This window comes from Talpa europaea, assembly GCF_964194135.1.
Source record: "Talpa europaea genome assembly, chromosome: 13".
Lineage (NCBI taxonomy): Eukaryota > Metazoa > Chordata > Mammalia > Eulipotyphla > Talpidae > Talpa > Talpa europaea.
In genome coordinates this window covers 94,277-165,419 of record NC_140080.1, presented here as the reverse complement: position 1 = coordinate 165,419, position 71,143 = coordinate 94,277, and the positions used below count along the sequence as shown (strand labels likewise).

The 71,143-nt window shown below is 49.4% G+C and overlaps 3 protein-coding genes across 3 annotated transcripts in view; 1 reads left to right on the top strand and 2 right to left on the bottom strand.

Moving 5' to 3' along the window:
• Positions 1-3,351: 3,351 nt before the first annotated feature.
• Positions 3,352-7,769, bottom strand: EIF4E (eukaryotic translation initiation factor 4E; the record flags this gene model as incomplete). The annotated part of the gene is made up of 4 exons (XM_084252860.1): positions 3,352-3,781; positions 5,789-5,928; positions 7,001-7,114; positions 7,740-7,769. 4 exons carry the CDS (start codon positions 7,767-7,769, stop codon positions 3,667-3,669), a joined length of 399 nt encoding a protein of 132 aa, XP_084108986.1. The 3' UTR covers positions 3,352-3,666.
• Positions 7,770-47,671: 39,902 nt separating this feature from the next.
• Positions 47,672-63,979, top strand: METAP1 (methionyl aminopeptidase 1; the record flags this gene model as incomplete). Its single annotated transcript, XM_084251970.1, has 11 exons — positions 47,672-47,785; positions 51,968-52,019; positions 52,645-52,757; positions 53,952-54,012; positions 54,792-54,883; positions 55,548-55,631; positions 57,584-57,722; positions 58,904-59,035; positions 60,128-60,271; positions 62,428-62,493; positions 63,816-63,979. The coding sequence occupies 11 exons, from the start codon at positions 47,672-47,674 to the stop codon at positions 63,977-63,979; spliced, it is 1,161 nt and encodes a 386-aa protein (XP_084108096.1).
• Positions 63,980-67,558: 3,579 nt separating this feature from the next.
• LOC311182848 (alcohol dehydrogenase class-3) overlaps positions 67,559-71,143 on the bottom strand; it is a gene marked incomplete at both ends in the record, with an annotated part of 14,458 nt that continues 10,873 nt past the window's right edge. The window contains 5 exons of the mRNA XM_084251969.1: positions 67,559-67,583; positions 67,726-67,864; positions 69,499-69,634; positions 70,387-70,647; positions 70,785-71,004. Of these exons, the coding sequence (XP_084108095.1) occupies positions 67,559-67,583; positions 67,726-67,864; positions 69,499-69,634; positions 70,387-70,647; positions 70,785-71,004 (781 nt within the window). The remainder of the gene's footprint in view (positions 67,584-67,725; positions 67,865-69,498; positions 69,635-70,386; positions 70,648-70,784; positions 71,005-71,143) is intronic.

The window sequence follows — 71,143 nt, the reverse complement described above, 5'->3', positions numbered from 1 at the left end:
GCCTAGGACTCCTCAGGGTACCGGGAAGGCTGCCTGATAATGTCTACTTTGGAATAACATCCAAGCAGATGCAGAGTACTCCTGAGAGGTGCTACAGACACATCCAACGTGAGGCCAGGCCACCAGCTGCAAAGAGACAGTGGCGAGATACCAACCTTATCTGAGGGACCCATGGGCCAATGAGCCGACGCTGCTGTGGAAGAAAACCTGAGAAGTGTTTTTCAAACTGTATGCAAAGGACACTCTTACCTCCCAAACTGCCCGTCAAAAACATACCTTTTGTAAAACGTGTCAAAGAAAATGAAACACTAGAGGAAAGATAGTACTTTAATGTCACAGCAGTATCACATTACTATACCAGTTTCTAGACCCGATTTTCATCCTGGTGCAGATACTGGGTAGTGCTGACCTTGACCTGTTTTCTAGTGTCCATCTGACCTAAAACCTGACATTTGTCTGATGTGTCTGACTTGAGTCAGAAAATTCAGTCGTTTGCCCTGCTCAGGCATGGAGACAATCCTTAACAACTAGACATAAAAAGTAGCAGACACTTGTCATTGACTTGTTTTAATTTTAAAACATAAAACATCTCATATCACATTGCCTTCGTAAATTAAAATCCTTTTAAATGCAAGTTTCAGCATTTAAGAATGTCAGCTCCCATCAACGTCAAAGTGTAGCTTTATTGTCACTTAGAGATAACAGGACAACAGACACTCAGAACGGTGTATGAAAATATTTACTCACCCCACATGCTTATAAACTCCTGTAACCCGTTGTGTCTGCTCTCAGACCACCCCCCAACGAGCTCATCTGACTGCTAACAGAGTGAGTCAAGGGGGACTCTTCACTGACTTCGGCACAGGAAGTGAAACGGAGAAACGTCTCTACCCCTGGCACGTACACTGACTACACCCTGACTCACTATCACCTCAGGTGCCTTCCACACTATCTGGAGACTAATGTGATTTTTTAAAGAGTGTCTGGAACCCTCTTTTCTAGGACTCAAATCCAGATCCTGCAATTCACAAGCTGTGAGGTGACCAGTCCTCCGCGCTCAGTTTCTGCATCTGTAACAAGGGAGACAGTAAGGCCCACATCAAGGATTACTGCTTAGGCCTAAAGTGCATGTCAAGTGCTTGGAGCACCGCCTGGCACATACTAAAGACTCTCCACACCGTGGTGATTAATTCTTACCTAGTATGCTTCAAACCCTTCTGCAGAAGTAGGACCGCTAGCAATAAAATTGGTTAAATGAAATGTGTCCCATCCTACAATGAACTACTATTCATTCACTAAAGATTCTCTTCATTCTCTATTATGAAAATATATTTATAATATCCTGTTGGACAGAGAGGAAAAAGTAACTTAGAAAATCATGTACAGTCTAATCTTATATTTAGAAAACATGATAATGAAGCTATGAAACTTGCAAGTCACTGTGATACTTGAAGGGCATTTGCCAAAAATGACTCAGAGTAATTTATCATTCCATCCCACCCACCAGGAAAAAGACTAAAAATAAAATGGATTGTGATTCTAAAATGGCAATGATAATCGAATGCTGTAAATGAAGAGCCTTTTAAAATTTAGGTCTGTGTGCATTTAACGCATCATTCCTACCCCAATCCTGAAAACTTACGCTTCTTAAAATGGACTGCATCTCAGAATTAAGGAAATAATGCACCGACTTCTAATAAATACACTACCTCGATCCCTTCCCATTTCCAACACACCAGCACCATCATCATCTTAAGCAAGTTCTTGAAGTGTTAGCAACTACACACAACAACACAGACAATAAGATACTTTAGCCAATAATCTAAGCTTTAACAGGAGGTATTAGCTACAGCATGGTGAGATTACACACACAAAAGATCCAGTATTTCTAGAATCCTGAACAAAAAGTGTGGTACAGAGTGCTTTCAACTGTTTCAAAATTCATCAATGAAATCAATACCATCATTTTCATATGGGTTTTTGTCAAGTTTCTAAGTTTTCAAATGGTTAATTCATTATCACCATTTCAAGACAAATTTTCTTCTCAACTAAAGATCTTCATTCTGCTAGTTCCTGTCCAGAGCTTACCCTTCTGTCTGACAGCCACATTTCACGTCACAGGACCTGGAATATACAATTAAGTATTACAGACAAACTGTTCTCAATTTTCATTTGAAAAGATGCCTACAAAAAGATAGTCAAGTTTTCAGGTTTACATAAGCATACCACACCAGTTACCAATATAAATGTCTTCATACCTATTTATTCCACTTCTATTTAGACACCAAGACTAACAAAATTCTCAAAGCACATGGTCCCACCACCTGTACACATCCCCTAAGCAACCATTTTGACACAACATCTCAATTCAGCAACCAAATGTTACGACCATCCCTACCAATCAAGATCTCAATTCTTACGAGTCTTAACATAGTAGGGTTACATTATTTACCTATTACTGAAAGATTGAGCCTGACTTTATAAAAAACAAGGATAGCCACATCAATTCCATATACACGATACTACCTATTTCATTTATTAAAGGTTGTCATAAACACAGTAATCAAACTAATGCTCCAGACTGCTGCTCATGGGGAAGGCACCACAGAAGAGACACAATCGACACTGCCTTGCATTAAAGTGCAGGCTCCTGCTACAGAGATGGAGAAATAAAAGGACAAATCTAGTTGTCTAAAAGACAAGTCACTGTACACATTTTATTTACAGTTTTGTACACTGTCTTATATGAATGGGACTGCTTTTCTACTTGAGCCATTTTTTAACCAAAGCAAAATAACCTAAGTAATACAAAGTGTTAAAATACAGCATAAAGATACAAAAACGACATACTAATTCTAATTAGGAATGTAATTATGATGTTACATTTTTTAATAATCCACAATTATGTTTAGGAAATCACACAAACATAGATCACTGATTTGAATGAAATGCATAAATTTGTAGCAAAGCTTGGTAGTTACAAAAAAACAAAAAAATTACCAAAGAATGCACAAAATTAATGTTTATTCCACCTTTGTTTCATATTCCTGGATCCTTCACCAGTTACATTGAGGGAAAAAAAAACAAAAAGCAAAACAAATGAAAAATCTGAAATCAGAATCACTAATGTTATCAAGTAGGGAAACAAATAAATTAAAATCTAGCAGCCATCAGCAAGAGTACAGCACAGACGATGCTGTAAAAAGAAACAAAGAAAATTGCTAGAAAACTATGCATTATACGCTTTCAAACCAGTAAAATATGCTCCTGCATACAATGGAACATAAACAGAATTATCTTCCTGTAAGGTGTAGAAATGCAAGTTCTTTTTCAATATTGTGGATAGGTAAACGGTGTTTGCAATGGTAATTCTACTATGCTATATGACAGAGTGGGCCTGGAACACATTTATGGATTCTGGGGACCATATGTACTGTAATTCTTTGATTGGGATAGTGGACATTCTAGCCAAAATTAAAAAAAAAAAAAATATGAACACAGAAGTACAAGACAAAGGCGAATGAGACTTCTCTTATATCTTAGCAACATTTAGATGGAAATCAAATTTAAGTGCAGTCCACTCTGCTTTTGAAGAGGCTTTGGTTCAGCTCCCAAATCTCGATTGCTTGACGCAGTCTCCTATGAGAATACTCAGAAGGTCTCTTCTTAAACAACAAACCTATTTTTAGTGGTCGAGCCGCTCTTAGTAGCTGTGTCTGCATGGGACTGATAACCAATCACTATCTTTGGAGGAAGTCCTAACCTTTCCTTGTATACCCTCCTAAAAGGGAAAAAAAAAAAAAAGAAAAGCTATCAGTTTTTATTAAAAACACAAAAATTCATTATTATTCTTTGTATTAAAAAAATAGCAGACATGAGAATGAAACCAGAACCAGACATCTTTACCCTTTCAGCAAACATGTATTTTTATCATCAGTCTGTTTGTATATCAAGTACTGCGACAATTACCGATAAATCAATGGTAACCAAAGCAGGACAGTCCCTAAGCTTGAATTTCTAACATTTCATCATTTACAATCAAATCATCACAAGCAGTGGAGCTGTGGTGGAGCTGTAGTACAGGCAGATAATTTACACAAAGCCAACGACCCGATCACACACACATGATCGTATTTTAATTCTTTGGCTAAATTGCTACAATTCTATCTTATTATAAGCCCTTATAAATACTTTACATTACTGCAGTTGCATCTGTCATACTATCTATCATAAGACTATACACCCACAAATTAAATATTTTGAAGGCAATTTACATTTTCCGACTAAGTTCCTTACATACCACCTCCACTACATAACTCTCAATAGATGAGTCTGTTTTAAGAACAAAATGTGATGTGCACAAAGAAGAGAAATACAAGGGCTGAGACTAACAGGAAGGGCTAATCGCATCTAGGAGAGGGCCGCTAAGTGTGTGAAACATGGCTGGAGGCTGAGGAGCAGACACAGGCTGTGTGATGTGGCTCACGGGAGCCAGTGGAGCGAGAAAGCTACACGGTAAGACTGCTCAGGTCAGAGACAGCACCACAGGTCAGCCCAGGACTCCAGATCTTTATTCTGAGAAAACAGCAAAATTTCAGAACTAAACCACAAAGTGAAATAAAGGGCTACACATATTCATGGAGATAAATTCCCCAGTATGATGATAACAGGATGATTTTATTTATCTTCTACCCTCCAGACATTTCATTATCTTCTCCTGAATAAGGTATCTAAAAGTAATTTTGTAACTAAAATTACACCTCATATCAAACTTAACCTGTAATACAATGTATTTCCTCAACCATACTTTATCATTAAAGCTGCCAGAGAGCTCCAGTTCTGAGCTATGCAACTTGGAAGTGTTTGAAAAAATCTTTCCTTTGGTAACTGACATTAGATGTTCTATAAAGATTTCACAACTTTTAATGTTGACACAAGTACAACATTTTTAGGGAAGAAAGTTCCTATTTCACTCATTTTCAAATAAATATGAAACCCCCAGAATTAACAAGTTTCAGCACTGACAAAAAGATCAGGAATGATGACAAATCAGCAAACAATTCCTCTCTCTTATAGACACTCCCTATGTAGAATGAAACCTAGAAACTTTCCATCCCTTTTAATTCAAAAAAGGAATTTTTGTTCAGAGAATTCAGCTATGAAAATTCACAAAGGGACAACCAACCATACTGTTATCTTTGCCCCATACTTACTTTTAAACAAATTTTAAAGTAGATTTTACCAATTTACATGTAGTAGAAAGAAAATCTTTACTGATAATGACTAAAGGTTAGTTGGCGTAAATGACAGGCAATTTTTGCAAAGAAAAGTATTTACCAAGCAGTTAAAAAAAGCTACACATGGGCTTTAAATAAAGACAAAACCAAGACAGCTTCGCTTTACTGTCAGTAAGAATTCTGTGCAGTGCATACACACGTATGCAGAAGACCATCAGCCAATTTTCACTGAATTATTTGGAGCATTATACAATAGCACTACAGTTTGTAAGTAGAAAAATGACCCTCTCGTTTGATAAATGAATAAAATGCTATATGCTAAAATATAAAGTTCGTGAGTCATTACATAATGCATTGCTAGGAAAAAGTGTTTTCACAAAAATGAAAACAGTAACAAGACACTGAACACCAAACAGCAGCAGTCCAACATTATGAAAGAGTTCATTATAACTGAAAATAACGACCGACAAATCCAACTCTATATAAAGCTCCAAGTGAAAAGTGCTGCTGCTACTTACCCAATATCTCATCAAGTAAACAGCAAGACTCACCCTATGTGTGTGACAGCTTCCCGGTTCTCACATTCAGTAGTCCATATCGCTATCTTATCCCCTTTAGTTCTAACATTAACAACTGCTCCACACACATCATCACTGTAGTCATCAAAAGATTCTCCAATAAGGCACAGCAGCTGGAAAACAATACCAGAACAATCCCCGTTATATTCAGGGAGCTGTAAACAACTTACTAAACTGCAAACATCTGTCATATATTGGCAATATGTAAAACTAAGTCTTGAAGTCAACATTTGATTTTATAAATGTCTAAGTTTTACTTATGTATAGTTCTTTGTCACGACTTTGTAAAAATTCACTTGTTTCTTTAACATGAAGAATATAAAAATTTTTAATTTTTCAGCAAACAGGGAGACTGAAGTCATGACACATACATAAGGTGAGTGATTTTATTAGACACTCATTTGCTCTACTACCAATTGTGAGCAGAAGACTGTTGATGGAATAACTAAAGTAGCTGTGGCAGACCGTCGCTCTTTTCATGAACACTCCCTAATGATAACCACATGAGTACACGTAACACAAAACTCACCTATTTTAACCACTTTGGCATATAGTTCAGTGGCACTGCCCACCAAAATCACCATGTATTCCCAAAAGTTTTGTCACCGTGCAAAACTGAAATGACTTTATTTATTTGAAATTACTTTTTAATTGTGTAATTCTAATATGGTATGTACTAATTATCTCTCCCACAAGCAAAATGAAGCTTGAGATTCAGAACCTCTCATTACAGGATAATGGTGATTTTCTCATATTTAGAATTTATATCTTATGAAGCCTTAAAGTTCCCACTCTATCACAACATACAAACTGGATTATATCAAGCTACAGATGCACTGCTTCATTGATGTAAAACGAGTTATTCAAAGTAAATCTCTGGGGGGGAGGTCTTAAAATTTTTCAACATACAAAATGTGGTTCTCTAATTTTGAAGTTAATGAAATGATGGGACGAGCTGATCATCAACTGCCAGTCACCTTATGTGATTGGTGATGTGGCAGGGGTCCCACAGAATTGGTGTGTGAAAATATACAGGATTCACCTGACAAGATGAAATTAATGCCTGGCTGAATTTCTAGAGTGGGCAATTGCATCTTCTCCCTCTTCAAATAATCAATGAAAAGAAACTGTAATGTAAATGAAGTATCAGTATTCCAAAACTGCTTTGTAATCTGAAAACCTTACTGTCTCTAGCCAAAAGCGATCGAGGTCACTTCGTCTCTGCTGCTTGTTCAATGTGATCAGCCATCGTCCTCCACGCTTGTTCTTCTCATCTTCCCACATGGGCTCAATACCATCCTACAAGGTCACAAAACATTAGACATTATTACGTTAACTTAAACAACAAACCTGCCGAAGTTTTACATTATTCTCCATAAAACTGTTACTGCTGTAGTGGGGGAAAGGCATACAGGACAAAGCCAAAGCGAAGAACTGCAGAATCAGAGAATTTACGAATCCTGACTTAGGCACAGATTAGCGATCAAACCTTGGATTTCATTTAATTCAGAGGTTCTTAAACTTTCTGAGTAACAGACACTTTTGAGATGCTACATACATTTCTATACCTAGAAAATATATGCAAAAATCATGAAATTTGATAAAGTTCATGAATGCTCCTACACACTACCTCCTGACAATCGTTTATAATTATCTCAAGGATCCCTCTGCTCCAGGTTAAGAATTCCTGACAAACTCTGGAGTCTATAGAGAAAGGGATTCCAATATATAAAGAAGGGGTTGAATTGGATAATCAATCACAGTACGTTTTCATAAAACAAAACTCTCATTAACTGCTATGGTTTACACTAAGCCGGCAGGGCTAATTTATTCTCCACGAGTCTCCCAAGTTTGTGGCAAGATTTCTTAACAAATACCCAAGTGGTTCAGTCCCATAATTTATGAAATCAGCAATTAAGCATACCTTAAAAAGTGAGTAGTCACAGCCAGGCATTAAATTACTAGACAACTGGATATGGTTGTACAGACTAGGTTTAAAAAAAAAAAAAAAAGGTGATTATAAACACAGAACGTGTAATGCAGAGCTCAGGTGCTTACATATATTCAGAGACTATGTACAAAAATAAATGCAGATAAAAAGTTCATGTTTATGTGTTTTTCTATGGAGTCAACTTCTGAAATGGACCAAAGAGATCTCAAGAGTGGTCAGCTCAAAAATCAACATGTCATGATTTTCAAGAAAACACTTTCAATTATTTTATCTAATAAAAACATATATTTTGATGTCTCAGCTAACTAAATGCATACGTGTGTGTATATATAAGCAACAAAATAGAGGTATGAGCATAAGTAGATGCAAGAATTTGAGGCTAATGAGCAGTTTTAAACATAGAAAAAAAATCAAGAGAAAACAAGACAAACTTTCTGACCATTAAGACACATTCCTTGACCAAACTCAAGGTTATTAGCCTTGAAGGTATCCAAGATTAGAACAGATCAGTATTTCTCGAACAACACAGATTGTTGTTACTGGTCAGTCATACTATTTTGGAGAGTTGGGGAAAAAATAATGCAGCAGTTCCAAGCCCTACTCTGAGATTTTAATCCCTTAAATATGGGGTAGAATCGTGGACTCTATAATTCTAAACTATTTCCAAATTATCAATGTAAGAGAATAACATCTGGGATGACTTAGGCTCTTGACCGAAGATTATTTATCTCCTGAAGTCTCTTAAAGAAAATGGGTATAAAGCTGGCAGGAGGGTGAGAAGGCCTCGTCTGCCTCCACCATTAGGAGGAGAGGTCATTACCTTAGCTACATGCCCACAGACCACACATGCTGGTATCCTGAGTCAAGTTCTTTTGATGCTACTTTAACCCAATCTGGGAATATTTCAAGCAGAGTTTCCAGAAAGAGTCTGGCATCGTTTGGCTGTCACACTGGACAACACGCGACACTGCAGTGAGACAGCGCAAACCCAGCAAGGCTGTGGCACCATCCCTGACAGCCCCACTAGGCAACAAAAAAGACTCAGCTACCAGGAGGAGTGACCACAGAATCCGCACCAGTGCCACTCCAAATTCATAGTCAGTGTGAAAATGACCTTCTTCGGTGGCATTCAAGGTAGAAAACACCACCGTTTCTCGCTATCCTTTCCTTTCTTCTTCATGGTACCCTGAGGTCACTGAACAGTTAAGCTTACAGTGAAAATCTGTTACAGCACATTTCAGTGAAATCCTAACACTACAGAGAGATTGGATAAAACTGAAAGGACTCAGTGACCATTAAATTTGACAGAAAATAAGTGAGAAATTAAGCAGTGACTTAGGTACTTGTAGAAAGCTGAATTTCTTCCCTGTGCATTCTGATGTCAAACTCCCCCAAGCAACGGCAATGCTCACACATAACTCAAGTGGGAGCCACGCCTGACCAGAAGCCCAGTCAGAAACACAGTGACGGAAACTGGTAAAAGGCAGACTAGACAAATGCAAATCTGATTCAGTGGGCGAAATGGTTCCATTTGCTTGCTCATCCTCCTCCACAGGAGACCAGAAACTTTTTATATTTTGGAAGACTCTTCAGTAAAAACAACTGGAGACGAAAACCACAGAATTTTGACAAAAAGGAAAACAGAAACCTAAGTGTAGTCAGACACCCAAACTACTGGTGTCTTATAAGTAGTTCCACTACTTTAAAAAAAAAAAGTTAATGCTTTTAATAAAGCTGCTGACTCACAATTTACAGTTTAATCTATGTTTTGCTTTTTCACATGATTCAAAGCACACTAAATGCCTCCTATGGGAAAGCACTGTAAATACACAAAGGAATACTGCTGCTACCCTACAGAAAGCGTCCATATGTAAACTTGACTGAACCCACTCAGAGGCTAAGAGTATAACCTAAGGACAGCGCTACCGATTCGCTACATGTATATATATGATCCAGAAATATACTAGACGTACAAATTAAAATATTTAGATAATTGCTAGGCAATTTGCAGCTCGTTAAAAATGTTTTTAACAAGTTTTGTTTTTCATATTCTTAAATAGTTCTTCCCTGTCATTTTAGACTAACTTTGGTTTTCGAGACGATTCCCAAACTTCTTGAAAAAAGATTTGACAATTTAAAATTTTGTCATGAAGTCATACAAAAGGCCTATGATCCCCAAATCCAAACATTTTGCTAAATCTCAAAAATATTTCCACTATTCCGGAGTTAACCACAAAGTATAATGTAACCAATGAACTGCTGTAACAGACACTGTCACTCTTTGGCAGACCCCGAATCTTACACAGCCGCGGAGACCTCAGACCCCGGCAACAGAGCCCCAAAGGCTGTGCTCTGAGGGATTTGCACAAATGGGGGCCTGACAGAGGCCTGGAGCAGCCCCATACCAGGCAGCAGAGTAAAGGGGACCAGCTGCACAAGTTGTCAGAAAGTCCAAGGGCAACAAAGGCTCCTCAAGCAGGAAACATTCCGGCTAAAGGATAGCAAGAGTAAAGCTTTCTGAATCTGAAGAGAAATAACCACCAATTCAAAGAGCTGTGTGGTCACAGGTCTGCTGCAGAGGAAATGTCCACCTCTCCCCCCACTGCATGAGCGACTGACAGTGAGAAACGACACATAAAACAAACACCCTGAAGTGGTTACTTACGCCCAGAAGTCTTCAACAGTATCAAACTTAGAGATCAGCCGAAGGTTTGCTTGCCAAGTTTTGCTTTTATCATTCTTAAAAAACCACAGTGCCCATCTAAAAATAAAAAGTCATTGTCAAAACACTTACATCCATGATGACAGCTGCATCCCTCACAGTAGTCACAGGGGGAAAGCAACCTAAGTGCCCACTCCAGAGGTTTGAGCAGACAGCTGTGGCCCAAACGCATAATGGAAGCCTGAAAGGGAAGGAAACGCTGGCACTGCCACAATGGGGACACACCTTGAAAAGCAAGTTACGTGAACAGCCCAGTTAAAAAAGAGAAAAACGGTGGGATTCCACTTACAAGAGGTACTACCTAGGGTAGTTCAACCCCTAGAGAGGACAGGAGCGTGGGGGTGGCCAGAGCTGGGGAGAAGGGGCCGGGGAAAACCAGTGTTGAACTCGTTTCGCTCTGTGAGGAGGGTCTGGAGCGCCGCACACAAGCTTGGTGCCGACACCACCGAAATGAGACTTCGCAACTGATCCCGATGATGAGCTTGAGCGCTCTTTGTAGATTACAGTGAAAAGGAAAACGCAAACGGCAGTTGTCTTTACAGTGGCACGTGAGTACTTATCTCTAGTTCTTTCATGTAAGAAGTATGCCTTTTGTGCCTACTACATAAAAGGCTTGTGTGAACAGAGACCACAGGGCACACCCTCAGACACAGCTGGCTGGACGCTGCGTAGATGGTCCAGTGGTCACTGAGCAGCAGCAGCAGCACTTAACCAGAAAAAAATGTGGGGAACAGGAACACTGAATTTTTAGAGGAACAAAAATAAATTAGTCAAGAAGGGAAAGAGGGGATGAGGGCTGGTGGAGAGGACTACTGAATAGGATTCAGTTTGCTCAGACACACAATGAAAAAATAGCAAATAAAGGACTGCACCGCATACATGCACTGAAATAACACATGCTGCATGTCTGCACATGTTTCTGTTAAAAGGGGCTTTATTCTAAGACCTTGAAGATGCTAACATCAAAATTACAATTTATTAAATATTAGCCCAAGTCTTTAGAATTCTCTGAAACACTAAACCATAGTTTACATAAAGGGAAATCTGAGTTTCTATTGATAAAAAAAGGCTGAAAATAGTTTCCAAATGGCCATACATGAATAATGCTTACTAATGTCTTTCTTTTTTAATTTGGTAATGTCATTTAGACATAAACGTGAGATGCATTTCAACACCTCAATAATTTGCACTTCCAACCACCATCAAGGGAAAAAAAGCAAAAGTAGAAGGAAAACTATTACGTAGACACAGACAGCACGTGCACACATACACAGTCAAGGCCCATAACCTGGACTGTTAGAAATCAATTCAGCCATTAAACTGAAGGAAGCAAAAATTGTTTACACAGAATGTCCAGAATTTGGAAACCTAGAAACACATAACGTGCCGACAAACAAGGGGTCCCCTAACTCAGAGGCTCCCAAAGTGTGCTCCGCAGGCCAGGGAAGCTGTCAGGAGCTCTCTCTCCTGGAAAGGCTGAGGTGTCCTCCGTGCTGACAGGCAGGAAAGACACACGTCGCCGGGGACACTGGCTGGAGCCTCCGCAGGCCCCGAGGGCCACACTGGCTGGACGAGCAGTGGCCGGGCCTTTACCATACCAGCTTCATGAAGCCCCATCTGTGTGCACGTGGTGTGCACACACCCCACAACAAACACGTCTCCTATAGGCCCAGTACAATGCTGAGGGAACTATGAGGTGGACTGTTTACTTTTTACATGAAACATCTCTTTTACCTGAAAATGTGGGTGATAACCCATGATTATTTTTTGAAAAATGAACAGAATGAACTTTTATAATTTTTCAGGATTCATAAAAAATTTGTAAAAGCCTGCAAATGCCACCGTGAGCTGACAACTTGATCCCAGAGACCCTTCTGATGAGCTGAGCAGTGACACTGCTTCGACAGTGGATAACAAGAAGTGTCCTATCTGGGAGACCTGCATAACTCATTCAAACAGTATTTGAAGGCCGCGCGTCTGCCACCTGTGACTATGCAGATGCCTCTCTTTTCTCTTTTTCTTTTCCTAATAAAACTGTCCTTTAGAAATAAAAAATTTGGCAACTGCCCTCCTGCCTGTCTCCATGCAGGTGTCGCTTCTCACACATCCGGCCCTTCCACAGGCGGCTCTTTCTGCCACTATGTCTGTGCAGGCCTCCTTTGCTTTCCTTGCTTTTTAAAAAATAATACACCTGCCCTTCTAGAAATAAAATTATCATAAATTTTTTATAAGATTTATTTATTTATACAAGCACTGGATACAGTCAGAAGCGTGGGAGGGTAAGAGAATTCACCAGAGCCAGAGCAGGGAGCAGAACAGGCAGACTGATGAAATACACTGCTGAGGGGAGCAGCGGGCGCAGCAGAAGAGGTCTGCGCACCATCTGGGACCCTTGCCGGGGGCCGGGGATTGAACCGGTGCTGCAGAGGCTGCAGGCAGCTCCACAGCCCAGTGCTCAATTGCTGTGCCACCAGGGAGGCCCTAATTTTTTTTTTTTTAAAGAAAAGTAACAGTTTATTCGAAATGACCAGTGGGGCTGCAAAGTCATGGCTGGGTAAAAGATCCACTCCAAATGCAAGAGCACCCAAGAGATTTTAACACACCAGAGAAGGAGAAGTTCTTGGGTGGTTTCAGATTTCACGTGGCAACTAATCTAATCTATAAACAACCTATTCTCATCAGAGGGGAATATCCATAGTTATTCTAAAAGGCGATTAAAATTCTCCATCCCTTTCCAACCACACACCTATGTGAGGCTGTATTTTCTCTTATACTATCCCTGATACAACCCATCTCCACAAACTGTGAAGTAAATATGAAAACCCAGCTCACTCCCATTAAGTCCGGCACTCAGATTTACAAAAATGCTCCTCTTTCCACTATCTACGTTTATTGGATATTTTTCATAAAATAACTTCACATGTAATAGATTTTTAAATGATTATGTAATTTTACATATCAGGTTTAATTTCTTATAATCCATGACAACCAAAAATCTGCACAATCAGGGCCTCCCTGGTGTCACAGGGATTAAGTGTCAGTGCTAGGAAGCTATTGCCAGCCACAGCAGTATGAGTTTGATCCTGGCCAGGGAGCTGACCCACAGGGCACAGCAGGCCTCCCCATGTCTCCCCACTGCGCCCCTCAGCAGTGGATTTGAGTGGATCCACCTGTTCTGCACCCCACCCTGTCTTTGGGGAATCCTCTCACCCTCCCTCTCTGGCCTACACCCCAGTTCTTATAGGCATAAATAAAAATAAATCTTAAAAAAAAAAAATCTATACAATCAAAGCTCTGTGGAGTCTAAACGGGCCATAAGACCAGAAAGTTTGAGAACTGCCGATGTAAAATAAAATATAACACACCGTCGCGAGAGACTGCCTGCAGCTACTAAATAGGATACCCGTGCAGGTGAAGTTTCCTTCAGACTGGCATGAAACCCAGAAGTCATGGAGGACCACATGTAAATAAAATCTCTACAAACTATACAATCCCACAGACAAGGTTAAAGACAAACTCTTTGGACAGCTCTTTCAACCCCATCCTCCTCTGGGGGGGGGGGGGGGGGTTTGCATCCCTCACATACGAGGCTTGGAAATAAACTTGAATAAGCCAAAGGGAAAAAAGTGAATAGGCTGTTAACAGATAAAACAAAAATGATCAATGTGAAACTGCTTAGAGATTTCCATAAAAGAATGCACATTTAAAACATTAAGACATTGTTTTCATAAATCACACTGGGACTACGCCAAGCAGCAATAATTAAAAAGACTGATGTGACACTGCTTGACAGGGATGTAGAAACCAGAACTCAAAGCTGTGAAGGCATCTATGATAATAACGGAGGATAATTGAGCAGTGTAAATATAGTCACAAGAATTAGCATATACTTAAGGATGTACACTGTCTGCAAATGGGAAAATCTATATATGCATTAATGTAAGCCTGATAAAATACGGACTATATAGTCATTCAATACAAGGCAATAATTTGAAATGAGACAAAATCTGCAGAAACAAAAAGCCAACAGTATGGCCACCCGTTATTTAAAAGTGTACATCTATGCACAGGCAAAGACTGCAAGGCAAATTTAACACAGAACACGCTAGAGAGTAAAGATCTGAAGTAAAGTAAAAGATTCTTCATACACTTGTCTCCTGATGATTTACTCGTTCTTATAGTAACTACAGGTTTTCAGAGAACCTGAAAGGCTCAGACTCCACTTCAGGGTTTCCTCAGTGTGCCGACTGGCGAGTTAGCAGGCTGCGGGCGTCCTGCATCCTTCTCCCCAACGCCAGCGACCCCGAGAGGCGAGTCCGCCACACTAGAGGGCATTACGGAGACAGCTTTTAAAAAAGACCAGAGGGTTTTGGTTCTGTTAGGTTGGACTGTGTGAAACTGCCACTAACCAACTGTTCAACCATCTTCGGGACAGTGCTCTCCTGAGCAAGAATTCCGTCCTTCCGGGACCACGTGAACCTTGGCACTGGCTGCCTCCATCACTAGTTGCCACTTCCCTGTTTACAGAACCCATTTGGTCCTCACAAGGATATACTAACCCACGGTCTTCTACACCAAACACGCACGCGCTATTTCGGTAGGCCGACTGTGTCTGTCATGTGGTCATAAAGGGAAAAAAGACTTTTTAGACAAGTGAAACAAAATTATAGATAATCTCACAGGATCTCTGAATACAGTGAGTGGAACTGAAACATGGAGTTATCCTCAGAAGTTAATTCCAACTTATTCTCCCCAAACGTGTAGAATGTTTCCAAGGGGCCATGTTCTTCCCATCATCGGCTCAATGAATGATCATTACACAGCCATGTGACATCGCATGTGTGATTTCACTACATTAACCAGAAAAATCAAGTGAAAACAGACATCCTGCGAAAGGGCAGACTGGAGTTGGGGAAAAACGGGGGAGCGCCCTGCCAGTCAACTTGCACCGCACCATGACAACAGAACCACCCTCCAAGGCTCCTCTTCCTCTCCCAAACCACCCCACATGCAGACCCCACTGGGGCTCCACGTACAAACTTCTCCTCCACAGCCCGACTGCAAGGTGCCCGTTCTTCCTTACACACCTGCACTTTCTATTCACGCGTGGAACTACTCCCTCCATCTTCCGTCAACTGCTAGACTTTCTACTAGACCTTCTCCTATATTAGATGAATTTTTGATATCATTCAATCCAAAGGTGATTCTGAGACTTTACTGTTCAACCCAATGATAGTCAACCTTTTAGAGGCACAAATACTGCTGACCATCTTGTCTTTAAAACAAACCTTTTGGTTTCCATCACTTTCCTACTTTATTTGGTGTTAAGTGTCTATACCCTTTCAGACCTTCTCGCTAGAAGAAATCCCCTATATCCTGGTGTCCTAAGTCTCTGCTGTCAGGCAAGTTTATGCCTTAAGAGAATTCACTCTATCAGCTTCACCTAGCCCCGATTACCAATGACTGCTGCATGTCAAACCCATCTCTCGCCCAGTTCTCCCTTCTAAGCTCAAGATTCAAGCATAGAGGTGCGTGCTAGACATGGGTCATCTAAATGAAGATGGAATCCTCCCCCTAATATAACCCAGCACTGGTCGCACCTGCCCTTTCCCGAAGCCTGTAACAGTCACCATTTACCTACATGTCCGAAAGCTTACCTGTTCTGTAAAGGATGTTTTATATAGTGTTCTGGATTAGCAACCTCCTGATTAGATTCTGTTTTTTCTTCTTCTGTAGGTGGGGGATTAGGAGTAGGGGTGGTTTCCTATTGGAAAATAAGAAAATATTTAAAGTTTACACATCTATGGCAACAATACTATAAAACTGAACACTCAATGTTTTTAAAGAGAAAGAATTATTGCAGAAGTATATCATAAAATAAACGACAGACCAAGCATTAAAAAAAAAGCATCAGTGGGCCTCCCCCGGTGGCGCAGCGGTTGAGCGCTGGTCTGCGAAGCTGTCCGCAGCCTCTGTAGCGCCAGTTCGATCCCCGGCCACCGGCAAGGGTCCCACATGGTGCGAAGACCTCTCCTCCCGCCCGCCGCTCCCCTCAGCAGGTGTAGCAATGTAAGAATGGAGACAGAGAAAAGCCAAGCAAGAGTATGACAAATCTAACAACTGGCTGCCAAGAATCTGAGGTAGCTTTTTACACTCTAAAAAGACCACCATGTGGATCAGGCACGGACTGACCTCATGAGAGAACCCTAGGATCATAAAGCCCAAATACAGCGTGAGCATCTCGCTAGCTCCGAGTCTTCGCTGCTTGCATTCCCACACCCAGGGGTGCTTTTCCATAGTTATGAACACTCAGGATCTCTCATCAACCCTCACCCAAACACACAGCTCTCTCTTCTACAAATAAAAATGAGCATTCCCCAAGACACCCAACTTCTGTGCAACACTTCGACAAAAACTACTCCTAAGAACTTTGTTTTCCAAGTTAGGACATCATCCAACCCTTACTCTGAAAATAAGCAAAAATCAACAGTTCCCCAAGCAATAAAAAAGGCTTGCGGCAGTAACAAAGTGTGGTCTATGACGCCTGATGGTTATGGTCTACAATCAGGGTACGCACAGAAATGGAAAGTAAAGACTTAGATAACTTTATAGAAACCTGAGAGTATTCTTAGATCTGTTGAAACTAGTAATATAAAATTCAAACTTACGTATACTTTCATCTTTGTCTTATTTTTATCATTTTACAAAGCCATGAGGCTGGAAGTTATTTAAACTGAAACAGACCAGTTTTCTATCAGCACATGAGACACACCAGTCTGGAGCCCGTCTGAAGCCTGCTCCCGAGGCTGGGATCCGAGCTCTGCCATTCAGTGCTTAATCGGGACAGGGTCAATGCCCACCCCCCCCACCCCCGCCCCAGATGGACAGCACTGTGTGGGTGACCTGTCTCCAGAACATCCTTATACGACCCTTCCTCACTTCACTACTTCTTAGTTGAAGATTACTGTAGCCTTAATAGAGATGCCGTAAGGACAGCTGCAATGATCTGTACCAGTCATCCAACATCTCAGTAAGCCACAAGCACTACATACATTAAAGAAAGATATGAAATAATCTGGCTGGTGGTGCAGGGGTTAAATTCTCAGCGCTATCAAGCTGTCACCAGCCACTGTGGCCTGAGTTCAATCCCTGGCCAGGGAGGCAACCCACAAAGCACAACAGACCTCTCCTGTCTCGCCTGCTGCTCCCTTCAGCAGTGCCTCTCAGTGGATCTGCCTGTTCTGCTCTAAACTGTGGTGAGTCCTCTCACCTCCCCACACCCCTGGTCTGCACCCCAGTTCTTGCATGCATAGATAAATAAACCTTAACAAAAAAATAAAATTAAGTGACTTGGAAGAAACAAGCAGGCAGGGAAAAGAAAATGCTTTTAAAAATACCTACCTATATATGTCCTCAAGAAAAAAAGTTAAGATTTTGCATGCATGCAATAATTATAGGAAGCTATAAGTGAACGAGAAATAGAGAAAACATCTAGAAATTAAACATCCCAGAAAATAAAGCAAAGAAAAGAACATAGAAAATGAGAGGAAAATTTAAAATTTTTTTAAGAGTCAACACAGGAGATCAAATATCTGAATAACTGTTTCAAAAAGAAGAGCGAAGAAAATGAGAAGTGATGGACAGGAGAACTGTTATCCAGAAAGTCTAACGGGGGTATGTGTGAAGCTCACTGTGTACCCGCACAGCGGGTGGAAACACCCACGCGAGAGCCATGTCTCTGAAAGGGCCACGGGAGGCAAACCGGGCACAGTGAAGAGAACCAAACTCCAGAGCGACTCCTGACTGGAGAGGCCACAGGACTTCAAAAATCTAGTAATGGGCCTCCCCAGTGGCGCAGCGGTTGAGCGCTGGGTTGCTAGGCTGCCCGCGGCCTCTGCGGCGCCGGTTCGATCCCCAGCTGCTCCCCGGCCACCGGAGGAGGGTCCCACATGGCGCGCAGACCTCTCCTGCCGCCCGCTGCTCCCCTCAGCAGTGTGCTTCGGTCCTTCTGCCTGCTCTGCTCCCTGCTCTGGCTCTGGGGAATTCTCTCACCCTCCCGTGCTTCTGACTGTACCCAGTGCTTGTGTAAACAAAACAAACAAACAAACAAATAAAACATGCCTCAAAAAAAAAAAATCCAGTAATACTGTTTAGATATACAAGGCCTCAAAAATTTCCAGCTCGTATGTAACTTTTCATAAAAAACACACTGGAAATATGACCCACAGAAACAAAACCAGGAAGAGGAAGACGAGGGACAGAGCGAGGAACGAACGAGCGGGATGGGACAGCGTGCGCCATACACAGGCCAGGCGTGTCCCCTGGACAGCTCCTCAGCTACTGCGCCATCCTTTTTTAAAAGAAAGCACTGAGGGGCCTCCCTCGTGGCACAGGGGTTAAAGTCTCAGCGCTGTCAAGCTGAGGCCAGCCTCTGCGGTCTGAGTGTGATTCCCAGGCCAGGGAGCTGACCACATGGTACAGACCTCTCCTGTATCCCCCCAGCTCAGCAGTGTGTTCCAGTGGATCCTCCTGCTCTGCTCCCCACTGTCCCTGGGCAGTCCCCTCACCATCATCATCACCACCAGCACCACGGCCCCGCACCTCTGGCCTACACCCCAGCTCTTTTATGCATAAAAAAACAAATCTTCAGGGCCTCCCCGGTGGCGCAGCGGTTGAGCGCTGGGTTGCGAAGCTGCCCGCGGCCTCTGCAGTGCCGGTTCGATCCCCGGCTGCTCCCCGGCCACCGGAGGAGGGTCCCACATGGCGCGCAGACCTCTCCTGCCGCCCGCTGCTCCCCTCAGCAGTGTCCTTCGGTCCTTCTGCCTGCTCTGCTCCCCGCTCTGGCTCTGGTGGATCCTCTCACCCTCCCGCGCTTCTGACTGTACCCAGTGCTTGCATAAATAAATGAATAAATCTTAAAAAATAAAAAAACAAATCTTTAAAAAAGAGAAAGCACTGACTGCCAAGGTGCATCTGGCCCAGACCTACCTACAGGCAACTTGGTAACTCAGTGCAACCATGTACTAAGTGTAGCTGCTTTCCTCACCCTTGGGCCCTACGCCCTGAAGAACTAAGAATTTCAAACCACAGGACTCGGCTCTGACCACTCTGTGCAAGGACAGAGCAGGACTTTCCACGGCCCCTACCAGGCTCTGCAGAGACCGACGAGCACGGGCCGGGACGCCTGAGACCTCGAGACCGCGCCCGCGCAGGGCTCCCTGGACGGCCACCGGCCAGCACTGGAACCCAGGCTCCGTCCAGCTTTTCTTCTCTTAGCAAGTGTCACGTGACAATAGCAAGGCCGTCCTTTCCCTACCTACCATCTCCGTTTTGACGACGTTAGAGCTAAAATCCACGTCGGAGAAACACACTTTGCAGATGACACTACAAGCAGTCAGATGGAAACAACCTGGGAGGGAACGAGGGCCCCAAGTGCGGACGGCGGGTGGACGCGGGGTCTGTGATGGGAAGCGCGGAGAAGGGGCGCCGATGCTGCTCCGGGGACAGGTACCAAGGACTTCAGTCACCACCGTAAGGTTCACGCACCTAAGTCTACATTTTTTTCTGTGTACCTGATACGTGTGGTTTTTAAACATTTCACAAATGCGAAGAACTCTAAAAGAAAAACTGTCGTCTAAACACCCAGCCATAGACACAGAAGTGTTGTATTTGGTCAGTAGGTCTTAAATTTCCATTGGTTGCCAACATCATCTACCTTACAGATACACACTTCAGGGATGGGAAACAGACTAAACTCCAAGTGGTTGGAAACAGCCTAAATGTAAATCAAACAGGGGCCTCCCCAGTGGCACAGCGGGTTGAGCGCAGCGCTGTGAAGCTGTCCGCAGCCTCTGCAATGCCAGTTCCATTCCCGGCCAGCCAGGGAGAGTCCCATACGGCGGGCAGACCTCTCCTGTCTCACCCGCTGCTCCCTCAGCAGTGGGTTTCATCAGTCTGCCTGTTCTGTTCCCTGCTCTGCCTCTGGTGAATCCTCTCACCCTCCTGCACCTCCGGCCTGTACCCCAGCTCTTGTATAAATAAATATATTTTAAAAAAAGAAAAAAAAAAACAAACAAGAAATAATCATGCTAAAAACCAAACCATGCAATATACACTATCAGAAAACAGTGAAATCTTTGTGTTTATGCAATGCTCTGAAAAACATACTAAATGAAAAAACATGCCAGAATGGTGATATTACTGGCTACCATTTACCTTGTGAAAAGCAAATACATCACATTTGCGTGCAAAGATGTAAATCTCTATGGAAAGATATGAAATGACAATGCCGGTTGCCTGTAAAACTGATTCACCCCATGGAAGCAGCTCAAAAAGCCCTCACCGTATACTTTTTTTTTTTTTTAAAGATTTTATTTATTTATACAAGCATTGGGCACACTCAGAAGCGCGGGAGGGTGAGAGGATTCACCAGAGCCAGAGCGGGGAGCAGAGCAGGCAGAAGGACCGAAGGACACTGCTGAGGGGAGCAGCGGGCGGCAGGAGAGGTCTGCGCGCCATGTGGGACCCTCACCGGGGGCCAGGGATCGAACCAGTTCTGCAGAGGCTGCCAGCAGCTTCACAGCCCAGCGCTCAACCACTGCGCCACCAGGGAGGCCCATCTCACCGTCTACTCTTTACACCTAATCTGAGTTGTGAATACTGTAAAGTGCTGCCGAACCACACATTCATTTTCAAAGAGCCAAAAATGGGGGAAAATGCCAAAGTCCATTTTAATTTCCTGCCAGACTAAATATCTTTGAAAGTATAAAAGAGATACTTCTTTTCCTAGAATAAAATTAAACAATTTATCCAACCAGTTTATATCATTGTAGCTTACATAGTTGAATCAATTGCATTGTAGCCACTAGAATATGCTGAGAGCTACACTAGCTACGCTAAAGTGGAAGCCTTGAGTTACATATGGAGTTAAGTTTCAAGCAATCAAAATTAATTTCAATAAATTAAAATTAGATAAAGTTTAACAGTCCTTTCCTTGGTTGGACTAATCACATTTCAACTGCGTAACAGTCGTTGAGTTGCTAGCGGCTATTATAAAAGTCAGCATAATATGGAACATTTCCATTATCACAGAAAGTTCTTAGGTAACCCATTTATAATTTTTTTAAAAGATTTATTTATTTATGCATACAAGAGCTGGAGTGCAGGCCAGAGGTGGAGGGGATGAGAGGACTACCCAGAGATAGAGTGGGGAGCAGATCCACTGAAACACACTGCTGAGGGGAGCAGGGGGCAAGTCAGGAGAGGTCTGCTGCGCCACGTGGGTAGCTCCCTGGCTGGGGATTGAACTCGCGCTGCACGGCTAGGGTCACCGTGCTGAGACTTAACCCCTTCTGCCACCAGGGAGGCCCAGGCAATCCATTTTGGAAAAATCTTCAAAAACTGCTTAACAGTGGATGCTATGGAGGGGACCTAGGTGGCTGCAGTAGAACACAACTTGCCCCGTGTCGGGCAGCATCCTTAATGCTTCACATCAACTTACTTAACACATAGCAGGCACTTCAATACAACTGGTTTCCTCTGACTTTTTTTTTTTTTTAAAGATTTATTTATTTATACAAGAACCAGGGTACAGGCCAGATGCGCGGGAGGGTGAGAGGATTCACCAGAGACACAGCAGGGAGCAGAACAAGCAGACTGACCGAAATAGGCTGCTGAGGGGAGCAGCGGGTGAGACAGGAGAGGTCTGCCGCGCCATGTGGGTTGCACCATGGCCGGCGGGGATTGAATGGTCACTGCAGAGGCTGCAGACAGCTTCACAGCGCTGTGCTCAACTTCCTGCGCCACCAGGGAGGCCCATCCTCTGCATCTTATTTTATTTAACACATCTGAAAACACTATTCTGAGGGGCGTCCCAGGTAACCTGAGGGATAGTCTCAGGCAGTCATTACCGTGAGCTGAGTGTGATTCTGGCCAGGAAGCTGACCCACATGGCGCAGCAGACCTCTCCTGTCTCCCCACTGCTCCCCTCAGCAGGGTACTTCAGTGGATCCACCTGCTTCTGCTCCCCGCTCTGTCTCTGGTGAATCCTCTCACCCCCCCATACCTCTGGCCTGCACCCCAGCTCTTGTATGCATAAATAAATGCCTCAGTTTATATGTGAAGTTATCACAGACTTTTGACTACACAGGCTGTTTGTTGCCCTAAGACCATGTAAATCCCCAGAAGAATGTTATAGCAACACCAGTATTAGTTCACATAAATATTAAAATCTTTTTTTGAATATTAAAACCTTATTGTCGCTCTAATCAGCAGCGTACAGAAAGACTACAACTAATTCCCAAACAACACTTTGTAGTAACAAGTTTAAAATACACAACTTAAAATATGCGACTGTAAATTTTATACCTATAAAGTCACCGTAGATATGACTTATTACTAAATTCTCCAATTTAACTTTTAACAGTAGCAAAATATTGTAACTGAAACTTTTTCAACAACTGTTTAATTCTTTGCCACATGTTTTACCTGAATTACAATACCTATAGATTGAGAGGAAACTCCATATTCCCCCCCCTTTTTTAAAATTTACTATAATATTTCCAACACCAAAATATTTTAACTGGCACATCATGTGAACTGACATGGCACAGTAAAATCAAATGAGAAAGAAGAAGAGATGTAACCATATACCTTCTTCAGGATCTAGCCACAAGCTTCTGGGCCACTCACTAAAATATGACCATATATACTCAGTCTTCATATTCAGAAACCAAGGTGTGTTTCTGTGATTGGTTAGCCAACAGAACAGAGCAACAAAGCCTAAAATGAAATGTCCACACATGTTCTTTTACAGCTACAGAAAAATATCGGGTAAGTTCACCGAGTTAATCTTCCCCAGTCACACAGGAAGTCAGTGTCATGGTTAAGAACACTTAACAGAGAACTTGACTGCTTCAATTCAACTCCACCCCAGCCCGTATTAGCTGTGTGATCTTGGGCAAGTCAGCCCCAGTTACTTAAGCTCTTGGTGCCTTGGTTTCCTCATCTGTGAAATGACAATCATATCTAACACAGAGTGGCTGAAGGATCAAACACAGCATATACAGAGTTTGGTACTATCTGGGGTACTGGGGCTCCACGGGGGTCTTGGGACATATTGCCCCCAGGAATAACGAGGAATGACTATATGTGAATTTACTAGGAAAGGGTACACACACACACACCCACTGCATGCAACATATTCACCAATATTAACTTTTTCTAGTTTCTCCTAATTGACAAATTGTCATCTCTGAACACTGTAGCTGAAAATCAAAATCACTGTATATTTTCTTGTTCCTATTTTTCAGCTAGACTTTCAGAGTCACAAAGATCTTATTTTTTCTTTCACCACCCAAGCTCATACCCCCTCCGATGGGATAAGATATTAACATTAGGCTGTAATCCATGCTTAGTTCTAGTTCTCAGAAAGTCTCTATGACAAAGACACAGCAACTCACAGGGAACCAAAAGAGCACGGAAATTTCCAAGAGCAGCAGGGAAAGAAAAGTAGAAATTATTATCGCTAGACCTACGACTTCACAGGTTCCTTGTTATATTCAGGACTCCTGGTACCCCCCAGTACATTCTTTGCCTTATATAAATTAAGTGAAATATTTTATTTAAAAAATTCTTGCCTAGAAATTTCTGCCCAAGTTGGATTGAGTTCACATATTTCATACTTTATTCTGAAACTTTGGTATGTAAACTATGTTTCCAACTTGAAGTTCTGTAAGTCAAATAGTAATGTTAATAATGTATTAAAGAATGTAAAAGATAATGAAGTAATGTATAAACACCAGAACTGAATTTATTTGCGTTATGAATGAACCCTGACATAATGGCTTCTTTCATTCAAGAAAAACAGGCAAATTAATGTGCAAGGTTTCTACAGTCAACAAAAAACACAACAACCTATACACCTATATATTTAGGCCTAATTTTCTGTCAATAAATTTTTTTAAATATTCATTTATTTATGCATACAGGAGCTGGGGTACAGGCCAGAGGTGTGGGGGGGTGAGAGGATTCACCAAAGACAGTGGTGAACAGAACAGGCAGAATGACTGTAATACACTGCTGAGGGGAGCAGAGGGCCAGACAGGAGAGGTCTGCTGCGCCATGTGGGTAGCTCCCTGGCTGGCTGGGTATGGGGATCGAATGCGTGCTGCAGAGGCTGCGGACAGTTTCACAGACTGCATCTTAACCCTTGCACCACCAAGGAGGCCCACTGTCAATAAATTAAACTTTACAATAAAAAGCAATACAAAGCATGTTTCTAAGGGTTAAAAAAAAGAGAAACATTCACTAACTGACAGATTCCATTTACGAAATTAAGTTTAAAAACTTCAAGAGGGGGCCTCCCTGGTGGCACAGGGGCTAAAGTCTCTAAAGTCTCAGCGCTATCAAGCTATCCACAGCCACTGCAGCCGGAGTTCAATCCCAGAGAGGGAGCTGACCCACATGGCGTAGCAAACATCTTCTGTCTCACCCGCTGCTCCCCTCAGCAGTGTGTTTCAGTGGATCCACCTGTTCTGCTCTGTCTGGTAAGTCCTCTCACATATACACACACCCCCACACCTCTGGCCTAGACTCCAGTTCTTGTATGCATAAATAAATGTTAAAAAAAAACTTCAAGGGCTACAACATAAAAACAAAGACAACTATATACCATCAGTTTAATTTAAAAAAAAAAAATCAATCTCCTAGCTTGAGAAAAATTATTAGTCAAAGCAAAACAAACAGCCCAGTAATAAAGAATGCAGAATGAAGATAAAGCTACAGAGACATCACCTACAGGCGTCGGGATGGCCTGGGGAAATTGCCTCACCATCTCCATGAAGTAATAATGGCTAATTCTGACCTAGTCACAGAGTCTAATTTCTGACCCAGCCACAATTTAAACTGTGACTAACAGGAGCGACAACAGACTAATAAGAGAGTACAGTTTATCCCAATGTTCAACACTTTGCCATATTACCTATTTGTAAAGAGACAAAATGTTTCCATTAATTTACCCTATTAAATATTTGCTCAGAGCAACAAGTACTTAAGATACACCAAGTAAGCCACATCTTAAATGTAATTCGGCTCATCTACATACACAAGAAAAATCACACAACTGAAACTGACTGCATTTTATATAATTTCCACAGATTTAAAAATGGCCCAAGTGCCTATGAAAGGTGGGACCAGCAGGAAAACACCAAGGCTTTCTAAGTCTTATGACTGGGTGGAATAGAAAATCAATCAGTAAACTGGCGAGGTTGGCGAGACTGCAATGAGTATGATTTTTGTAGGCCTCAGCAGGGATACCTCAATCAGAACAAATATTAATCAGCTGCTAAAAAAAATCCTTGATAAAAAAGATTTCTACATGACAAAGCTATTAGACATTAAAGCATTAAAAATACCAGAAGCCTTCATTTTCACTAAAAATAAGCATTTTTGTGCTATTACACATACATACATCCTCAAACTATTACAGTTTGAAGCTGGCTTTCCACTTTCACACACTTGATGCTTTTACGCTCACAACTCCCCAACTTATATGTGCATTCACTTCACCCAGGGACCTGCACTGGAGCAAACACTATAGTGTATCACTGGGAATCATGCTCCTTAAGAGTTTACACTGAACAAGGTATAGAACCATATCTTATATAACTGAAGAACGCCTGGCACAACAATCTAAACCCTATCAAGGGCTATAACTATTTACTGACTCAAAACAGTCCAACACTTTGTCCTTCGGTGCTGTGCTGTTGAAACAAACCACACAGGTTTGCAAAATCCAAAGACCCTAAACGCTACTGAAACTTCACAGAACACACTACCATTACTGGTCAGAGGTTTTACTCTCGGCCTTACTGCCAACTCTAATGAGTTTTGGTGACGCTGTGGTGGGCTGTGCGGTGGGTAGTTGAGCACGTTCAGTGAAAGGTGGGCGTAAGACCCCACTCGCACTGCAAGGGCTTTAAGCTAAAATTTTACGTATTTATGTGGCACTATGTTGTGAAATCACTTCACTGTAGCAGCAACTTACGGAGACAGTTTCGCAGTCAACCTCATTTCTAAGAACAAATGAAAACTGTTACCAATGAAATGAACAAGTAACCACACTGCCTTAAACAATGTAAGGATAGCTTACATCAACGGAACAAAAAATAAGCCTTTTGTATTCAACACGCCTTCGCCAGACTAGTTTCTGATACTACGGTTTGGAAAGTCAATAGCTAAACCTGTACCGAGATCATAAACTACCAGTAAGACATCTGGCAACCATACTCCACAACTGGTTCCTCGGTTTTCTAGCTGTTAATATACGCCATTTCGTCCCCAACGACATCACCTGGATGTGACAGTCCTAAAAAAGAGCAAGATGGTTACAGGATGTTCCGAAATCCTGGCCCAGCAAAGCCAGTGAGAAGCAGACACCCTCTCCCGCGAGCAGCAGCTACCAGCTCTCTGCCCTGCGCCCAGCTTTCTTCCCAAGTCTGAAACGTCGCCTGAACTCACGAGAAAGCCCGCGGTGCGGACACCTGGAGGAGACGCACGCGGAGACGGTCGGGCCAGTTTCCGCCGCGCCTGGACCAGGCTGAGTCCGAGTCCTCCCGACGCCGGCCCGGCGCGGCGTGCGCGAAGCAGAATGAATGGGCCGCGCGGGCCGGTCCCGCCGGGTCCACGAGCCTCGCTCCTCCCCTTCCCCCGGGATGGCCGCCCCGGCGCGGGGGGCGCGACAACGTGCTCCGCTCGCCGCCATCCGCGCGCGCCGCGCGGCGACCTGCAGCCGCCAGCCCGCGGGCCCCGGCGGCGGCGCGCGCTCCCCCCCGGCCCGCGAGGCCGGCCCCGCGCCGCGCCCGCCCAGCCCGGCCCACGCCCGGCGCGCGGAGGGCCCGAGGGCCGCGCCGCCCCGCGCTCCGCCGCCCCCCGCCCCGCGCCCGCCGCCGGGGAGGACGGGCCGAGCGGCGGCCGGGCCCCCACCCCGCCGCGCCGCGGGAGCCGCCCTCGGCCCGCCCGGCCGGCGCCCGCCCGCGCGCCCGGCCCGGCCCGCGGCCCCCTCCCCCCGCGGACCCCGAGCGCGCCCCACGCCGCCGCCCGGCCCGGCGCCCCCGCCGCCCGCGGGAGGCCGGGCCCGGAGGGGGGCCGGCCGGGGGCGGCGTGCGCGCCGGAGCGCCGTGCCGCGGGGTCCCCCGGTCCAGAGGGGGCCGGGGCGCGGGCGCCGAGGGGGGTGGGGGCCGAAGGCCGTGCTCACCGGTTCCACGGTCGCCATCTTAGATCGATCTGCCCGCACAACCGCTCCTGAGGGGGCGAGGGGGGAAGGCGAGGCTCGAACCCGATTGGCCGCCGCCGTCCACGTGACGGCCGTGTCCGTTTGGCCCGGGGCGCCTGCGCGAGACTGCGGCTGCGTGGGCGCCCGGGGGCTTCTGGGAAGTGGAGTCTCTCTTTTTTAAGGGCAAAGGCGTTTGAAAGGAGGCCGGTCACGTGGCCCCGGGTGCGCGGGGCGGCGGGCGGCGGGCGGCGGGCGCGGGCGGCCTCGGAGCGCCGGGCGGTGTGGCCCGCGCCCCGCATGGCGCCGCTCAGCACGCGCGGGGCCCCGTCAGCCCGCGCCCGGCCGGCCGCCGGCGCGCAGCATCCCCGGCCCGGCCGCCGCCGCCGCTCCCGCTCCCCGCGCGCGGGCCTAGCTGGCGGCCATGCCACGCGCCGGCGGCCGGGCTGGGCGAGCGGGCGGGGCGGGCGGGGCGGGCGGGCGGGGGTCGCGCCTGCGAGGGCTGCGGCTCGGCGGGGGCGCCTTCGGCTGCGGAGGGAGCGTGGCCGACGCGCGTCCGCGCTCACGGGCGGGAGTCCAGGCCGAGCCGCGGAGCCCGCGCGGACGTCCAGCCGGCGCCGGCCTCTGTGACTCATCGCCCTTGGCGGTGACCTCAGCGCCGCGCCCCCGCGGTGATGCTGCGCCCACCTCACAGGCCCGGCCCCGAGCCCGCCGCGGCGCGGGGCCCCGCTCGCCCCCCGCGCGGCGCGGCTGGGAACCCCCCGGCCGCGTGCTCCTGGGGGCGCCCCGCCCCCGGCCCCCACCCCGCCTGCTGGAAGGGGGGCCGCGCGCGCGGGCCTCGGCGCCTCCGCCCCCCGGACGCCGGCGGTCACCCCGCGGGCCGCGCGGCCTGCAGCCTGGTTGCTGACGCGACGGCCTCGCGCGGCCGCGCTCCGGGTGCTGAGGAGGAGGAAGACGCCCTGGCATCGCTAGGAGGTGTCGCGCGGCCCCGGAATGGAACGCCGGGCAGCAGGCCGGGCGGGCTGCCTCTGCGGCCTGCTCCCGCCCCCGCGGGGCCACAGCTGTGTCAGGCCTATTATTGAGTCCATAATGGTTGCTGGCGTGGACTAACTCGTAATCCAGGCTGTTTAAGAGCGCAGAGCCACTGCCTGTTCCTCTGTTTTTGTTTACCTGGATGTCAGAGGTGATTGACAGCCGCCTTGGACCTGTCAGCTTCCTTGCAGTAGGTTGAGGGTAGACGGAACGCCCAAAGGGTAAACGTGGATTTCGACTCAGAAGCTCCTGTCACCAAGTATCAAACGGCAACCGATTTTCTGTTGCCTCCAGTAGTGTTCTCTGTTGGTTACCTGTGACCTCTGGTTATCCTCGCGGAGGAGATAGCATAGACCTACTATTTTCACAAGAATTAGGGAGCTTTTAGCCCTTACTTGGGTCTGAACGCCAGTGATGTTCTTTACAACTGTTTAATGATAGCGTCCCTGTCTTACTAACTCTTCATCAAGAAATTCCACTTTTGGGCCTCCCTGGTGGCGCAGCGGTTGAGCACTGGGCTGCGAAGCTGTCCGCAGCCTCTGCAGCGCCCGTTCGATCCCCGGCCACCGGCGAGGGCCCCACACGGCGCGCAGACCTCCCCTGCCGCTCAGCAGTGTATTTCGTCTGTCTGCCTGTTCTGTTCCCCACTCTGGCTCTGGTGAATCCTCTCACCCTCCCACGCTTCTGACTGGACCCAGTGCTTGTACAAATAAATAAATCTTTAAACAAAAGAGAAATTCCCCACTTTTGTCAAGCACCCGAGTACTTGTACAAGACTGACTGACCTTCCCTCCTGCTCCTGGTGGTTTCTCATCACTCCATGTTGTATACACTTTGTTCTGTTTTTTATGGAACTTTCAAATGCCTGCCTCATATCACAATCAGATTCTAAGATATTTGGTAATTAGGTTTTTATCTTTGTGTGTATGTCACTTTTGTTTTGCTGACTTGAAATAAAGCAGAAATTTTATACTTTATTTCTCTAGTGACAAAGTATGTTTGTTACTAGTATATTTGTGCTTATACTTAAAGCATAATAACATGAAATAGGGTATATTGTTAAAATACTACTCTATCAAGTTATGTCATGAACATATAACTACTTACGGCCCAGCACTGAATCATGGTGATGATTATATATCAGGAATGGTTCATTATCATTAACATCTGCAAATAGTCATGACCTTTTCTCTGCTTAGCATATTCCTCAAGCTGATGTATTATTAGACACCTCTTTGTGGAAGTTTCCTGCATAATCATGGTCATCTTTCTGTTGGACATTGTTCAACTATATTTCAAACTGATCATATCCACCATCATTTCCACTATGATCAATCCTTCAGTAATAGTACTGTGACTGCCTGGGATTAAAAAAAAAAAAAATAGACCTTGAAATTTTAGTCTACTTAGATGAGATGCCTTTTTATTCTCTAATCAGTACAAAGCAGTTTTCTTAAATGAGTAGTTTTTGAGGTAGAAGATAAGAAATTTCATAATAAGGGCCTCCCTGGTGGCACAATGGTTAAAGTCAACACTATCAAGCTATCTCCAGCCACTGCAACCTGAGTTAGGTCCTCAGCAGTGTGTTTCAGTAGATCCGCCTGTTCTGCTCCCCACTCTGTCTCTGATGAGTCCTGTCACCTCCTGCACCTCTGGCCTACACCCCGGTTCTTGTATGCATAAATAAAATTTAAAAAAAAACTAACAGCAGATTTTTTAAATTAGCATTGGGCTTGTGCACACTCTTTAAACTTGGTTATGCTTATTCTTTAGGATCACATTTTTTTCGGTGTTATTGTCTGTTTCTACAATAATGTTTCTTTAGTAAAGATTGAAAATGAGGGTCCTCCCCTGGTGGCGCAGGCGGTTGAGCGCCATGCTGTGAAGCTGTCCGCAGCCTCTGCAGCACCGGTTCGATCCCGGCCGGCCGGCGAGGGTCCCACATGGCGTGGCAGACCTCTCCTGTCTCGCCCGCTGCTCCCCTCAGCAGTATATTTCGTCAGCCTGCCTCTTCTGTTCCCCGCTCTGTCTCTGGTGAATCCTCTCACCCTCCCACGCATCTGGCATAAATAAATAAATCTTTTAAAATAAATAATCTTTTAATTAAATAATTATAGTTGTGTAGTTCAGTATTTCAGAACATGAACTCTGATGACAAATTATCATGGTTCCTAACCCCAATTCTACTTGTGAGACCTCATTTTTGTCTTACATTAAATGGGCATAATAACAGTACTTGTATGGTTATTGCAAGAAATATATGAGTTAACCCATGTAATATGTGTGCTTAGAATAGTTCTTAGATCATACACTAAATGTTAACTATAATTACTATGATGTGATGTTAGACTAGCATTTCTTATTTCTACTTTTTTTTTAAGATTGATTTATGTATGCATACAAGTACTGGGGCACAGACCAGAGGTGTGGGGGGTGAGATGATTCACCAGAGACAGAAGGGGAAAAAAACAGGCAGACTGAAATACACTGCTGAGGGGAGCAGCGGGCAAGTCAGGTGAGGTCTACTGCTCTATGTGGGTAGCTCTCTGGCCGGCCGGGGATCGAACTCATGCTACAGAGAGTGCAGATAGCTTCAAAGGCTGTGTCCTAATCCCTTGCACCTCCAGGGAGGCCCTCTAATTTCTACTTTTTAGTATAATATGCTTAAGATTATTTTGCACAGGAAACTATCTCCAATCCATTATCTTTAAAGATATGTCAAGCTTTGAAATTTAGCTAACCTTTTTTTTTTTAAGATTTATTTATTTAATTTGGCTTAAAAGACCTGGGGTGTAGGCCACAGGTAAGGGGAGTGAGAGGACTTAACAGAGATAGAGTGGGGAGCAGAACAGGTGGATCCACTGAAATCCACTGTTGAGGGGAGCCTTGGGGAGACAGGAAAGGTCTGCTGTGCCCTGTGGGTCAGCTCACTGGCCAGGGATCGAACACCATCACAGGCGTAGAGCTGAGATTTTAACCCCTAGGCCACAAGGGAGGTCCCTCAGCTAAGCTTTTTTGATTTCTTTAACACCAAGTATTTTTCATATCTATTATTTCTTTTGGCCTTTACAACTATAACAAGAATGAAACATCCTCCCCATTTTAAATGAGAACAAAGAAACTCAGAAACAGTGGTCACATGCAGTAGCCGGTGGAGAGCTGAATTCAAGCCCATTCTCTCGATCCAGCCGTTCTTTCCTCTGTGCTGTGGCTGCTTTTCCTCTGAAAGGAAATACCTATTTCTCTTCAAAGGGCTTGGAGTACTGAGTTCATATACAGAACTGACCCATAAGTCAAGAAGTCCCAGGTCATAATGGGAAATGTGTAATCGCTGAAGGATATTTAAACTATGTGGGAAGCCCAGGCACTTCCTTTCTGGACCGTCAAGTCTGATTGGCATCCTCAGTCATAGGAATATAAATAGTTTAGTGCGCGTATAAAGAATCTGTGCAACTGCGAAGCAAAGAATGCAGCTCGCAAGCTCCATCACAAGCCCTTACTGACCTCATGAATGAGACCGGCCCTCCTTCAGATCTCCTTGCCAAGGGCTGTGAGGGAAGCCTTCCGGGACCGCCCTCACTAAATTAGCATGCCATTACTCTTTCCCCCACCCTATGTTATTTTTATTCAAACCACTTCACAATCCTACTTCTAAACACTATTAAATTGTTGATTGTCTCCACTAGAAAGATGATAGTAACCTATAGGTACGTTGCTAACAATTATTTGGGGAAAACCCAAATCTAATTTGAAAAATTGCACCAAAGTCTAGCCTTGGGACGAATAAAGGAACTAATATGAAAATTGCTATGTGACAGCCACAGTGCTGGGCAGGTCACAGCACTGGTAATACCTCAGTTGTTTTTTTGTTTCCACCAGCACAAGGAAGTTTATTAAGAAAAAAGGAAGAAAAGAAAGAGAGAGAGACTCCTGCATAGACACAGGCGGGCAGAGTTAAAAGGGACAATAACTGATGGCAATACCTTGCTTTATTTTCAAACAATATTCTGAGATAAACTGAGGTTTAATAACTTTACCAAGAACACAACAGTCCTGTCTTCAGTCAATATAATAGTGACTAGATTGTAATTGGACTGCCTACTAAGAAAGATCATTGAAAGAATCTGCAAAAATAATCTGCTAAATTGCTGTAAGAAGTGTCAAAAGAAAAAGAAGCGACAAACTCAACATGGAGTGTTCGTGCTGCTGGCGCCCAGCAAGAGCCAACCCCTAATTCCAGTTTCAGGTTCTCCCAAAAGTGGAATCCAAACAAACCATGATAAGACAGTCCCCTGCCTGCCCCTGAGGGAGGTGGCTTTGCCTGAAGTAATGTTTTTTATTTTAAAGTGTTGTTTATTTATGCCTACCAGAACTGAGGTGTAGCCCAGAGGAAGGGGGGGTGGTGGTGAGAGGATTCACCAGAGACAGACTGGGGAGCAGAAGAGGTGGATCCACTGAAACACACTGCTGAGGGGAGCAGCGGGTGAGACAGGAGAGGTCTGCTGTGCCCTGTGGGTCAGCTCCCTGGCCAGGGATCGGACTAGTGCTCCAGTGTCTGTGGATAGCTTCACAGTGCTGAAACTTAACTCCTGTGCCATCAGGGAGGCCCAAGGATGGTTGTTTTGAAAACTATCCCTTACTTTGTTTTGTTTGTTTGCTTATGGCAGTTTCACAGTCAGTACCTATAAGGTCATTGTGACCTTCCTAGGTTGATGCAACACTTTTGGATTTGGGCATTTTGACAGAAACACAAAATAAGCGATGATCTTTCTCGGTGCATCCCACCACTGACAGTGTGTGTGTTCACTGACTGCCACGTTGCAGGCCACTTACCCTGTCCCCACAGGCGGGATGCAGGTTATTCCCAGTCTTCTATTATAAGTCATCCAATGCAAACAAACTATGAGAAGTTTGTTTTCATAATTTAAATGATTCCGTCAGGATAGATTTTCAGCAAAATAATCAATGGTTTATAAGGTGCAATCAGAATTGAGATTTCCTATTCCTATTGGAATTTCACATGTTTTCCAAAATTCTTGTATCAGCAGGTCACAACAGACTTATCAGCATTGCCTGTTGAAAATAATTGAAAGAATATGTTGTTAATGACTCTTGTCAATAGATTCAAAATTTGCCTTTTTCCTGCTTTTTATTCTGGACATTTTAATATCAACAACATGATGAAACAGTACAGAAAACACCTGTAAATCTTTTATCTGGATTCTCTACTTCTTGATCTTTGGGTCAGCAAGGATTGATAAGAATGCTGGTGATTGAGTGTGTAGCAGCCAGGGGCAACAGTAGTTAAAAGAGTTAATGGCACATGGAACCTCTAGGTACCAAACATCCAGTGGGGTCTACTCAGTGTGTACCGTCAGATGCCAGGGATGGAGCATGAAGTGGCTGAAGACAGCTGCACCAATGAAGCATCACAATCTCTGCCCAATCCCTTGACCTAAGTCATTTTCAGACCCCGAATCTACTGAAGTATTTGGGTGCCCAGAGGAAAGGAAGCATTTCCAGTAATGGGGAGATGACTCCCAGTCCTTCTCTAGTGGACCTTGGTTACAGCAGGCGAAGGGGGCAGTGAACGCTGCGGTGCTTGCATGTGACTGTATGTGGGTACCCAGAGCCCGGAAGCCTCACCCTGGCTCCCTTTTGAAGGTTGAGGTAATCTGAGCTTTCAGGTAGTAAGTGGAGTCGTGCAAATGGATAAAGAAATTGTGTTTGTGCTCAATGGGCTACTCTGCTATTAAACAAGAGAAATGGTCCCTTCGGGTACAAAATGGGTGGAGCTTGAGGTGACTGTGCAAAAAGAAGCAAGTCGGGACTGGAAGACAGTTACTGGATGGTTTCACGCCTTCGCTGCTGTGATAAGCAAGCAAAACACACTGACAAAGAACAACCAAAAATGTCTTAGACCCTGTGAAATAGATTGTGGTTCCCAGGGGGGTGGGGGGAAGACAGGAGAGGTTATATAGTAGGACACTGGCACTGGAGCTTTGGGGGCGGTGTACAAGCATGCGTGCCTGTAGTGGCTGAGGCTGTATTCCCCAAATCACAGCCATGGAAATGACTGACAAGTCAATAACATCAGAGAAGGAAAAAAAATAACTAGAATCTTTGTTAGGTTAAGGTCTGACTTGCAGTGAGTCCACTGCAGCCAGAAATCCACCTGCTGGTTAGTTTAGCAGTGGAGCAATGTATAACCAAACAGACCCGCTTGGGCCTTGGAACCTTGGCCCCAGGAAAGAGCTGTTACAGTGGGGAAGCCCAAGGGAGAAGCTCTAACCCCTCCCCCAACCGCAGTTAAGAGAATAAACCCAGGGCCTTCCTGGTCCTGCAGGGGTTAAGTCTCAGCACTATCAAGCTCTGCACAGCCACTGTGGCCTGAGTTCATCCCCGGCCAGGGAGCTACCCACATGGCGCAGCAGACCTCTCCTGACTCGCCCCCTGCTCCCCTCAGCAGTGTGTTTCAGTCAATCTGCCTGTTCTGCTCCCCACTCTGTCTCTGGTGCATTCTCTCCCCCTCCTGCGCCTCTGGCCTGTACCCCAGCTCTCATATTGTAACAGGTGTTGACGCCGCCCATGGCAGAACCTATTTAGAGCAGGCAGGTGTGGGGGGTCTGGGGTGCACCTCTTCCTGTCCTGTAACAATGTGAATAGATCTTTAAAATAATAATAATAATAAACCCAAAGCAATATACTTCTGGGTAGGACGGTGATAAGACCGCTCTTAAAATTCAAAAGGATGCAAGCATGGTCACCACTGTCTTACCCGATGCAATTCAGCAGGCTAATCACGCCAGACTGGGTGGCTCCCGAAGGCTGCCCGGAGGTGAGACTTGACCGAGAGGAAGCTGCGGGACACGGTGTGCTGTCAAGCGCGGTCTGACACGCGCTGCTCGCTCGAGGCCGCCTGGGGGTCTCTGCCCGCGAGGAGCACGCGAGGAAGTTCCGAGACCCGGTTCCGCGCCGAGGACCTGCGGGAGAGCCCGGGGCGAGGCGGGGAGGCTGCTGGGGGCGCAGCGCCCCTTGGAGGCCCGGCCTGGGCGTCCTGGGGTGGCGGGCGGAGCTGAGCCCCCTGAGGCCGGGCGTCGCGGGGACCCTGGCCCTCCATCCTAGGGGCGGGGTTCGCGTGATCCTTGGGATTCCTATTTCGTATCAAGATCTCCATCTTGTTACTATTTCGTATCAAGATCTCCATCTTGGGCCTCCCTGGTGGCGCACGGGGCGAAGCACCCCACTGTGGAGCTGTCCGCAGCCTCTGCGGCGCGGGTTGGATCCCCCGCCGGCCAGGGAGCTCCCCACATGGCGCGGCAGACCCCTCCTGCCTCCCCGCTGCTCCCCTCGGCGGTGTCCTTCGGCCCTTCTGCCTGCTCTGCTCCCCGCTCTGGCTCTGGGGAATCCTCTCACCCCCCGCACCTCTGGCCTGTGCCCCGGCTCTATGCATAGATAAATAAATCTTTAAAAAATAAGAAAAAAAGATCTCCATCTTGGTGAGAATAGAATCCGCAAGGGAGTTGAAACCAGTAGTTTTTAGGTTTTGGTTCTTCTGCCGCTGAGGGTGTGGAGGCTGCTTGCCCCAGGCGCTGCCCCAGGCACTGCCAGGAAACCCCACCCACAGCTCCCCGGAGGGGTTTGAAACTGAGTAGTAATTGACATATAGGTGCAGAGAAGCACCTGCATTTAGTACACTTTATTTATTTATTTATTTTTAAACATTTATTTATTGATTGATACAAGCACTGGGGACAGTCAGAAGCGCGGGAGGGTGAGAGGATCCACCAGAGCCAGAGCGGGGAGCCGAGCAGGCAGAAGGACCGAAGGACACTGCTGAGGGGAGCAGCGGGCGGCAGGAGAGGTCCGCGCGCCATGTGGGACCCTCCTCCGGTGTCCGGGGAGCAGCCGGGGATCGAACCGGCGCTGCAGAGGCTGTGGGCAGCTTCGCAACCCAGCGCTCAACCGCTGCGCCAACAGGGGAGGCCCTGTATTTAGTACACTTTAAAAGAAGAAAAGCACCAGCACTTGCGCTGTCCTGAAGATGTTTATGAATAAATTGGGGAAAACATATATATATATATATATATGTATATATATATATATATACTGTCATAATTTATCACAGAACTCTGAGAATGTGTATCAAGTTGAATGTGAATCGAAGAGTGAAAAATGGTAAATTGCATATCTGACAACTTAAGCTGCATTTCCACATGTTTTCTAAATTTGTCTATAAAGAATGAATGTGTCCCAACTCCGAGGACTATTATTGCTGTTTAGAACTATATACTTGGAGACTGGGACTGAGTATTGTTATACTTGAGTGGACAGCGTGCTCGTTTCTATTCGGAAATGCCAAGATCCTGCTTGTACTTACATGTCGTTTCGCTGGGATTGAGAACAGGTAGGAATTAGGGTTCGGACACACTGATTGCGTGATCTCCAGTCTTCACCACCCTGGCTGCAGGCAAGACCTTCTCTCCGAAGGACATTATGTGACTGCCTTAGTCGGGATTTTGCAGAGACGCAAAGCCAAGAGGATACAGATCTTCTACAACAGGCTCTCTAGTAAGACAGACCATATACACCACATTGTAGGAACTTACCCCTGCAGTTATGAAGACCGGAAAGGATTACAGCCGGTTATCCGCAAGCCGGAAAACCAGTGTTTTCAGTCTCACCTTAAGGCCCAAGAATGCAGAGGCTGGTTCACATCCAGAGAACCAGGAGGGTGGCCGCCCACGAGCAGGGGTGATGCTGTCCCAGCTCAAGGTGAGGACCGATTGACCCACCAGATTGTATGGTGCCCACCCATGTCGGGAGGTGGGTCTTTCTCCTTGATCTACCACACAAATGCTAATCTCTCCTGCAAACACCTGCACATAAATGTGCAGATCCAATGTTTTACTTGTAGCCCAGTCAAATGGACACTTTATTCATCACTGAGATGTTAGAGTATCTATCTAAAATTAATCCTGGGAATCACAAACTGAATGTAGAGACGGACTCACTTGCCTAGCCTACTCAAGGATAAGCTGATGTTTTTTATTTTTAAGATTTATTTATTTATGCATACAAAAGAGGACTCACCAGAAGCAGAGTGGGGAGCAGAACAGGCGGATCTACTGAGATACACTGCTGAGGGGAGCAGCGGGGAGATAGGAGAGGTCTGCTGCGCCATGTGGGTCAGTTCCCTGGGCAGGGATCAAATGCATGCTGCAGTGGCTGAGGATAGCTTCATAGTGGTGAGACTTAACCCTTGAGCCACCAGGGAGGCCCAGATGTTTTATTATTTTATTTTTTTTAAAGATTTATTTATATATGCATACAAGAGCTGGGGTACAGGCCAGCGATGTAGGGGGTGAGAGGATTCACCAGAGACAGAGCGGGGGAACAGAACAGGCAGACTGACTGAAATACACCGCTGAGGGGAGCAGCAGGTGAGTCAGGAGAAGTCTGCTTCTTCGCCATGTGGGTTTCTCTCTGGCCGGCCGGGGATCGAACTTGTGCTGCAGAGGCTGCAGATTGCTTTATAGTGCGGTGCTTAAGCCCTTGCGCCACCAGGGATGCCCCCCAGATGTTTTATTTTTTAAACGAACAGCACATTACTGATATTGGTGCTGCCCCTTTGAATCCCTTCCAGGTCACACCCTCCAGCCCTCATGGCCCTGAAGCATCCTCCCCAAACACTGAACCTTCAAAAATCTTTTCCTATGTTGTTGGTCTTGTAACCTGTGAGATTTAGTCATCTGCTCTGATTGAAAATGATTGCTGTTTAATAGTTTCAAGAAAATTGTCAAGAAATTAATGTTAAGGTACTTTGTCAGAACCTGCCAAATGGAATTACAAGTTTGAATACTCGTGATTAATGTGACAAGTAACTCATCAAGAGATTTTGAATAGAGTTGATGAAAGGTGTGCTTGAAATTAGGAAAAATGATCAGTTGTACGAGTGGGATTATGTTCGTGCGCTCCTCTTCAATCTGTCTTGGTGATTTCTCACCCAAGGAGCGAGACTTGCTTCTGATCGTCAGCCGCTGCCTATTGTCACCCTCGCACAGGTGACAAGGAGGAAGTGCTGGAACGTGAGCCAACTGATTCTGCATGGGAGACGCCCGAAGAAACCGTGTCCACTATTTACAACTTCTGAGGGTCCTATTGTTGGGGGGAAAGGACGTCCTGAACGAACTTCACAGAACGGTTTTATGGGCCCCCACCCCCACCCAGACCAGAGAGCCAAGATACCCAGGACTACAAACACCACAATGTCATCCCCACCAACAGGAGGATACCGGGCCCTGTGGGCGGAGCCAGTGAAGCAGACAGACTTGGTGTATAACCAGACATGTGGGTTTTGGGGGTGCTTGGTTTTTCAGCAACTTTCAGCGTGCTATTGGGGGTTCCAGATCGGGGTTCCAGATCAGCGACACTGGTAGGACGCATTCACCAATTTATCTCTCTCTTTCTCCCTGAGTTATTCATTTTTCATTTCCTGTTTTTGCAAATAAACCCTCTATTACCCTTTTGTGTGTGCCTGCATTGAGTCTCAGTATAAGTCCCTTTAAAGTGCGTGCGGGAGGAACCACAGTCAGGCCACCCATTTCATATTGGCGTTGCCCTGTAACGCTATTAGTGAAGATAAAGCTCAAAACAGTCTGTGATTTTTTTTTTAAGATTTATTTATTTATTTATGCAAGCACTGGGCACAGTCAGAAGCGCGGGAGGGTGAGAGAATTCACCAGAGCCAGAGCGGGGAGCAGAGCAGGCAGAAGGACCGAAGGACACTGCTGAGGGGAGCAGCGGGCGGCAGGAGAGGTCTGCGCGCCACGGGGGACCCTCCTCCGGTGGCCGGGGAGCAGCCGGGGATCGAACCGGCGCTGCAGAGGCTGCGGGCAGCTTCGCAACCCAGCGCTCAACCGCTGCGCCACCGGGGAGACCCCAGTCTGTGTGATCTTAAGGGCAAAGCTCCAAACATTTTGTTACCACCTCAACCAAGTGGCGCTTGAGATGAGAGTGGTGACCTGAGTCTCCCTGACTGAGGACATGCTGAGGGACCGAGCATGAGCAAGAAGAGGGATGCCTGTGGAGCTCTTTAATGGGAGGAACCTGGACACAATAAGAATGTAGCCAGGTCTCAGGAACGCCGAATTGGGGTGACTCTTTCTGCCTGTCTCTTACCTGCTCTCTGCCTGCCTGCTTCGTCTGGCACGCTGCTTCTCCTTTCTCCAAATTGTGGAAGCATGGCTACTCAAAACCCACTGACATCCTCCTGGTGTGCCCCAGAGTGGTGCTGATACCCGTGGCCCCATGTCAGAGCACCCCCAGTGAAGCTGAAAATCACCTGCCCGTGCCTGGGCCAAGGGTGACTCCAGCTGCATCTCATCCTCGGACCCGCCAGCATTGCCTGGCGTTCACACGACCGCACAGCGTGCGTGAGTGACAGTCTGAAGGGAAGGGAAAAGAGCTTTACAGAAAGGGAGGAGCATTTAGTAGAGAAGAAAAGCCAAGACCAGAGCGCAAGATAACGCCCAGATGAGCAGTCACAGACCAGCCATTCTGGGCACTAAAGACAAACAAGCTGTGACAGCAGTAGCTTTGAAAGCAAAGCCTGTCTGGGGAGAAGGACACCACGGAAACAGCCCTGGGCACGTGAGGGCACCAGCCTCGCTTCTCTCCCCGGAATTTGCAGGAGAGGGGCCGTGGGGATGGTGGACAAGAACAGAAAGACTGGAAGGGAGGTGCCCCAAGACCAGAACCTGACTCACAAGGAGGTGGGGGTAGAGGAAAATAACATGACCATTAACCTAGCTATAGAGGTCAGACCCTGAGGCGCCAGTGCCTTGTCACAAGGCACAAGACCCAAGCAGGATGAGACTGCTATAGGGAGCGGAGCACAGACCTGAGGGTGAAGATATGGAGATTGGGCCCACCCTGGAATCTCCGGTCCCATTTGGACTCTGCATGGTTATGCAAAATCTGCAACAAACTGAAGGCTCGCAAGGAGTGACACCTCCCAAACAGAAAAGGACTGTATCAGTACAGTCGCTGCACAGGCTGGGGGCAGCACTCCCACTGCCCACCTGTGCCTATGTGGGTGCCACTTTTTACCAACTCTCCCTTCGCAGGGCAGCATGACCTGCACCTGCCGGGACTCCGGGACTTCGCCTCACTGACCCCTCAGCAGGGCAGCTCTCTCAAGGCTGCCTGCCTGCAACCACGCAGGCCTCTCTCAGCAAACCTGTCCCTTTGGGGCAGCTTTAACTGTTTTATCTCTAAGTGTCTTTAACTGTTTTATCCCTTCCCTAATCGACCTGCCCTTTAAATGTAACTACCGTCTCTCGTGGAGAAACTGCCTGGGAAACTGGCCGAGTCCTGCTGAACAGGAGGCTCTGGGGAAACATTTCCCAGAGTGAACCCAAGGACCCAGCATTCAAAAAACCTCATCAGGGACACTTTCACTTTTTACACCCCTATAGCGTTTGGGTTTGTTAGGAAGAGATGCAATTTGTAGTGGATCAAACTGTTGTAGAGCAACCCCGATACAAAACGGGGTGCCTGACTGTGGGTCCTCACCCGCGCGCTTAAAAGGACTTATCCATGCTCTACTGCAGGCGCACGCGAAAGGTTCATAAAAGGTTTATTGACAAGGGAAGGGGAAAGGAGGACATGTACAGCTCTGGGAGAAAAGTGGGAGACAAAGTTTTAAATGAGTCCTTCCCAATCCGCCGGTCAGGAATCCCAAAAGGGCGCTCTCAGAGTTGGCCGCCAGCCAGGAGCGGCGAAGCCAGGAGGCGAGCGATCGCGAGCCAGAGAGAGCCCCAGGCCCACGTGTTTGGTTTTTTATATCCAACCTGGCTGCCCAACTCCACCCTCAGGTCCCAGCCACCCTCCCTTGGTGGTGATGGGATTTGTCTTTCCCAGAGTCTTGATGGCTTTAGCCTGGCGTGGGGTGGGGTCCGCAAAGCCTGTATGGGATTAGCTCAGAACATCATTTCCCCCTAACAAAACCTTGCGTAGAAATAACAAAGGTGGAAGACCCAAGCTCCCTTGACAGTCTTTTAAGCAGCAGTAACAGGGGGCTAGTATGTTCTGGGCAACACAGAGGGTCGTGAGTGATGAAAACCACACTGGGATGTGCGCACTGGCACGCAGCCTACTCTGCAGGCCCGAGATGAAGAGAGAATCGCTGAGCACACTCTGGGGCAGTCTGCAAGAGCCATAATATCCGAGCAGTGGAGTTGGCTGGGTCCTGACACCAGGTGACAATGGGCCTTGGAGTCTAGAGAGGCAAGAAAGAAAAATAGTTGATTAGGGGAACCCCGGGAAGAAAAAGTTGAGCGGGGATAGTTCAAGTATTTGTAAGGACTGGGTTGTTTAGATAGCGCTGGAGCCCCTAACTCAAAAATAACGCAAATGGGGCAAGGGTGTGAATGAACGTGGTTCAAGGAGCAAAGGCAGGACGCCAAGTGCCAGGAGCTGCCCCAGGGACACTGAGGAGGCATGGCCGTTGCCCGGGAAGGTAGAAGAGCCACAGCCCTTTTAACAAATTAAAAAATCGCCAGCTGCTACTTTAAGTGGAGGCAGCATTTCATGTTAGAACCTCTCTGTTCTGTGTGAAGAATCAATGGAGTGATTTCTTTTAGTTATGTAAATGCAAGAAGAAAGGGACGCCCTCACCCTCTATTTTGAGGCTGGACAAAAGCTGTCCTGGCGATGGCTTTTGATATGCAAATCTTCAGGGACAATAAGAAGCCTCCTGGGTAGAGAGGAGTCAAGACCTTGACCTCTTCTCTTTTGATATTTCAATTTATCACACTCTGTTTCATAGACTGAGATGGTCCAACTGATAGCTTCTGGCAATGAAAGAACAGCAAAGGCTCCAGGGATTAGCTAAGAAGAAAGGGACATTTGGGGGTGGGGCCAGGCCTAGGGGGGCAGCAGGTGCCTCTAGAGGAAGCTATGTGCCCCGCTCCCTTCTTACTTGTCTTAGAGGGTGCGTTTCCCAAGCTAAGCTAAAATGCTGTAGCTTTGGGAGCCCAAACCATGAGAGACCTGTGTCCCTGGTATAGGCGCAAAGGAAACATGGAGCCCAGGGCTAACAAGTAGCGGGTTCACTGCACCAGCGCTGACTCAGCGGATTCGCATCCGAAGGCCGAGCCCATGTCGGAGGTCAGGGGCTGATGCGCAGTGTCAGAGTCTGCAGGCTTCCAGCTGGGTCTGCATTGGCAGCTGTGCATGGTCAGATGTGACTGACTACACAGCAAGGTGAGTTGCATATAAGGAGTGAGTCAAGGGTCAGCAGTCACAGGGCCCCCCCAGGTCCATTCTGCCTCGTGGCGGTACATGGTCTAACATGAAGCAAGAATCCTATCGGGGACTGAGTTGCATACCAGAAGCTGATCAAAAGGTTGTGACTAAACCCCCCCAAGGCTGCTGGTCTTAGGTTGCCATGCTTCACCCCAAGTGGACTAGCTTGTTTGTAGGCAGAAGTCACAACCCCACATGAAGGCCGTTAGCAGGCCCCTCTGCTCCTCGGATTCTCTTTAGCAGCCAAGCAGTGGGGCCAGAGAACAGCCTTCTTTGGAATATGGAAGTATCTATGTTTTTTTTTTTTTTTAAGATGTATTTATTTATTATTTATACTGGCATTGGGTACAGTGAGAAGCGCGGGAGGGTGAGAGAATTCACCAGAGCCAGAGCGGGGAGCAGAGCAGGCAGAAGGACCGAAGGACACTGCTGGGGGGAGCAGCGGGCGGCAGGAGAGGTCTGCGCGCCATGTGGGACCCTCCTCTGGTGGCCGGGGAGCAGCCGGGGATTGAACTGGCGCTGCAGAGGCTGCGGGCAGCTTCGCAACCCAGCGCTCAACCGCTGCGCCACCGGGGAGGCCCAGTATCTAGGTTTTTTAATAATTCTGGGGGAAATTCCAAAACAGACTTAATTCACTCAATCCTAAGTAGAAATGATCAACATTCAATAGAGATGAACTAGATGTAATTTTAAGAAGGCACAATCCAATTGCGGTTTGTTTTTTTCTTTTGGGATTGTGAGTGATTGCAAGATATTCTGCCTGAGCAACTGTGCTTTAATACAAGAGAGGGAGTTGGGGGCGTTGCTATCACCTCAGAGTGGCGAGGTGGGAACGGTTCCACATGGGAGGCAGGCGGGCACCAAGTTGTGCTTGCGTGGTCCTTAGAAGAAAGTTTGATGTCCTGCGCCTGGAAGGCTGAACCAGCCCTGAGAGATTCTCGGCGCTGAGCTGGGTCACGAGCCAACGTCCAAATGGGATTCACAAAAAGGTGGGATGGTGCCAAAGGCTCTAGCTCTTCCCTCTACTTGCAGGGAAGCGGCCAGCAGGTGTTCTTTGCTTCTGCCACCAAAATGACAAAAGGAAGTGTCAGTCAATTTAAATGTAAAATTAGCAGCTCATGACAGTCTTCAACAACTTTGGGGTTTCCGTTCCGGTAAAGGCTTTATTAAAAGGAGAAATTGCCTCTGTTCCCAGAAGGCCCATTTCTTGTGGTTTGTGACCAATTTTCGTGAGAGGGGAGATATGTATTGTTCAGGAAACCCAGTAGCAAAACACCAGCTTTATGGTTCAGCTGAGCATGGTTTCTAGCATAAAAATCAGATCACCCACTGAGACAGTAGGGCCGATGCCATCACGATTTCTAAATGCAGGTTGGGTACTAGTGACTTGGAAACCAGGTAAAAGTAAGCACTTTAGATCTAAGTAAAGTTTGTCCAGTCTCTGAGCAGAACCCAGAAGAACCTGTCAGGGTAAAAATGTGCATCCTTTCTGAAGCTGGTGGGACAGACTTCTCCTGTCTCCTGAAGTGTGGGAGGGACACTTTGCTCTGGCAGTGCTGGGAGGGATTATTCACAGACACCGCCACCAAGGAGGCACTCTGGGGGAGTTACGTGAAACCAGGAACTGAGTGTCCTTGATGGCGAGGCGCTTCTGGAAAGTTCCAAAATGGAACTTCTCATTCCTGTGAAGAAAATATCTACGAATGGGCTAGTGAAATAACTGATTACCCTCAGGATCATCCAGAATGCTTTTGTTTATGGTTTTTTTTTTTTTTAAGATTTATTTATTTATCTATACAAGCACTGGGTACAGTCAGAAGCGCAGGAGGGTGAGAGGATTCACCAGAGCCAGAGCGGGGAGCAGAGCAGGCAGAGGGACTGAGGTACACTGCTGAGGGGAGCAGCGGGCAGCAGGGGGGTTCTGCGTGCCATGTGGAGCCCTCCTCCGGAGGCCCCAGAATGCTTTTGAGCTAGAACTTAGATTAGTACGAATTATGTTGCACCTGGGGGCCTCCCCTGGTGGCGCAGCAGCGGTTGAGCGCTGGGTTGTGAGGCTGCCTGCAGCCTCTGCAGCACCAGCTTGATCCCTGGCCACCGGGCCAGGGTCTCACACACACACACACACACACACACACACGCACACACACACAAGTTGCAACTGGGGAACATAACACATATTATTTGCAAATTATCTTGGATAAGGTGCAGCTTCTGTTTTTAACAGTGATGCAGCATAGTGTAGATGAAAAAGAGTATAAAAAGTGAATCGGCTTCTAAGGGTTCGCTTTTGTTTGGGGTGTACTTTTTCCTCATTAAATCTTAAATCCAAAGTGGCCATTTTCGTTAGTGTGTGTTTTAAATGCTCATTACAATGTGGCTGTCATTTCTTTAAGTGCTCATTGGTAGAAGTTGGTAGGAAAATTCTAAGAACCAAGAAGGGAGTCCAGCTTTCCAAGTATTGTAAATACTTTAGACATTCCTTATCAGTATTAGGAACTTCCATGGAAGAAGAGTTTGCATAGTAATGCAAACTTTTGAATTTTTGTAAAGGAAACACAGATGTACATGCTTATGTCCATGGATGGGTGTTAAGTTATTTGATGTAGGTTTGGGTTTTTGAGATTTGCTTGTAAAATCAGTAATGGAAAATACAAGACCCTTTCCTCATCTTCAAGATAATACTCTGAAGCCTTGTGTGTAATATATGCCAGTGAGAAGTAATTATTGATTTTGGTTCAGTAAGTTATCCATACAATAGAATATCATGCAGCGATTAAAATTATGTGTTAAAAGTATATTTAGTGACAATAAGCGAAATTCACAACCGAATAAACCGGGCAAGTAAATACTCTGAACGGTCCGGTCCAGTTTTGGTTAAAAAAACCATAGACGCATATGCACACGTATAGATGCGATACACACGTACAGTCATTTGGTGGTCGACTTCCTTTTTCCTTCTGTGTCTATACATTTTTGAGTTGATTGCCTGACTATTACATTGTTTGCATGGCTTCTGCAGCAGAACCCGCTATTGAAAAGGAAAAAGGGAAAAAGAGGGGCGCTCGCGGCGCAGCACGGGGCGCGGTGGCGAGAAGAGGGTGAAGGTCCGAGGGACAAGCGCCCCGCCGTGAAGAAGCGGACCCCGCGGGCCAGCCCGCCTGCCCGCTCGGGAGCCGCCGAGGGCCCCTCCCGCGATTTCACCGCCAGACGCGGCCGCCGCGAGCGGGCGGGCTGAGGGGGCGCCGAGGACAGGCGCGGGCCGCGCGCCAAGCTCCGGCGACTCCGCCGCGCGCCCGCAGCCCCCGCGGCCCGCGACCACCGGCCACACCGCGGCGCGGGGGGGGGGCGAAGGGCGCGGGGGGGGGCGCGGGGCGCGGGGCGCGGGGCGCGGGGCGGGGCGGGGCGCGGGGGGGGGGCGCGGGGGGCTCCCGGGCCCGCCACAGCGGGAGGTGCTCGGCGGCCGGGCGCCCGGACAAGCGCGGGCGCCTCCGGCGCGGAGACGAGCGGCGCCGCCCGGACCCTGCCCGGCCGCGGGGAGCGGCGGGGGCCGTCGTGGCCGCCGGCTCCGGGCGGCTCCGGAAAGCCGGCCCTCGGCGCGCGGGCGGGAAGACGGCGTCCCGGCGGTGGAGCCCCGGCCGCGCCCCGCCCCGCCAGCCGCGCGACCGTCCCGGCGGCGCAGGCCCGCCCCGGCCCGGGCCCCGGTGGGGACAAGCCGCCCGCACGGCCGCGCGGACGAGGCCGCGGAGAGGCCGCGCCGGGCAGGGCCGCGGGCCCGACGCCCGGGACCGGCGCGGGCGGGGGCTGCGCGCCACGTGCGCGCCGGCGGGGGCGGGGCGAAGCGCCCCGGAGGCGGGGCCGCCGCGGGGCGGGGCGAAGGCCGGGGGCGGGGCGCGTGGGGCGCGGGCGGGGCGGGGCTAAGGTCGGGGGCGGGGCGCCGTGGCGCGCGGGGGCGGGGCTAAGGTGGTGGGGCGGGGCGCCGTGGCGCGCGGGGGCGGGGCTAAGGTGGTGGGGCGGGGCGCCGTGGCGCGCGCGAGAGGGACGGGGCTAAGGTCGTGGGGCGGGGCGCCGTGGCGCGCGCGAGAGGGACGGGGCTAAGGTCGAGGGGCGGGGCGCCGTGGAGCGCGGGGGCGGGGCTAAGGCCGTGGGGCGGGGCGCCGCTTGAGCGCGCGAGCAGGGGCGGGGCTAAGGCTGGGGGCGGGGCCGGGCCGGAGGCTGCCGGGGGCGCGAGGCGGGCGTCACGGAACCCGGGGCCGAACGCTCCTCTTCCTCCTCCGCGCCGAGGGAGCCAGGGCGTCCTCTTCTTTTCTGCCGTCGCTCGCCCCCACCCTCCGCGCCACCGCCCCGCCCCGCCCCGTCTGGACTCCGCCCCCGCCGCAGCCCCGCCCCCGCCGTGGCTCCGCCCCGCCGAGGCTCCGCCCCGACGAGCAGCCCCGCCCCGCCGCAGCCCCGCCCCGCCCCGCCGCAGCCCCGCCCCGCCCCGCCGCGGCTCCGCCCCCGCCGCAGCCCCGCCCCCGCCGCAGCCCCGCCCCGCCGCAGCCCCGCCCCGCCGCGGCTCCGCCCCCGACGAGCAGCATGGCGGCCGTGGAGACGCGCGTGTGCGAGACGGACGGCTGCAGCCGCGAGGCCAAGCTCCAGTGTCCCACCTGCATCAAGCTGGGCATCCAGGGCTCGTACTTCTGCTCGCAGGTGGGCGCTCCCCGGCGCCGGCGCTCCCCGCGCCTCCTCTGCCGCCGGCCGCGGACGGGCCGCGCGGGCGCGCGCGGGCTCTGGGCCGGGGCTCGGCGCGGGTCTCCCGGCGGCCCCGCGCGGCCTGTGCCCGGCGGGCTGCGCGCTGTGCGGCCTCCCAGCACCGGCGTGGCTGCGGGCACAGGCGTGCGGGCTCCCGGGACAGGTGGGCTCCCGGGGCCGGTGGGGCTCCCGGGGCCGGTGGGGCTCCTGGGACAGGTGGGGCTCCCCGGGACAGGTGGGGCTCCCCGGGACCGGTGGGGCTCCCCGGGGCCGGTGGGGCTCCCCGGGACAGGTGGGGCTCCCCGGGACAGGTGGGGCTCCCCGGGGCAGGTGGGGCTCCCGGGACAGGTGGGGCTCCCCGGGACAGGTGGGGTTCCTCGGGACAGCTGGGTCTCCCGGGACAGGTGGGGCTCCCGGGGCAGGCGGGGTTCCCCGGGACAGGTGAGGCTCCCCGGGACAGGTGTGGTTCCCCGGGACAGGCGGCGCTCCCGGGACAGGTGGGGCTCCCAGGACAGGTGGGGTTCCTCGGGACAGGTGGGGCTCCTGGGACAGGTGTGCGGGCTCCCTGGGACGGGTGGGGCTCCGCGAGGCTGGCGTGCCAGGAAGGGCAGTCAGTCCCTGGTCCGGGTTGGAGGGGCCCACACCGCCGCACAGGGAGGGGGGACTTGGGAAGGGAGGGAGTCACGACCCAGCCCCCCCTTTGCCTCTGTCCTAACTCCTGAGGTTGGCAGAGCAGCTTTGGGGGGGACGGGGTCTGTATGATTCATTCTTTTCCTTTGGCACCTCAAATCCTAAATTTAGAAAGCCACGTTACAGAATTTCCCCCTGACTGCAAAAGACCGTTCTTTGGAGGGTTTTGCCTCCAAGCCGCGGTGTCTGAGCAAGTTTTGTGCAGTGCAGCAAACCTGCACCGCCGGGCCCTGACTGGGCGCTGGGCTCCTGCTGCCTTTCCACACTCCCCTGGCGGGGTGTCCCAGCTGCCCGGACTTGTCAAGAGAGGCACGTGAATGTGTAATTACTGCGTTGGAGTGTCGGGAAGAGCAGAGGAGGAAGGCCCAGAGGCCCTGCCCTTGTCAGTTCCTGTACCTTTGAACCAGTCCAACTACCTTTGAGCTCCAGTCTCCCGCGTGTGGTTCCTTCACAGAGTTCACAAGGTTGTTCTGGGGCTTCTGTTATCCAGCAAAAGTGGAGTGCTGACATAATGTCAGGGTTTTGGCTTTTTTTAAAAGATGCCGGTAGGGTTTCACACTTCCATATATAAAAATGTTAAAGACTAGAATGGCAGCAAATACATAGGAGTAATAAATGCAGGTAATATGACTGTCTGAAACGGGAAATGTATGTCGAAAGGCGTGTGTAACGTAAGCATAAATAAGGTTCGCGTGGAAGTCACCCTGAGCGAGGGCCGCTGTGCTGTGCAGGTCTGTGGGCCGTGCTCCTTGCCCTTGTCAGTATCATCTGGAAAAAGTGGCACATGGAGAAGGTTGCTTGATTTAAAAATAGCGTTGAGCTTACTCCACATACTTGTATGAGTCCTTTGTGCTTCTTGAAAATAATTTTCAAATTCTAAATTGTTGAGGGCTTTGAGGGACCTGTATTTTAAAACAAAAAATATTGAGCTTTTGGGAAGGCTACCAGCTAGGTAGAGTAGCGTGGTTTGCTTTGCCTCCAAATTAGGTGGCGTTTTGTAATGCTCACTAGACTCCCCTGTGCAGACGTTCGCCTGCTTAGGTTTTGAAAAGATACTGTGAGACCATGTTCATCAAGGGCAGAAACAACTGTGGGTGCTGGGGCTTGTGGAACAAAGCCCGCCCGGTCTGTGCAGGTACAGCGGGACTGCTCAGGGTGGTGGGGCTGGAGGTGTCTCGTGCTGGCTTCTGCAGGTTGTCCAGTTGTCTGTGTGCTGATCTGCAGTCAGGTGTTTACTGAATAGCTCCCAGGCTGTCTCTCTCTTTTCTTCACCACCCCCACCATTTTTTCATTTCTCATCAAGTCACTTGTAGGGATCTCTTAAAATTTCTCTACTGTAATTCCCCACTTTGAGATAATACCCATTAAATTAACCACACAAAGCCTTTTCGAGCAGAAGTCATTTTCCCCCTGACATAGCACAGTTGATCACTTACCCCACCTGTTACAAATGCTCTCTCCTGGAGTGTAGGATTCCAGCCTCTTTGCCTGGACACCTCTTATGCGTTCAGTCTCTTTTTTTAAAATTTTTTTTATTCATTCATACAGGTCAGATGCGCGGGAGGGTGAGAGGATTCACCAGAGACAGAGCGGGGAACAGAACAGGCAGACTGACTGAAATCCACTGCTGAGGGGAGCAGCGGGCGAGACAGCAGAGGTCTGCTGCGCCATGTGGGATTCTCACAGGCTGATCAGGATCTAACCTGCGCTACAGAGGCTGCGGACAGCTTCTCAGTGTGGCGCTGAACCAGCTGGGCCACCAGGGGAGGCCCCTCAGTCTCGTTCTTTTGGTCTGTGAGCGCCTGTGTTTGTACACTTGTCTTCACCTAGAATGTCATCTGCCTTCTGAGATCTTTTTTTACTCCCAACTTGAGATTTTGGTCCAATCATGGACCTTTTCTTTCTTTGTTTTTTTTTTTTTTTTTTTTAAAGTTTTATTTATTTATTTATACAAGAACCTGGGTGCAGTCAGAAGCGCGGGAGGGTGAGAGAATTCACCAGAGCCAGAGTAGGGAGCAGAGCAGGCAGAAGGACTGAAGTACACTGCTGAGGGGAGCAGCGGGCGTGAGAGGTCTGGAGAGGTCTGCGCGCCATGTGGGACCCTAGCCGGCGATCGAACCGGCGCTGCAGAGGCTGCGGGCAGCTTCTCAGCCCAGCACTCAGCCGCTGCGCCACCAGGGGAGGCCTGACTTTTTCTTTTTAAAGATTTATTTATGCATACAAGAACTGAGTTACAGGCCAGAGGTGCGGGAGGTGAGAGGGTTCACCAGCAAGAGCAGGGAGCAGAACAAGCGGATCCACTGAAATACACTGCTGAGGGGAGCTGCGGGGAGACAGGAGAGGGCTGCTGCGCCATGCGGGTCAGCTCCCTGGCCGGCCTGGGATTGAATTCGTGCTGCAGAGGCTGTGGAGAGCTTCATAGTGCTGTGCTTAACCCCAGGGCAACCAGGGAGGCCCAGATTTTGTAAGTTTTTTAAGGATGGAGGCAGTGCATTCATTTTTGTGTTTTTCTTCGTGCCTTGCACACAGTAGGCCCTGCAGTCATTAAATGGAAGGAAAGAGGTTGATCTATCTGGGGGTGAGCACAGAGCATCAGCTCCTTTGTGTGTTCACAAACCCAGGACAGTTGCCGTGTTGCCCTTAATTAAAGCATCCTGAGAAGTGAGAAAACTGAGTGATTTGCAACCCCTAGAAGGCATAAGCGCTTCGAGTCAGTTAATTGTCACTGGAACAAGACTGAGTGTGAGTCGGGCCTGGTCAGTCTTAGCTGCCACATCTGGTGAGTTGTCAGTTTGGGGAGAGGGCTGCTGGCGTGTCTGCGCGGGGCGTCTGGGAAGAGAGCGTGCCTGGCGCCCAGCAACAGTGCAGTGAACAGACGGCCCCACGCCCGGCCTCGGTGTCGTCAGGGTTTAAAGTTGCCCAAGGAGAAGAGCCACCTGTCCGTGAACGTATTGGACCAGATCTTCCAGGAGAAGCAGTGGTCCATTGAGGTGGCTGCAGGGTCTGCCACCGGTGAGGGGTTGGCATCTTGCAGGCGGGCCGGAAGGTGAGGAAGGGACGGCAGCGCCGCGGGCAGCGTCCTGGAGACACCAGCCGCCCTCGGAGACCCTTCAGTGGCCACGTTCCTGGCCGCGCGGCGTCTCTGAACGCGTCTTGTCATGGCATCAACACCATGTCCCACATGTGATTTCTCTGTCAGTCCCTCGTATCACCTGACGCCAGGCAGATGCTGTTGTACGTCGGGTGATGGGAGTAATTTTTCGTAGAGTCAGCGCAGGAGGAAGGTATAGAAAAGGTGGCTTTTTAAAAAGCAAAAGTGACTTTTTATAGTACAGCCTCAGGAAGTGCAGGTGAAGTACAGTTTCCAGTGACGGTTTCCTCCGGACAGCAGTCCCTAACCGTTTCTCTCTGGGGAATGCCAGACCCTGATTTTCGTGTTTGCTCTTTCAGGAATGCTTTAAAGGAAGCTGGGCCACTCACAAGCTGCTGCATAAGAAAGCAAGTAAGTACAGCCGCGGGGTCACGCCCGGGGTGCCGAGTGGCCGGTGCCCCAGACGGGTTGTTCCCCCCGTGGCAGCGCCGTGCTGAAAGGCAGAGCTGTGGCCTTTGCGTTCGCTGATCCGCCCGGGCACACCCCATGTGGCAGAGGAGGAGCGGGCGGCCACACATGGCTTTTCTTTGGGGTTAGTTTCCCCTTCGATGGCATTCTCTACCCAGGAGGGCACACAGGCGCACCTCGGCGGTGTGGGGGCTCTGGCTCCAGGCTGTTGCAACACAGCAGGCTGCACAACTCTTGTGTTGCTCTCAGTTGGGAAATTTTGCCTCAGTTAGATTTTATATTTCAAAATGGGCTCCCAGTGTCCTGGTGGTGTGGAGAGACTACGCCGTCCTTGAGGAGAGGGGTTCTGTGAGCTGCTCCTCCTTGATGCTGTGTAGAACCTAGAATATGTTCAGCTTGAGCCTTTCTCTGCAGACCCTGAGGCCTGTGAGAAGGGTCAGGCCTGCGGGAGCGGGTGTGCTGCAATGGCCAGGAAGGGCTGGGTCTGGGCAGCTCTGGGGCTTCCAACAGTGAGATCGGGGCCGCCTCTGGGCCTGCCCCGAGCGTTCTCCCCTTCTCTCCTGCTCAGAAGATGAAAAGGCGAGGCGTGAAGTGTCGTTCTGGACGGTGGAAGGCGACGTCAACACTGACCCGTGGGCCGGCTACCGCTACACGGGGAGGCTCCGGCCCCACTACCCCCTGGTGAGCACCAGACCCCGCCACGCCCTCTTGAGCCTCTCCAGTTTTTACTTTCTTGAAAATGTTACATGTGATTTATGTTCCAGTAATAATTCCTAGAATCAGTATGGCGTTCACATTCTGGTTCTTTAGCTTTTATGTTTGATTCATTATTTGAAAGTTAGCGGGGACACTTGGCAATCATGGACAGAGCAGGAGCAACTTCGGAGGGAAGGTTTAAAACTCATTTAATCGTGGGCCTCCCTCGTGGCCTAGGGGTTAAGTCTCAGGCTATCAGCCTACTGCCTGAGTCCGTCCCCGGCCAGGGAGCTGACCCACACCGCGCAGACCTCTTCTGTCTCCCCGCCGCTCCCCTCAGCAGCCTAGTTCAGTCGGTCTGCCTGTTCCGCTCCCCACTCTGTCTCTGGTGAATCCTCTCACTCCCTGCACCTCTGGCCTGCACCCCAGCTCCAGTATGCATAAATAAAAACCAAAAACTTATTTTATCTTTAAAAAGCATGGGAAAAGTAGCTATTTCCTGCCTGTTGTGGTGGTGTGTATTTTTAAAAAGGGATTTCTCTTCATCTAGTTTCCTTTCTGCCACTTCACCTCTTCCTGTGGTATTGCTATCTATTTTCTTCCTTAGACATTTAAATTCTCATTACTGATACTTTTTTCTTTAATGTGTCTTTGATTACAATTTCGGGGAAATAATCAAAATCATAAGTCTCTTCATGCCTCCCTGTAGCTGTGGGGACAGGACTGTGCTGATTCCATTACTTTGAGACCTTATTGTTATTGTTGGTTTGTCAGGTTTTTTTTTTTTTAAAGATTTATTTATGAATATAAGAGCTGGGGTGTAGGCCAGAGGTGCAGGGGAGTGAGGGGGTGAGAGGATTCCCCCAGAGAGAGTGGGGAGCGGAACAGGCAGATCCACTGAAATCCACTGCTGAGGGGAGCAGCGGGGAGACAGGAGGGGTCTGCTGCGCCATTTAGGTAGCTCCCTGGCCAGGTATGGAACTCGGGCTGCAGAGCCCGCTGATGGCTTCATAGTGCTGAGATTTAACCCCTGTGCCACCAGGGAGGCCCCCTATTTAATACTTGAGTGAAGTCTTTAGTGTTTTTCCCTCCAGTTTTATTTTCTTTGTTAATAAATTTTAATAATGAGAGCTGCTTAATATTTGAATCAGTTTTAATTCCCCTCTTGGATGCCATCAGATGCCAACCAGGCCGGTGCCAAGCTACATTCAGAGGCCAGACTACGCTGACCACCCGCTAGGTGAGCCCCCCTCCCCCACCACGCGCCCACGCCGGTCATGTCCCAGGGGCCGGGCTTGTTGGATTTTCTTAGATAACATCTTACTTGGGATTTCCATATCACCATTTATTAAAAAAAGATAAATTTTATTTTGTCAGATACTGAAATAGTTACTATATTGACTTTAATACTTTTTAAAGGTATGGTTAATTTCAGTTAAGCTGATTTTATTAGTTAGGGCAAGATTTTCCAAACTTGTTTGGACTCTGGCCCAGCATGAGAAGCACATTTGCTGGCATCTGCGCACGAGCGGGGGTGTGCAGGATAACCGTCGCAGTCACAGCCGCGCCCGGCCCCGCTTGGCGAGGCAGCTGGACGTTCGTGTCCCGTTTGGTAACACAGAGCAGGGCAGTGCAGCCCTGGGAGGGCCACAGGCGCAGGCTGAACCCCGGGAGGCTCCAGGTTGAAGGGACGCTCGAGACTGGCCAGCAGCTGCTCCACGAGGTGGTGCGGGCACGCCTGGGGACCACGCTGCTTACTGCGCCGCCTGCTGACCTTCTGAAGGTGCCGACTGCTAGCAGACCCCAGAATTTGTTCTTCAGAGTTCTCCTTGCAGTTTGTTCAGCAAGTTTCCCTTTCATATTGAAAATATTTTGTACAAAAGTCTGACCTGGGCCCTCCCAAACCACGCAAATCAGTGTCCAGTGAGACTTGTCAGTCATCAGCTGGGAGGCGGGTTTTCTCCTAGATACGGCAGCTCTCCGTTCATCTTGCTTTTGCTGACTGCTTTTCCTTTCCAGGAATGTCTGAATCTGAACAGGCTCTTAAAGGTACTTCTCAAATTAAATTGCTCTCCGCGGAAGACATAGAAGGCATGAGGCTGGTGTGCAGGGTGAGTCGGGGCTGCAGGGCCTGCACGCTCGGGTCGCTCGAGTCGAGGCGTGCTTGTTTTCTGTTAAAAAGCCGAGTTGAGGATTCATGTGGTTAGTGATCTGCCCTTGCTTGCTGGTCTGTTTTTTTTTTTTTTTAAAGAACTAGGTGTTCATGGTTTTCTGTCGTCTTGTTTTCGTGAGCGCCTACGGCTGCCCCGATGCCGGCAGAGCTGCTCTTGTGGGGTGGCTGTCCCTGTCGAGGGAAAATGCAGGCTGCACTGATGCTCATTTGGGAAATGACCCCTTGAGTTTTGATTCTGTACTTTAATCTGGAGAAGTCTGTGGTTCTGTCACTTCCTGTGGTTCTTTGAGGAACGTGTCGTCAGTCTTGTTCCCCGCACCCCCATTGAAAGGCGGGAAGGGTTTGCTCTCTCCACACGTGCAGGCCCCTTGGGCAGCCAGGCCTTGTCGTGAGCCTGCTCGCTCGCCTCCTCCCGTGTACCTGCACGTGTTTACTGTTGGGCACTGGGAATGTATGCGTGGTTTTAAAATGAAAACTGGGGATGAAGATACTTGAGGTTGAATCTTGCATTAGTCACACTTTGCAATCTGCGACGCAGCCTCTGAGACAGCGTGGAGGTCACACTGCCCTGTGCTCCCCGCGGGGTGTCCCTCTCGTTGCAGCTGGCCAGGGAGGTGCTGGACATCGCAGCCGGGATGATCCAGCCGGGCATCTCCACCGAGGAGATCGACCACGCCGTCCACTTGGTGAGAACTTGGCTTTATTCTTTGAAAACAGGCTTGCGTTAGCCGACGTTTAAGTGAGCGTATGTTCTGAGGGTCCAGTCACTGGGCTGAGCTAATTTCAAAATAATTTTTGTTTTCTTTGAAAAATAGAAAGCACTCAACAGTCATTGTTCTCTTCTTTAAGTAACTGAAGTTTGGGAGGCACGTCCAACAGCTTGTGTCTGAAACCGCATTTTACAGCACTTCAGCTTTTTATGAAATGACTGATTTCATCAGTGCTTCAAATGCCATGCCAGTGCCTGCACCGCATGTTCTGAAATAAATGAGAATACAAGCCCCGAATCTAGGGTGGTGGGAAAGACCCCTTCCGTGCCCGCAGTGGCAGTGCCATAACAGACACCTGTTTCACTGTGTGGCGTGAGGGCTGCCGGTCCCTGGGCGGCCGTAGCCTGGGCCGGGAGCGCGGGCTGTGTGAGTGCAGTTGGCAGAGAGAGCGAGGCCCCGCGAGTGAGAGGACAGCGCACGCACCAAGCCTTTCCTGGCAGCCACACAGATGCAGGCCAGGACCACCTGTAAGCTGGTGTTTCGTGGGTGTGTGTGTCCATCACCCGCATGGGGATGGTGAAGCCGCTTTTGTAAGCTCTTAAAGAGTTTATAGAAAGATTTTTTTCAGAGTTTAAAAAATCCTGATTTTGGGGTATTGTCCCATTTGTTTAAATGTATAGGGTGCAAGGGCAGCATTTTGAGTGCTTCTTGGAGCAAGTGTTCTTTTAAGGGCTTCTTCTCCTAACTCATACACGCGCCCTCACGGCTTCACCAGGTGGACACTGCCAGCCCCGCTCAGCGGGGAGGACGCACCGCGAGCCGTCAGCTGACGTCCACGCGCCCGTTCCCCGCGCAGACCGTTGCTTCTGCGCTTAGCTGTGCTGTGAGATTCGCAGAAGTAAATCCTCAGAAAAGGGGAAAGTGGTGGATGGACAGTTATTGGTTGTAATTTTTTTGTGGTTGAGGAAACTTAAGTTCATTTAAAGGTCTAGTAGTAGTGGAGTTGCCAGCAAAATTACGGTGTATTCTACGCGTTGTGTTCCATGCCTGTGTCTAAGAATTGTTACTTCAAAGGATGTGTGGCCGTGTGGAAAGAGAACTGTGTGCTGTGATTTCTTACTGTGTTGGAACAACCAAGTAAAATGAGACTTTTAAGAAAAACCAGACCCTTCTCCCTGAGGGTGGTGGTTGCTTTACATGCGTGCCGTGACTGAAACGTTTCTGGAAGCACTCGAGTGCTCTTAATTGCGTTAATATTTTTGGCCCTAGGGAATATAGATTTTAAGGTCTTCATTTATTTTTAATTTTTATTTTTTTTAAGATTTATTTAATATACGTACAAGAACTGGGCTACAGGCCAGAGGTGCAGGGGGTGAGAGGATTCACCAGAGACACAGTGGGGAACAGAACAGGCAGACTGATGAAATACACTGCTGAGAGGGCAGCGGGCAAGTCAGGAGAGGTCTGCTGCGCCCTGTGGGTAGCTCCCTGGCCGGCTGGGGGTCAATCTCGTGCTGCAGTGGCCGAGGCCAGCTTCATAGGTTATGCCCTAACCCTTTGCTCCACCAGGGAGGCCCCCAAGGTCTTCATTTATTACTTAGGATTTATAACTTCCCTAAAATTGCATTTTAACATTTCCTTTAAATGGTATTTCTAACTTGAAATAATTTTTTCATGAGGAATAATTTCAAACTAGAATGTATGGCGACGTGTGTGTTCGTGGCTTTGCTTCTCCTCTGCCAGTGCTCTGGCCACACGCCCTTGTAGGCTGTTCAGCTCCTGTGTATTACTACTTCTAAGAGAAAACAGGCGTTCTTGAGGGGACCATTTGTACAAGTGTTTTCCAAATGTAAAGATCTGGTTAATTGCATGGGTTTTTTTTCTTTCGCACATTGCACACTAGTACTCTGTATTTTGGTTTGCCGTAGGCGTGCATTGCCAGGAACTGCTACCCGTCTCCGCTGAACTATTATAACTTCCCAAAGTCCTGCTGCACGTCCGTGAACGAGGTCATCTGCCACGGGATCCCAGACCGGCGGCCCCTGCAGGAGGGCGACATCGTGAACGGTAAGTGCCGGCTGGGCAGTGGCCACCTGCTTTCTTCACTTGCTTCCTGTCCTCGACTTCTTTTTTTGTATTAAAAACTCCAAATAAACCTAACGTCCTGGCAGCCTGTTCTGTGGTCTTAGGTCTGCCGTAGGGCGGAACGTGTTCCCGAGTGCAGAGCAGCTGTGAGGGGGGAGACACGGCAGGACGGGAGGGTTGACGGTGTGAGCTTTTGAGTCCCTGGTGGTCTGAAGAGTCCAGAGCGGCCCCTGGCCGTGAGGGCAGCTCCCTGGTGACAGACGGGGCCTGGAGGAAGAGGGTCCCTTAAAGCAGCGCCTTCTGCTTGAGGCCCCAGAGGGGACTGCAGCCTCCACTAGGTATCCTGGGCAGTGGGTGTCCTGGGAAGTGGCCGTCCGTGTGCCCGTGACGGAGAAGTTCCTGACAGGATGGCTGGCATCTCCCATGCTTGGGGCTTGGGGCGGGTGTTAAGTGTTGTGAGAGCTGTGGGGGGGCGCTAGCTTCACCACACTGTTGGGCGTGGCTCTTACTGCTTTGGTTTATCAAGTTCGGTGAGTTTTGGGGGCTGTGCCCAGCCCTGTTTTTATTGAACTCACTCTTTTTCTTTTGTGCACAACTGTGAGGTTTTCCAGGAACGTGTGCTGGGTTGGGCCGACATAGCCTGACCATGCGGGGTGATGGGGCCATATCCGGGGGGGTCCGTGTGGCTGAGTGGGCTGCAGAGGGGACCCACGATGCCATCTTCTCACTGTGTGGCCCGCTCACAGCACTGAGTGTGGTGCAGGGGACAGGTTTGGCTGCCTGTCACCATGCCCACAGGAACCAAGCTCTTTCACATGGGCACAGAGGGGAGGAAGGTTGTTCCCAAGGACGCAGAAGACACACAGGTTTTTGGAGAGCCCGTGGGCAGTGCACACAGTCCGTGTCCTCGCTTGGGGGGGGTGGAAGACGCTCTCGGCAGCATGTTCTGTGTAGTGCCTGCCCGTAGCGGCCCCTCCACTTCTGCCACTGACTCTGCTCGCTGCCCCACACGAGCCTGTCCTGGGTGTTTCTTTCTTTTGCCACAAGTGGTCCAAGGCCACGTGAGAGGGCCTGGCCTCGGCTGTCCTCCTGGCGCCCCCGTGGTGGAGCGGGGAGGTGTGGCGCTGTGGAGCCCAGGTGCCCACGTCCTCCTTCTCTTGCAGTGGACATCACCCTCTATCGCAGCGGCTACCATGGCGACCTGAACGAGACCTTCTTTGTTGGAGACGTGGACGAGGGGGCCCGGAGACTGGTGCAGACCACCTATGAGTGCCTGATGCAAGCCATCGACGCAGGTGGGCCCCCCGCGCCGTCTACTGGCCTCAGCGCCCTGGCCGGGGCTGCTGCGTGCCCACCGCCTGCCCTGCCTGTCTCCCTTTTCTCTGACTTCCTTTCCTTTGGCTGCTATGGGAGGCGTGCTGGGATGGTTTTTAGTGCAGTTTCTTCCTATTTCTTTTATTCTTTCAGTGCTGCGTTAGGAGAGAACGATGCGTGGTCCTTTTTACTTTTTTAAAATTTTTTTTTTAAAGATTTATTTATGCGGGGCCTCCTTGGTGGTGCAGCCGGTTGAGCACAGCGCTGTGAAGCTGTCCACAGCTGCTGCAGCGTGGGGTTCAATTTCCAGCCAGTCGGGGAGATACCTGCATGGCGCAGCAGACCTCTCCTGTGTCCCCGCTGCTCCCCTCAGCAGTGTTTCCAGTCCGTGTGCTTGTTCTGCTCCCTGCTCTCTCTCTCTGGTGAATCATCTCACCCTCCTGCACCTCTGACCTGTACCCCAGCTCTTGTATAAATAAATAAATAAATAAATAAATAAATCTTTAAAAAAAAAGATTTATGTATGCAAGCGCTGGGGTGCAGGTCAGAGGTGCAGGGGTGAGAGGATTCACAGAGACAGAGTGGGGAGCAGAACAGGCAGACTGACTGAAACCCACTGCTGAGGGGAGCAGCGGGGAGACAGGAGAGCTGTGCTGCGCCATGTGGGTTGCTCCCTGCCCAGGGATCGAACTCGTGCTACAGTGGCTGTGATAGATTCACACTGCTGAGACTTAACCCCTGCACCACCAAGGAGGCTACTTCCTTTCTTTATTTCTCTCTTCAGACTTTTAATGTTTAAGTTTTTTCTCCCCTCTGCCCAGGAATCTGGGGTTGGACATCAGGTGGGCAGAGCAGGAGACCCAAGAGCCCAAAGCTCTGGTCTCCAGGAGCATGGGGGAGCCACAGCAGCCATGGCAACCCTTTTCTGTTTTTTATTGAAAAGAGTGGATAAGTCAGGAATCAAACACAGGAGGCCCGTACGGGGAGACGCACTCTGGGCTCCGCCCCAGGGCCCTCTTAGTTGCTCGCTAAGTGTTAGCTATTGCTTTCTCACGCGTCTCTCTTGTTTTCAGTGAAGCCTGGCGTTCGATACAGAGAGCTGGGAAACATAATCCAGAAGCACGCCCAAGCAAACGGGTTTTCAGTCGTTCGGAGCTACTGTGGGCACGGGATCCACAAGCTCTTCCACACGGCCCCCAACGTGCCTCACTACGCCAGTAAGTGCTTCCGAGCCCAGCCGCCGGCCCTGTCCTCAGACACTTTGTCGCTGTGACCAGAGCGTGGGTTGATGCCCGTGCACGCTTGCGTAGCACACGGTGCCCTGCCCTGCCTGGCCCAGACTGGCTGCCACTGGTGCCATCACCTGTAGCTTTCAGGGTCACTTTGGGAGTTGCCTTCCCCATCCAGAGACACTGGGGCAGAGGGGAGCATGTGGGGATGTGCTGGGCGGTGGCTAATGATTCACCTGGAGTTGCTTAAGTTACTTATAGTAACTCTTTGCTGCTGAGAATTCAGTCGCGTGACTGTGGTGCAGGGAGGTTGGGGATCTGGCTAAGTCCAGGAGGAAGACATAGATGGTTCTGGCGGACACAGTTTCTGCCCCGCGTCTGGCCACCGCTGTCCTGCCCTCGTGGGGGAGGGTGGCGGGCAGCGTTTGGCTGGTGTTCGTGTCCTCAGACACCAGCCTGTTCGCTGCCATAGAGGAGCAGATGCCCCCCTCCTCCAGTTAGCTGCGCCTTCCAGGAGAGACAGCAAGCAGGGTGGGCCTGTTGCTCGGGGTCAGACCAGGGCTGGTGTGGCGCATTCGCGTGGGTGCCAGCCTGATTGTACTGCGCAGGGAGGCTCGGCCCTGGCGTGGCCAGAAGACCCGGGGTGGTGCCTGGAGTGCGCCATACTGGCTCGAGCATGGCTGGGACGGCTGCTGCCCACCCCGTCGTCGTGGCTCTGAGTGATTTCTGGCAGGGTCTGTGCTTGGAGGAGCCTCTCCTCTGCTCAGTTCTCACTCACTGTGATGGAAGCTGGGCCAGCGCTGGCCTGGCTTTCTGGCTGTCCAGCTGGCCTTTCCCTGCCCTGCATGTGGCATGGGGAGGACTGTGGGCAGCACAGGCGTGGCCTGGAGGCTGGGGAAGAGCGTCCATGTGGGGGGGCCTGATCACAAACAGCGTGGCCAGCCAGTGTCTGGGTCAGAGCCGGCACAGACTACTGGGGTCTGCATAGTATCTTTGGGCAGAGGCATGAGCTGGGGGCTGCTCTTCAGGGGGTGCTCCTCGCACAGAGTCTGGAGCGCAGGCTGACGTGAGCCCTCAGCCGGCCTGGTGCTGCTGTGGACATGTGGTGGTGGCGGGAGTCGGGCGGCGGGGCCGGGCCAGCTCAGGAGGAGGAGCAGGCCCTGTTCAGAGCACAGGCTGACTTGTGCTGGTCCACGCCGGCCGGTCGGCCAGGGACCGGCCGTTCCTCAAGCTGGGAACCACGCAGACAGGCGCTTCCCTCCCCAACGCCGGTAGGCCCGGCTGGTCCCGGCGCCCCCAGAGGACCCTCCTGGCTGCTGTGCGGGCTTGTGAAGAGTGCGGGGGAAGTTCATTTCAGTAGCGTATTTTCCTTACTCCAGCGCATTCGAATACCAGACCCCAGCCTCTGAGCACAGGGAGGACCGCTGGGGTGTGTGAACGGAGCGGCTTGGTGCCGCGGCCCTGCGGGGCTGCCCGGCCCTCCTGGTGTGCGATCCCGCCCAGCCATGTCCTGGCCCCTGCCCGGCTGGCCTTGGCCCCGCTCCTCGCTTCCCGGGACACACTGAGGCCCTCTGCCGGCCGCCCCGGGGAGCGTGACCCCTGGCGTGGAGTCAGTCACTTGGCCTGGAAGGAAAGTTTGAGAAGTGATGAAGAGTTGGGGTTACTTTCGCCAGGCAGCGCTCCTGCCTGCTGGTGACCGTGTGTCTCTCTTTCTCCTAATGAACTTGTCCTTCTAAAATGTGAAAAAATCACCTTTGCCCCCAGATTTTACAGAGTAGAAGCTCCAGCAGCGGGGGCCGGGTGCAGCGGGGCGCCTCCCGGGTCGGGCGGCCGAGGCCGGGCAGTCCCGTGCCCGCCGGGCTTAGGGGTTTCCAGGGGGCAGCAGCGTTTGGGGCCGCAGAACTGCCCCCCTGGGGTGAGTGTGACTGGGCGGGGCCCTGCAGCACCCCAAGGTTTCCAGCAAGTGTTCTTTTCCCCAAGGGGAACAACACCTGTTTTCCCTTTAGCCGCCTGACACCCGGCCCCGGGTGTGTCTGGAGAACGGGGGTGGAGCGGCGGCCCCGTGGCCCGCGGGCAGGAGCCAGGTGGGGGGGCGCGGCAGCCACCCCGCCGAGGCCACCCCACGAGAGTCTTCCTCATTGCAGAGAACAAAGCAGTCGGTGTGATGAAGGCGGGCCACGTGTTCACCATCGAGCCGATGATCTGCGAAGGTAACCCCCGTGCTCCGGGCGGCCTCGCGGGGCCGGGGCCTGTGGGGCCTGGCCTGTGCCCCTCTTCGCAGCGGTGGGTGTGGGGCGGCCCCCGGCCCTGGCCCTGTAAGGTGGGGGGAGGCGGTGGGATGGGGGCGGGGGCGGGGAGGATTCGCTTTGGTTTCTGGACCCAAGCGCTGGTATTTCTGGAGCCGGTTCGGTTGGATCTCCACAGCCCAGCGCCCCCCCGTGTGACCCCCCGGGCTCACCCCAGCCCGGAACGGACGGGCTGGGAGTTTCCTCAGAGTCACGGCCAACTATTCTGACCGACATCTTTAGCAAGGAGCCTGATTTGGCAGCGCGCAGCAGACAGAGGGGTCACAAAGCCCTTTTGTGAGCGGCCGTCGGGTCCCAAGCACACCAGACCGTGGGGGACCGATGGGCGCTGACGGGCTCCCCGGCCCGGGCTGGTTTGGCTGGTCTGACGCTGTGGATGGAGGCTCGTGTCTGGGACTTGGGGCACCGAGGCCTAACCCTTCATCTATGGGCTGCTCAAAACAAAGAATGCTTTTAATTTTAATTGAGATGTAATTTGGAAACAAGAACATCTCTAAATATATTATAGTGGTGTCCAGAATTGCTTAGCTTTTTCTTTCCAACCCCGCTCCCCAGACTCCTCACCTCTCCCTGCTTCTCTCTCTGCCCCCATGACCCCTCTCTAGCCCTTTCTGCCTCATTGAGGCTCATTTTCCTGCCACTCCCTGTTGCTTTTTACCCCTCTTTCTGGCTGTATGGGTGTGGTCTACACAGACATCACTGACTGCTGTCATTTATCTCCCGTCTGCTGTCATTTAAAAACCATATTGAGTGCTCTGAACTGTAAGTTACAGTAAGGAATTAAGTGTTATAATGGAAGGATGAACAGTCCTCATATTCCCTTCCTAATATACATTGGCTATGGTTTAGTCAAATGCCAGAGTTACACCAGGACAGAGCTAAATCCATTAATTCAGTTTTCTAGTCATAGTTGTATGATTAGTGGTATCAAATGTTTTGTAAAATGAAGCCGAATGTCTTTATTTTGGAACTATCTTGAATTCAGTATTTGGGAAATATAAAAAATGTGAAGTTATAATGCACCGGAGGAAATGGAAGCATTACTTCATTGGCCTAAGACCAGAGTGAAGTTGGAGAGCGCTGACTGAAACAGCTGAAGTGTGACTGGTGTCTGGCGTGAAACCGCTGATCGGTCTGACGTATGCAAGCAGGTGGATGCCAGCACACACAGCAGCGTCCAGCTGAGGGCGGGCGGGGGATCAAGAGGGTCTCTCTCTGTTCTGCAGGAGGCTGGCAGGACGAGACCTGGCCGGACGGCTGGACGGCGGTGACCAGGGACGGCAAGCGCTCGGCCCAGTTTGAGCACACGCTGCTGGTCACAGACACCGGTTGCGAGGTCCTGACACGGCGGCTGGACAGCGCGCGGCCCCACTTCATGTCCCAGTGCTGACGCCGGCGCCCGGCGCCTCCGCTGTCTGTGCATCTGCACCGAGCACAGGGTGGAGGAGGAGACGTCTGTTTCGGGCTGGCTTGGGCTGTTGGTAAGGAGGGACCACAGCGTGTGTCCTCCAGAACACGTCTCGGGTCTGGAAAAGCCGAGAAGGATCAAGCAATCGTTTCTCACCTTTCCGTGCTCCCCTCTCCCCGCAAATCTCCTCAGTTTCTCCTTTGGCCCTTGAGCACTTTTACTTAAGCCGCCTCTGGCTGCTGTTATCACTGCCACGCGGCCTGGGGGCCGCAGCCTGCCAGGCGGAGGCTGCACAGGAGGGTCCTTGAAACTTGGGCAACGTGAGTTGCCGCAGATCTTTTTTTATGGTATGGATGGAAATGTAGACGGACACATTTTTAAACTCCGTGTGTGTGATTCGCGAGTGCTCTCTGGCCTGAGTCGTGACCGTGCTCCGGCGTGTCCACCGCGCCCGCGACTAGGCTGTCATTCTGCAGCGATTTGTCCCCATTTGGGAGGTGCCCCCCGCCCCGGCCCCACCTTCAGTATCTGCCCTGTGATTTGTGTGGGGGCACGCTCGGTCTGCCAGGTGTTCCCTCCTGTATGAGCTCTGCGAAAGGATCTGGCAAAATTCACTTTGGAAAAGGTTATCAGGATTTTAAAGTCACTTAACTTTTTGTGAAAACAGCAGCCACACTCCAAGCGGAGGCAGCTGTGGTCGGGCCTGAGGCTGTGGTGTGCTTGGCCTTTCAGACTTTCTGGCGGAAACGGGAGGACCCAGCCCTCTCTCTTCCCTCTGTTTGAGTTCAAGGGCATACGTGGCAGATGGATGGACAAGGGTGGACTTTGCACTGTGGAGGGTGCTGGGGAGGGCCCTTGCTGAAGTTTCTCCAGCAGTGGGGCGGCAGCGGCCACGCTGATGAGACAGGAGAGTCTTTGTGGGGGGGTGTACACAGCTGAGCACCGCACCGAGTGACCCTGGCTGCCAATGTCCTCCCGTCAGTTAGCGCAGTCCCTGTGGGTGTGTGTTGGGGAGGACATCAGCCTGTCCCCGGGCTGTCCTGTCCTGGTTCCCGGGAATCTGGGGACCCTTGTAACGTGATTGGATACATGGACATGTGCTTGTAGAATATCTTTCCCAGAGTGCCTCAGACCTCTTGCTTTCAAAGAATTATAATGTTTTCATTACTTTTATTATTTTAATGATTTAGTAAGGTGACCGAATCTGGTATAGACTTTTTGGGGGGGATGTGAGTGAAGTTTTTATCAAACTGTAATATTTGTGAATGGAATGCCTTGCAATATGAATGTTAATATAATGTGTAAAGGGAGATTAAAGAACTTGAACGATTACCCCTCCATGTAGTCATCAACTTTGCTGCAGTTGTTTGGGATTTCATAGGGAAGTGGTGGGAAGGGATGGCTGATTCCATAATCTTAAATAAATGGCCATTGGAGCAACGTTTTCACGTTTAATGTGTATCCGTAAATTCCAGTGCTGAGTTTGCTCTGCCAGCGGCATTGGTGACACCACCGTATTTTTGGAGAGCTTTTAAGACAGAGAATGCTGAATATTTAGGGAGCATTTTATCTCCTGATAGTGGGATTAACAGTATGGGCTTATTTAGTATCTGATTAGAAAATTAAGCTCAAGAAAAAAGATCTCTGGGAGTTTTCATTAAAAGATGTGCCAGCACACCGGCCATAGTGCTGCCCTCCACGCGGGAGATTTTAAAGCAAACTGGGTACATGTCTAATTGTATGTAAGTCAGTACAAATGTTTACTAGATGTAGATGAGAAAATACCTACCTTCGTCATCCTACTAGCTTTTCAAAAGAAGTCATCCTATTAAACTTATTTTTTGCATTAACTTTTGAAATAATACATATTTTTTTCTGCCATTCCTCTGTCCCCCCTTGGGATTATAATTTGGAAGGGAAAATTTTGCCTTTTATCTAAATCACTGGACTTTGCTGGTAAAATGAAGGTACTGTGAGCCATTCACCACCACCACCACACTCATGCCGTCCGCGAGTCTAGCAGGCTAGGGCGAGGCCAAGGGAACGGAGTCCTCGCTCGGCCTTGAAGCTCTCTGGACTTGGGCAAATTGCCGTCAGGATGAACCCCCTGGCACCTGTATGTTTTCCCCTTCAAGTTTTATTTGTACTTCCAACCTTTTGAGTATTTCAGATTTATTTATTTAAATATACAAGAACTGGGGCACAGGCCAGGTGTGTGGGAGGGCAAGAGGATTCACCAGAGACAAAGGGGGGAACAGAACAGACAGACTGACTGAAATACACTGCTGAGGGTGCAACAGGAGAGGTCTGCCCACTATGTGGGTTTCTCCCCAGCCAGCCGGATGAACCTGTGCTAGAAGAGGCTGTGACAGCTTCACAGCGCTGCGCTCAACTGCCTGTGCCACCAGGGAGGCCCTATTTCACATTTACAGACGAGTTGAAAGGACTGTACATTGGAGCCATCACTGTTTCACATGTTCCCCACCTCCCGGAGGCGGTGAACATGCAAGCCCAGGCTCAACTCCTGGAAGGTTCTAGAAAACTGGTGTTCATTTAAAACCCAGGGCACTCAACTGCCATATACCCGAAGTCTTCTCCAGAACAATTCCTGCCTTTTTGGTGAACTTGACCTTGAAATGGCAGGCGTCGGCTCATAGAATTGTACTTCTCAAGAGCGGGGCCAGGACATGATTTTACCAGGAGGCGGTTGGGGGTGACACGCTTGCTGGGCCTGGTGCAGGCGCTTAGGGCCATTCCCAGCAGGGCTGGCTTTGGGATAACTCGCCAGCCCCTGTCCACATTCATTAGCCTGGATTTGTCTACAAATAAGCACTTTCCCCCCTCACTTGACCCACTTTAAAAAAAAAAAAAGTGGGCTTAACAATTATATTTAAAATTTTATTTATGCATACAAGAATGGGGGTGTAGGCCAAGGGTGGGGGGGAGCGATGAGAGAACTCACCCGAGATAGAGTGGGGAGCAAAACAGGCGGATCCACTGTAATACACTGCTGCGGAAGCAGCAGGGAGACAGGAGAGGTCAGGGAGCTGCACCACGTGGGTCAGCTCCCTGGCCGGGGGATAGAACTCAGGTCACAGTGGCTGGAGATAGCTTCATTGTGCTGAGACTTAACCACTGTGCCCCCAGGGAGGCCCCTGGAGAAAGCTGTTCTTAAGTTAATAGGCAAGACCCTGACGTGCTGAGTGGAGTCCCTGAGCTGGCAGTAGACATGGCTCAGCCATCTGCCCTGCCTCCATCTTCCCTTTAATTTAAAAACAAAGATGAGAATGAAATAAACCAAAGAAATGACAACTTCCACACATGTGCAGAAATGATTTTTATGTTAAACGATTCCTTAATGAGTTGACAGTTATTCATGTGAGAGTCCTGCAAGCAGATTTAAGACTGTCACTAGCCTTGTACTTGATTAGATTTAGAATTTATATACAAAACACCCCAGACTAGGTCACTACAGGTCTACGAGGCTGTGAACTGTGTGAGCCCCTCCAGTCTGGCTGCGCCCTTCAGGCCACATGATGGGTGGGGACGTCTTTCCTGAATTTAAAATTTTACAACTGTTCGAATGCTGCAAGAGAAGAAAGTCATAAACAGGTTGTGAATGGTATCTTTTCTTGGAAGACCACAAAAACTGTAATTTTGCGCCTTTCTCTCAGCATCAATCTCCGTCATTACTTGTTCTATAACACCCAGCCACAGAGGAAGCTCACCTCTTTCCCGCATGCAGCAGGTCAAAGGCTTTGTTAATTTGGTCAAAAGGAAGAGTGTGAGTCACAAATTCATCGACTTTTATCTTTTTGGACATATATTCAGACACCAGCTTTGGGACGCTTTCCACACTCTTCCATCCTGAAAGAGATCAGACTTACTCTGTTACAACAGACCTCTAGGGTCAAGTCAGTGGGTGACACAAAGACATTTAAGAAAGCGAATTTCATAACTCAAAGAGGAATGACAATCTCAGAAATTCAGCAGAGGATGGTATTAGAGCACATCATTAGTTAGGGGGAAAAAATCGTCTGAGTGTAATTTCTATGTTCATATTAACTACAATTTCATTAAGGTTTTCCAGCCAGTTAAGACTAACGACCCAGGGCAGAACTCCAAGTCTTCAGACAAGCTTCTTTAGGTCCACGACCATTAAGGATTTCCGTAATCATTAAACTCAAGGAAGAAAAGATTTGATGTGACACATGACTTTCTTTGCTTTGAAATTCAATAGGGAAATAGGAACATCTCAAAACACAAAACTATGGCCCTATAAAAGTAAAGTAGGAAATCCTTAGCTATATACGATTTTATTTCATTATTTGTATTTTACTAGTCAGGCATTCTGCTTATTTGGCTTCCTAATTACAAAAGTGTGTCCTGCCAGGCACAGCACCTCTCTTGTTCCGGTCACCAGCTATCCCATGGGGCAGTCTCAGGCTCCCGGGCATAGCTCTGGGGCCGGCCAACCCACAGGCCAGCACACCTGCTCAGGAAGGCTCCTGCAGCATGCCCAGGGGCATGGTGTGCCCAGGTGTCTGTTCAAGTGGGAAAGTGGTGGCACGGCAGGGCAGGGGTGCTGGCCTGACCCCTGGAAGAATCCCTTCTGGTGGGGCAGCCTGGTGGTGGGGGCTAGGGAAGGGCACAGAGGATTTTAACCAGTATCACAGACTTCAACTTTTCACTAAAAAAACAAAAACCTGATAAATCAGCAAAGAAGTTTTCCCACCTTTGAAACCAGGGATGTTTGGGACCATATTTTAAACCTGTCCTTCTATCCCCTGCCCATTATCTTTTTCCTTATAAATTGGGGGGCATTTCCGTTTTCCCTTAAACGGCCTTGCAACTTTACATGTCACCACTACTCTCTCTGTGGGCTGTATTTTAGAGGCTCAAGCTTTTCCCACTCCGCGTGGGAAGGCGAGGCTGCGGTGAGAGCTGACCACCGCCCAGCTCAGCCCCATGCGTGGAGATGCTCACGGAGATGGTGGGTAGAGGCCCCTACGGAGAGAGCAGCAGGCACAGCTCATTCTCCAGGGCTCTGCAGAGGGGGACAGAGGGCATGATATCTCCTCTGGCAAATGCTATAATCTGAAGAAGGAAAACATATTCTGAGGCCCTTCCTCTTCCTGAGCTGAGCACACAGGAGGAAGCTCTCCAGCGTGGGCCTTCCAGCCTGGAGTCCTGCTCTCTAGAAGGTGTCGGCACCGGCCAAGGCCACAGCAGCACGCGAGGCTGGCGTTTCTGTTTGCTTATTCCAGCCCTGCTTTGTCATTGTGTGGAAGTGGCTCTGGCTTCGGAAGCCAACCGAGCCCCCAGCCCCAGAGGTGAGACCCTTCTGTTAAGGTGACACTGCATGCAGCGAGTTAGGATCAAAAAGTAGCCCCTGAAGACTCTTGTTGGAACAAGAAAACTCTCCTGGGATTAAAACCCTGCCAGTGGAAATAACCAGAGAGAAAATGTACCCACGGCCTACCACATTACCAGCATGTTACCTCCAAAAGCAGTGCCTTTCCAGGTGCGGCCGGTCACCAGCTGGAAGGGCCGGGTGGCGATCTCCTCTCCGGAAGCTGCTACCCCGACCACCACACTGACGCCCCAGCCTTTGTGGCAGGCCTCCAGGGCCGCTCTCTGCAGGGACAGGCCATGGCGCATGCGTCAGTGCCCTCGCGGGGACATCGGCTCCCCAGAGACCCCGGTCACCGGCTGCCCTGGTGACAGTGTCACTGGCTTTCCGAGGAGAGACCAGGCCCGTGCTGGGGCCAAGGCAGACGTGGCATCGACCCCACCCTCAACCAGCGCAGCCTGGGGAGATGCTTTGTTCTCGCTGGGGCCAAACACAGCTGGCCCGGTGTGGGAGAAACCAGGTCCCGGCAGCTGGCAAACGTAGCACTGACGCCTCCAAGCCCCTACGCCCAAAGATTCGCTGTTTTTGACAGGAAATCCCAGCTCAAAATTCTAAAGACTTTAACAAAAGCAGCAAGTGGATAAATAAAAGCAACATTTTGCTTCTGGTCTGCTCTGTGTCAAGCAGGAGCTGTTACTACCAGCACCCTACAAGGAGGACTGAGGTTCAGAGGGCTGCAGTCACTGCCTGCCCAAGGCCACTGTGCCAGCCGCCCACGCTGCCTCTTCCTTTACAGAGGCACATTCTAAGGCTGACCATACCCTGAAAGGCAGAGGAACGCCTTTCTTCATTGTCCCCCCACCGTTCTTGTATCACTCCCCACTTGTGGATCAAGTATTTATTTTCCCCTCCTGTTAGAGTAATTCTCAGCAAGAGACTTTCTCTTTGCAAAACCAAAACAACTTTTCATCTAATTAAGGAAACTGCACTTAAAAAGGCAGCAGCACCTAATGAGGACCGGGCCCCCCTCGCTCACCATGACCTTCACATTCCCGATGCACTCAAAGGAGTAGTCCACACCCCCGTCGGTCATCTCCACCAGCACCTCCTGCATGGGCTTGCTGAAGTCCTGGGGGCTGATACATTCAGAAGCACCAAACTCCTTGGCCCTCGCGAACTTGTCTTTATTGATATCCACACCAATGATGCGGGACGCACCGGCCACCTTACAGCCCATGATGACCGCCAGCCCGACGCCTCCCAGACCAAAGACAGCACAGGTCGAGCCTGGTTCCACCTGAATTAAAAGAGAGACCATAAAACGCTCTTCCCACAAGAGCCAGGGGGATCACTGGCTGCTTAAAGACCAGGCTTAAAGTTTTACGCTTCCAGCGAAGCTTGTGTGAGGGAGAAACACGCCGGCCACCCGCTCACCTTGGCGGTGTTCACAGCAGCACCATAGCCAGTCGAGATGCCACAGCCCAGAAGGCAGACTTTATCCAAGGGAGCTGAAGGGTCAATTTTAGCAACTGAGATATCAGCTACAACTGTGTATTCAGAAAACGTGCTGGTTCCCATGTAATGCAGGACTGTCTTGCCTTTGCAAGTAAATCTGCTGGTGCCATCTGGCATTAATCCTTTCCCTTGAGTCACTCTAAAGAACAAAGGAAAAAGGCAGAGTTGAACCAGATTTCCTCAAAACCACAAGAAAAAGAAACCAGCTTAAAAAACAATGTTAAACAGATGTGTGCTAAATGTGAAAGTCCAATTTCTGATACGTCTAGTAATGATTT